General features: G+C 45.9%; 3 protein-coding genes across 3 annotated transcripts; 2 read left to right on the top strand and 1 right to left on the bottom strand.

Moving 5' to 3' along the window:
* Positions 1–37,583: 37,583 nt before the first annotated feature.
* On the bottom strand, positions 37,584–52,807 carry exoc5 (exocyst complex component 5). Its single transcript, XM_006632219.3, has 18 exons — positions 52,580–52,807; positions 51,336–51,430; positions 48,623–48,770; positions 48,022–48,216; positions 46,459–46,523; positions 46,071–46,099; positions 45,773–45,882; positions 45,286–45,330; positions 44,860–45,000; positions 44,089–44,171; positions 43,799–44,008; positions 43,139–43,286; positions 42,874–42,982; positions 41,950–42,070; positions 41,596–41,682; positions 41,282–41,390; positions 40,932–41,147; positions 37,584–40,101 (listed from the first exon to the last, which is right to left on the bottom strand). Exons 1-18 carry the CDS (start codon positions 52,604–52,606, stop codon positions 39,913–39,915), a joined length of 2,127 nt encoding a protein of 708 aa, XP_006632282.1. The 5' UTR covers positions 52,607–52,807; the 3' UTR covers positions 37,584–39,912.
* Positions 52,808–53,086: 279 nt separating this feature from the next.
* On the top strand, positions 53,087–59,006 carry ap5m1 (adaptor related protein complex 5 subunit mu 1). The gene is made up of 8 exons (XM_006632218.3): positions 53,087–53,974; positions 54,488–55,145; positions 55,683–55,910; positions 56,585–56,724; positions 56,853–56,938; positions 57,107–57,219; positions 57,666–57,762; positions 58,256–59,006. The coding sequence occupies exons 1-8, from the start codon at positions 53,907–53,909 to the stop codon at positions 58,336–58,338; spliced, it is 1,473 nt and encodes a 490-aa protein (XP_006632281.2). The 5' UTR covers positions 53,087–53,906; the 3' UTR covers positions 58,339–59,006.
* Positions 59,007–63,440: 4,434 nt separating this feature from the next.
* Positions 63,441–70,632, top strand: naa30 (N-alpha-acetyltransferase 30, NatC catalytic subunit). Its single transcript, XM_006632378.3, has 4 exons — positions 63,441–64,528; positions 68,172–68,295; positions 68,448–68,503; positions 69,033–70,632. The coding sequence occupies exons 1-4, from the start codon at positions 63,650–63,652 to the stop codon at positions 69,168–69,170; spliced, it is 1,197 nt and encodes a 398-aa protein (XP_006632441.1). The 5' UTR covers positions 63,441–63,649; the 3' UTR covers positions 69,171–70,632.
* Positions 70,633–70,980: the final 348 nt, after the last annotated feature.

Genomic DNA, 70,980 nt, shown 5'->3' with positions numbered 1-70,980 from the left:
CCAGCCTATACCAGCTTTTACCAGGTGCTGGATGGGACGCTTGTGCCCACTGCAGGGCAGATACAAACACACACACACCTATTTACACCAATTTTCCCAGACGCCAATTAACCTACCTTTATGTCTCTGACTGCGGAAGGAAATCAGAGCATCTGGGGACAAACACGGGACATCATACAAACTCCTTGCAGACAGCACCCTGGCTATGGAATTGAACCCTGTTATAAATGAAATCTGAAGCCTCTCGAAAATGTGTCCAGAACCTCTCTAAACAGTAAAACCGTATGATACTGCAGTACTGAATAGAGCTGCGCTGCACACGTGTAGGTTTTCATTTTTTGGATACACTTTTAAATTGTTGGTCTCTTAGGCAACCTTGTTTAATATGGAGTAAGTTAAATTCCTTTACACTGCCCCTTGATCACCAGAAGCAATGCGCTTTGCTCTCAGCAAATTCATGGCATTGAAATCCGAACATTTAGTGACAAGCTACAATCGCATTTAAATAATGTCCTCAAATGTCAGTTGCAGAATAGAGCAGTTTGGAGTTTTTTTGTATAGGCTTCACCAGTACCTAACTCTGCCATTCATGTCCCATGTTCTCAGATCGGCCTTCTCAAACAGCAGTCAATTTTCCCTCCATTGCCCTTTCGGTGAAATGCTGCTGACTGTACTGGCTGTGCTCATGTTGATTTAACTCCTGCTTTGTGACAGAAGGGAAACACAGAACGTGGAGACCAAATTCCTTGTGTTGTGACAAGGACCTGCGACTGCGGTATTTCAAAAGGAGAAGTTGTTAATGAGGCATGAGGCGCAATTCATATTTACATGCTACACATTGCAGTTAAGCCTTGGTAAAAAATGAAATGCCTTGTCTTGCTTTGGTTGCTTTGGTGGGCCTGGTTTGGTGGGCTTGTACAGACGTACATGAGCGTCTCTCTGCCGGCTCCTCTCCCCAGATGTTCTCTCCTTATTTAATGCAAATCACTATAATTTAGATTCCAATGCATTTCCATTGTCGCACATTACCTAATCAATGTGAAGTGCCGTGTAAAAATATTGCCTTGCTGTAATAGTTGTTTTGACCGAGTCAAGTGGCGCTCCTAGAATTCTAATCCAAACCTGAGATTCAATTATGACTGCGCCACTGAGCAGAGAAATCACTAGAGGGGGTGCAGGCAGGCTGCGGCTTCACAGAGCTGGACACCCAGTGCGCAGTACAAGGGATAGACCAATAATATGGACTGGCCTCAGTCTGTCTACAGCGCTACAGGTGTAACTACGCACATATACAACAAGACCAAGGGAACCCGTTCCCCTGTGATTTTGCTTCGAACCAAAGGCACCATTCATGTCTCCTCTGTCGCGCTCTGATTAGCAAAGGGTCTGTGGAATTTGCTGCCAAAATTCAGAGCTGCAAAACCTCATTGTCACCTTTTCTTAATAAGCTTCTGATCGTTGCAATATTGTTTCTGCAGAGACACATGGAGTGAAGGAGAGACGTGGCCTGATTTTAATAGGCACAGACACCTATGCATGGCCGCTCTCTTCCAAAACCAGAGTCGCAATACACATGATGAACTCCCAGAAACCAGGTATCTCCTGCTCATCCATCTTGTGAATTACTTCACAGAGGTAAAGCTTACAGATTCAAACACTGAACTTTTGGACCTTTGCCTGTTTAACCCTTGAAATATCAGACCTTTGTCTATGAAGGCTGGAAGGGTTATTAGGTATGTAATATCATAACGTCTAGCAGATGGTATGAGTGTATATTTGTCCCACCTATTTGACAAAGCTATAATGTACAGGCTACATGCATATACTTTTTGCCCACTTTCTATTTTTTATGCAAATGCACTCAGATTATACATATTAGGCACATAAGGACTAGTGAGATGGATAGAGTAACAAACAACGGTTCCATATTCTGATTTCTATTTTAATTTGAAACTGGAAAGGTTATTGATTAAATTGGGGAATTCCCCCAGCTGGTGCACTGAAGGACGGGTTTGACTGTGGGATGTAATGACATTAGGCAGTGCTGTTGAGCTCTGTACATAAGAGACTTCTGATTTTGGTACAGCAGGGAGTGGAGGGAGAGGAAAACAGAGTGAAAGAGAGGGAGGAAGTATACTTGAAATAAAGTTTATCTTCCCCTCCAGTCCAAGGACACCAACCAGCACTCCTTCTCTCTCTCTCCCTCTCTCGCAGTCTCTCCCTGCAATAGGAAAGGCGAATAAGGACAATGAAAACCCACTTTCAAAAAAGGCAATTTAGCTGCTTTTTTTTTTTGCAGAGGAACTTTGAAAATAAAAGAATTTTAATTACGGACGCAATTAAAAAAAGAAAAAAGAAAAAAAGACAGAAAATACTCACGCACAGTAAACAAAGCTGAAACAATTATCTTCTGGTGACCAGTCTGTTTTTTTTAGAACATTCGTTTAATCTTTTATTTACTGCAGAGAGAGAGAGAGAGAGAGAGGGGGGGGGAGTGGGGGAGGGGGTGTAAGGATAAGGGAAAAGAGAATAAGATAAGTGATGCATACATTTTAACAAACAGCCCCCCCCCTCCTTTAAAAGATGTTTTTATTAGACAAGTTATGAAGTGGGAGGGATAACGTGTGAGAAACTGCTAGCATGCAACACCCTCAAAGACAGAGCAATGTATTTCCCATTAAGAAGAATCTGAAAATGAAATTACCTTGTTAGCAGAGGCAGGAAAATTAGAGACGTTCCCAGCTCTAGAGTAGAGATTTGCGATCAAACAAACGAGCCAAATGTGGAGCTGCATGAGGACCAAACCGGCTGTATCTTAATGTCATAAGAACGGGTAAAAACAAGAGGTGGCCATCAGACTCATCCAGCCAGTTTCCTAGTTAACAGCGAATTGATCTGAGGATCGCATCCCGCAGCTTGAACACCATTGGTGTGTAGCCTACCCTACACTCCCAGAACCCTTTGTGCTGAGAAGTGACTCCTGTTCTTACACTGAAAAGCACTTTCACATGGCTTCCACCTGTTCAGGGTTCTGTGTTGATTCTGAAGCAGGCCCCCCGGTTGACTTCGTCAGGGCCTTGGAGGATTTTGAATATTTGGATGCCTTCGTGGTCATTTCCATGGAAGACTAATAAGGTCCTTCCCATGAACACGGATCACGTTACTTTATTTAAGCCTTTCCAATTGCCTCTTCAACCCCCGAAAGAGCCCGGCCATACGCAAGAACATCTCCAAAACTTCTATAGAACCAGGTTCACATTCACACACTGAGTAGAAATCGTCAATGAAGCAAAACAATATTAAGTGTGTCTGGCTGTTTACCTCTAAAGCCATTTTTAGGGTTCAGACATTAGTGATGTGGTTTGTGCTGGGGAATTTGCCAGAGTGGACCTAAGAACCCCACAAGGGTACAAACTTCCTTACAGTAATGCTGACAAACAAGCCCGGTAGACAAAGAATGACCTGCTGCTCGAGCGCATGTTCTATAAACAATATGCGCTGATGAGTCCCGTGCAAAGCCGTTTTCGACGTGCCAGATATGAGTGGGGGAATGAAGCAGGAGTGTTTTCCATTGTGAGACCGCTGGGGGGGAGTGGCTCATGTGTTAATGGCAGTGGTGGAATCTGTAATTGCTTCCCTCGCTGCTCAATAAGGATGAATATCAGCACACAATGCAACCCAATCTGCCCAAACCGCACGCCGCCGCGCATATCAGTGCAGGGCCATCCAAACTCTAAATGAGCCATTTTCAAGTTAATTATCTTCCGATGAGGCCATTTGTATTTCAAAAAATAAATAACCGTACTGAACCGCACCAGAGTCGGGGAGAGGGAGATAGCAATTAGCAATAGGAAAGTGAGAGGCAATGTGTTTGGGGTTAACAATGAGGGGACGTTTACCATGGTAAACTCGCATGCTGCTTTTCCCACTTCCTGTGGTTTACCACACTCATTCTGTTTTGCAATGCTTTAATCTAGTTCTTTATCATGTGTTTGCCATAACCTCGGCTTTCCAAAACGGTACTCTGATTTTCACCCTGTTACACTACAGTCCACCTGCATTAGAATCACTGCAACGTGCCTGCTGGGATCCCGAACCCAATTCGTGCTTGAGAAGACTGCATTAGCAAGTAATGTTGAAAATAAGGAGCACGTTCATGTGTTAAGCAGATGTATGAATTCTCCTGCCTTGCGCCCGTTGCTTGCCGGGATAGGCTCCAGATCCCCCACGACCTCGTGTTGGATCAAACGGTTAGAAAACCGATGGATGGATGAATTCATACACAGAAGTCTATGGACCGGTACCAGCTTTGGTTGCCTGGAGACACGACATGTTTTTAGGGCAAAACGGTGTAACTGTCCTGAGACGCTATATCGGTCATATGTGGGATGTAGCTGTAAATGGATACTGCTGAAATGCAGCAGTGAAATGAATGAACAGGAATGAATTTGTGAAAGTTAATATCCTTTCACATTCTACACCCATAGTAACACACATATGTATTGTGAATGGTACATATGTATGTTTGGAATAGCGGAGAGAAAGTTCCATAGGATTAATTTTCCGTGCCCCCCACCTCCCCCTATTCAGCTGTGCAGCCCGGTGCTGAAAGACTGCTCCCCCCAGCTCAGACCCAGAGGAATACTGTCTTTGTCATACCGCCGTTTTGGGGTGAAGAATAAGAGAAGTTTAATCCCCATTGTCCGGGAGGCTGGGGGGGGCGGCGGCTGTAAGATGATCCAACTGGCCCACTAATCCCCCGAAGCAGCTCCCCACACCCCACCACCCTGCCACCCCACCACCAAACAGCCTGTCCCCCCCCCGCCTTCCACCCCGATCCCTGAGTCCTGTCAGCTGGACCACAATGCCCACATTCTAACAAGGAAAATAGAAAAAAGTTACAACAACAAAACGAGCAAAAGAAAGAGGAAGAAAGAGGGGATAGAGGATGGTGAGAGCTTAAAGGGGAGTGGCAGGAGAACAGCCCCCCCCCCCCACCACCCCAGCAGGCCCGGGGCCTGCTGCTGATGCTCTTTTGTGGGGATCCCCTGGCAACCAATACACTCTGCGCCCCCCCCACAAAAAAACATACACCCCTTTCTCTAGGAAGACCCCCATAATGCCATTACAACATAACCAGCGCCCCTCTCAGCACACAACACAGCCAACACACCAATCATTTCCACGTCTATATATCTATACGTATGCGTATGGTACATATAACCATCATTCCTGCAGCCCTGGTTGTGTATTCAGAAGTTACCACGACTTCCATACATAATGCTTTTCGAACAGTGAAACTTTGGCTGGGCCTGTCTCACATTAGGCAAGTCAGCCATTGCCCATTTGGAATGAAGTGGCCATGATGGACTCGAGTGGATGCTGCATTTGGAAAGAAAGTCTGTGCAGCTGTACTCTACGTGTGCAGTGCCACAAGTACCGTGGCAGAACCCTGTTGCCAAGACTGCGGCATTGACAAACGCAGACTGGGGCTGCTACACAATGGCTCCTACGTTCTCAAGGTGAGCTGTGAAGCCCTGGGGGTGAGGCGTAGTGAGACGTGCCCCACAGAGGTGCCAGTCCCTGTTCCACTGAGGATCACAGCCATGGCGTTCCAGTCTCACTGAGCATCTACTTGTTATGAGAAACAAGGCAATTGATATTATCCTCCCCATGCAAAACACTGATGCCTACCACGGATGAGCCGTGTCAAGCTGCATGCTCTGTGGCATCGTCGTCCTGTTGCCCACGACTGAAATGCAGAATGTACAGCTCACATTGTCCTTAGCAAGACATCACGCTCAAAGAACCTGATAGAGACTCAGAGAGGCTTTGTGTTTCCATCCTCAGGGGGGCTTAAATGAATGTAATGCATATGCTCTCTGTCTTGCCCAGGTGGAAGGCACAATTTAAATCGCAGCCCATTCCAGAGACCCAGACCAGTGCTGGGAATACTGAAAGTCAGTCTGTGCTCTCACTGTTTGTCCATACACCTTCTTCACCTAACCTGCAGACATCGGTGTGCGAGTGAACCAACAGCGGTAGTGTTCAGCCTAACCTTGGCCCGTGGGTGGGTGGGAGGGGTGGTCAACCTGTGAGTCAAAGCAGGCCGAGACCCTGAGAGCCGCCTTGCACAGGCACGGACAGAGGAGACGGAACTGAAGTTCATCCGAGAGAGAGAGAGAGGGTGAGCGAAAGAAAGAGCGAGAGAGGAGACAGCCGTTTAAAATTCTGTTTCCTGCAAGTGAAGAGGCTAATCCTGCCCCCATAATTCCCTCTAGCCAAAGCAACCCCCCTCTCCCCACCACCACCACCTCCCCACCCCTCCCTCTCTCTCTCCCTGCACGCTCCCTGAGTGACAGCACAATGCACAGGCCCTCGCACGCTTATCTAACTCTAGCAGATGGTCGACTTGGATCAATGCACACACGCCACGATCAATGGCTGCGATAAAGAGCGCCGGGGATGGTACTCTCCTCTCTGCGCTGAGGAGCCTGGCGCTGCCCGATTGTCTCTCAGACTGCGGCTGCACTGGCTCTGCGCGATAGGGCCCCGCCGCTACAGGCAGCCGGGCGAGGCAGGAGGTGCTCGCGGCCTGTCTAGTGCCAGGGCTGCCCAGCTGAGTCCCCAGCCACTGGGGGTTTCAGTCACTGCTGGGTCTCTCTTTTTCCATCTCTCTCCCACTTCCCTCTCCCTCCTTCCCTCGCTCTGTTCCTCCGCTGCGCCGTGTGGCTCCCGGTTCTTCTCTCTGGTCTTTCAGGATCTCTCTCTTCCTGTCTGCTTCCCGTCCCAATCGCGGTCCCATTTCTGTATCCCTCTCTCTCGCACGCCCGCCTCTCTATCTGTGTTGTTCATCTCACCCAGCTGCTCTGTGTCTCTCTGTCTTGGGGTGATCCCCTCGGTCATGCCCTCCCTCTCCCCTGAGGGGCTGCAGCCATGAAAGCCACTCCTCGGGGCAGAAATCTGTGTTTGTGCGGGTCAATGGGGGACAGCCCCTTCTGACAGGTGATTGAGCTCTAGCTGGAGATAGTCCAAGCCAGGGGCGAAGCCCTCTGCCCCCCCTTATTACTGGAAATGTGGAGAAATACTGAGAAGCTCATATGCAGCAGAACTGCCTGCCTGAAAATTGACCCAGGTCATGACCTCCGGACCTGGGCCACACAGATCCTGGGCAAACGAATGAGGACACAGCAAAACCCACGTTGCCCTCTTCAGACTCAGTGTGCAGCTGGAGTGTGCTCCTTCTGTATGGTTTGCCAGTCAGGCACACTCGGGAGGACACAAGGGAAAAAATACCTCCATCAGGACACTGGCTGCCGACTAGTCTGTGGTCCTGCGCTGCTTGAAAACATTGTCAGTGCATTCACAGATACAGACTGGCCGGTGTTCAAACTGGGACAGCACGCATCCTGGGCCAGCTTTTAAACTGGGTTAGCCTGCGCTACGCGGTGACAAACTGGAGCAGTGCTCAAACTGGGAGAGGAGGCCTGCTAGGGAGCGGGCAAAATTGGGCTGCTGCTCATGCTGCGCCGAAGATTGAAGACTTCTGGCAGGAGGCTGGTTGAGGGGCGAGCGAGAGAGCCACACAGTCAGCTCGTTGGTCACCGCTCGCCGATCCAACCACGCCGCTGAGCATCACTTTGTCAGTTCGGTGGATGCAACTTTGTGCGATCAAGTTTTTTTATTAATCGCCATCTTATTTTTTTTTTTGCTGTGGGTGGCTCTGAGTTATGGAAGCAAGTGAGTGTAATTCAGTGAAGTTTGCCGAAGATTAACCCGGTCTCTCTCTCTATTTTTTTTAATTGGGTGGTGATGATGTAATGCTGTATATAATAGGTTGTTAAGCTGCCTCAGTCCTGATGGAAATATTGCTGTGATACGGACACCTCCGCTATTTATACCTCCCCAAATCCTCATGAATATTCTCTGGAAGGAGAGATATGGAAGAGGAGTGTGACAGCTCCTGCTCCATGAGTGTGCTCCTCCTTCCTGCTGGGATCACAATTCGGATTTCCCTTTAACAACAGGTATTACCTGACTGCGCCCTCCTGCTGCTGCTTTTCTGTTGCTTTTTCTTGCATAACCCGCTCTGCATGGCCTGCGTTATATCCTCTCGTTGCATTTCTCATCCGCTGCATTGACGCGAGAGTTGTAATGCCAGCGAAGACTGCATCATCGGAAATTCATGCACGCGTTCTCTAGCATAGAAAAAATGGAAGCCAATTGCATTTTTCCAGCAGTGAATGTGGATGAAGCAGACATAAGAAACAAAGCTAACTACAATATTAAAACGTGGCAATTAGCACCAGAAGTAGCTTCTGCAACAGCAATGGGATATGGTGTTTCAGTCCATACGAGGTGGAATACTTTTCAAATCACCCTCATGTGCATTTTCTTTTGAAGCACGATGCTGTTCAGAGGCAGTTGCACAGAGTGTATATTGCTTGCGTGTATGTGCCCTGTGTGTGTAAACGTGTCCTTTGTGCACATGGTTTTTTTAATGGGGGCTCTGTTCATTGCAGTGCAAGTCACTGAGGGAGAGGACATACTCCACAGGCACAGGTGTGTGTCTGTGTGTGCGGATTCATTCATGGATTAGCAGCCCTGGAACCCGAGCCTAATCCCTGTTTGGAGTGAAGTGAGGCACAGCGAATTAGCCAGCCTCACCTACCACCCACCCACAACGCCCCACACCCTCCTCACATTTCTCCCACACCCTGCCCAGTCACCTACGTCTCACATTCGCCATCGATCCAGCTAAAGACTCCCCTGAGGAATCCAGGACTCCAGAAATTCCAGCTCTCACTTTGACTGGCAACCTTCAATCTAAATTGAACCCAATCATTAAATGCAGTCATGTACAGACTATTTCAAGGCTCACAAGCACTTTCGAAGATGACTGAGATGCAGTGTGCAGTCCACACTGTTGATTATATTGCATTAGCACAGATTGGGCAGAAGTGTTGCAGGTACTAAAAGCTCTTAAGATAAATCTCCAGGGCTTGGTTGTATTCTACCAATTGTACTTCGGGAAACAATTGATGTTATTCATAGGCTATTAACACAACTTTTACAGCAGTCTCTAAAGAGAGGGTTAATACCCACAGATTGGAAAATTGTTAATGTAGCACCCATCCATGACAAAGCTGCACCAAGTAATTAAAGACAACAAGTCTTACTTCTATTAGAAGTAGTTCTGGAAACAATAATTAGAACTAAACTGGAAGATCGTCTGATCATCAAAAAGTACTACACCTGTCTTAATTTTTGTAAGTGTTTGGCTAACAGCCTATGAGTAGAATCACTTGTTTCCTTAAGTGCAATCAGCAGAATACCATTAAGCCCTGGAGACTTGTTTGTTCATAAGTGCTTCTAGAACCTGTAAAACTATGCTAATACCATTTAACACGGAACTGTTTTTCCTCAGCCTGAGGCATGTTGTCTGTTAATTCTTTAGTGAATGTCTAAGTGAAATATTAATCTAATAAATTAGTCATTACGCTGTCATCATCTAAACGTTTTTCTCTACTTCATCCTCTACTGTTGTTTTTCTGCAGCACCACTGAAAAAGTCTTATGACTAATTTTTCCTTGTACTACAATATCTTTTCTATCTCTCAGCTTTTCAAGCTTCCTTAAGATGTGCTCAAAGTTCATTTTACTTTTTTTTCTATAATGGAAAATTATTACTCATTTTTCTATAATGGAATCCCATTATTTTCAATCATTTTATTTGATTTTCATTATCTGTATGTTTCACTTGAATAATGTATTAAACAACTTGAGCCACTGCTTTTTAGTCTTGAATTCGCTTGCTCATGGAATGAGTCTGTTCTGTCCTTCAAGAAGAATCTCTTTAAACTGTTGTCATCAAAGCTTTGTCATCTAAAACTTTGTTTTAGACTGTCTGTACAGTGCTGTATATACAGTATACTGAAAAATCACATTTCCTTTATGAAGCACTAACCTGTATTCTTCTCTATCAAGATTCACACAGGAATTCCCTCTAGTAGTTAATGTGGCAAACTGAGCAAGAACATAATCGATAGTTTCATTTTCAGATCTCTGATTTTACCTATCTATGTGAGGAAAATTAAAACCTCCCACAATAACTACTTCTTACTTTGCACATACAATATGTTCCCAATTTCTTTACATAAGACTACATTATAATCAATAGAAATTAATATACCTGTAACTAACAAATAATATAGTCATTTTAGGTATCAGGATACTCGGAACACTATATCCTTTTGATATGATATATTGATATGAATATTGATTCTGAGACCTTCAATTCTAGGTTAACCTCCTGTGTCCTAATGGTCCTTTTGCTGCAGAGTGCCATCCCCTCTTTCATCCCTCTTTGAAATCCTCCATATTCACTGTACTTCCATTCATCACCATCACTCTTTTGTTAATTTTGTTTCTAATATTCATATGTTTTAGGCCAAGAAATTTAATTATCTAGAGCTTTGAAACCTCAATTTTCCATTAGGTTCTCTTTTTGTCTCACTGTGTGTCTCATTGCCAATAGTTTGTTTTTTTTATTCTTCACCTTTCCATTTTAGTTTAAACGTTTCAGACTTTTTCTGTAGGTTGGGAGAGATTTTCCTCCATCCAGTCTGGAAAGAAACTGCCTCATCAGCAATGTTATGTGGCAATGGCTAACGTTGATGTCTGTGTTAACCCAAAGTGACCCACCAGCAGCCAGACAGGTTACTGTCTGAAGATACAATGATCCAGTACACCATGTTGGTCCCCAGTTAAAGAAGGTCATGAGTTTGAGATCAAGGTGGAGCACAGATTTGGTCTTATTTTGATCTTATCTTTGATTCCGACATTATTGGCCTAACCCCTACACCAGTCCACCACCACATTCACAACAATATCGATGGTATCACTGTCACTGAGAATTTGTCACTTGTTGTCCTGTATCTTCTGTAACCACAAAAGATTCATAACCAGGATACACCAGAAAATACCACCCTTACTCACAAAACAAAGGTGGTGTCAGCCATGTTCATGCTCAACCAGCATCTGAGAGGCCTCTTGACACCACTGCTTCAGATCCTGGCCTCTTCTTGCAATGGCTGTAATCAACATCAAAGGATCAATTGTGTGTAACATCCTTAAAATACATACTGTCTATTAATAGTACAAATAATATTACCTTATAATAAAGTAAAATAAATCAATTCATAAAACGACAAAGAGGTTACGCAGACTGAATAAGCAAGTGTCACACATGTAAATGAAATAGCCAGGATGTATCTGTTGTTTGGTGTGTATCTGTGGAATCCTGTTGGTTGGTTTGTAGCAGTGCTTGAGGATACTCATAACCATTTTGGATGATTTTGCTTTGTCAGAGCATATTGCCTTTTCCTTTACAGTGAGTCATGGCAGGGCAATTTCAATCCAGTGAGCCCACGTTATGAGAAGAAATGAACTCATGTATTTAGAACCAATAAAAATGTTAGATTAGATTAGACCAAATGAATCCATATAGAAGCAACATTCCCATGAAAACGTGATTATAACTCAACATACTCAATACTGAACCCGTGTGATTACAACCCAATTAACCCATGTATTCAAAATCAATGAAACAAACTGATTAGAGCCAATAAAGCCATATGCTTAGAACCAATGAACCCATGTGCTTACATCCAATAAACCTATATGCTTAGAACCAGTGGACCCAAGTGATTAGAGGCAATGATCCCCTGTGCCTATTACATTTAAACACAATCCTTTGTATGTGCACGTTCATGTGCATTTTGTACCATGTGTGTGCTCATACATTTTGACATTTCACACTGTCAAAAGGAAGCAGGTAGGTCACAAGAGATTACATAATGTTGTAACATACAGTAAGGTCTGTCATAATATTGGGCTCAACTTGTTTACCAGTTACTGTTTGAATAATTAAGACATAGGGTATGGGTGTCTGTTTCTGCCGCCCTGTGAATATACTGTATCAGGAGTCTGATGTACTGCACGTTTCTGTCTCTGTGCGCCTGCACCACAGTGGGTGTGGATGAATGCTTTGGGGCGTGATGTAATGTTTGTCTTTCAGATTACTCACTCATACACATTCTGTCAGACAGAAGGACAGCTTCTACCTTTCCTTCAGACAGTGACTGTGACAGTGGCGCAGCGCATTCTTCCCCATAGCAACGGGGTGAAGTTCTTCGCAGAAGAGAGCGTGCCCACATGTGTCCCGGGGTATGTTAATGTCTGCGTGGTACCCTCCCTCTTGACAACGGCGTGGGCTTCACAGATGATAGGGGTTTCCTGAACTTCCCGATCAAGGAGCAGAAACAGATACAGAGAAAAGGAAAGCAAGGGGCAGGGAAAAATAAGGAGAGGGAATGGGAAAAGACAGGACAGTACGTGCCGATCAGAGAGGAGCGCAGTCAGCGAGTGTGTGCGCTGGGGACCCGGCTCCCAGACAAGGCCAGGATTGGCCAGACTGAGGCCCATTCAGTCATTGTCACATGAGCCGGCAGAATGGAGCAGCCGCACAGTCCCCTTAATCCTGCTTAATTTGAGTGCAAAGAAATTCACATGTGCCACTAAGAACATTTACCGAGTACACTGCCTCCATTTTCCCCTGAAATAAAACACAGCTTAACCACTAAGCTTTATTGATCTCACAACTTGATAGTGTGATTAAGGAGAGAGCTAGTCCCTCAGAAACAGTACGCACTTATAGATTACAGGCTACGCTACACTGCTTTTAATTGGGAATCCATTAGCAGGCCACAGATTCTTGGCAGGGAGTCTCTTGCTCTTAAACACAGATACCTCTCTTTTTTATTATGTGCATTGGATAAGCCACTCTGTTTTCAGTCAGCTCATCACAGTAACGAGATATTCTCTTTCAAAGCCACAGCCACATTGAATATTGAAAGAGCAGGGCATATGAGTTACCGATTGAGCTGGGGAAAGAAGAGGCTGGAGAAGTGCTGTCTCAGTTGGAAACACGGGGCAGGTACAGTATGGGAGGCAGCGCTGTTTGAGTACACCCCAGTACCAGGCTGGTATGACGACACAAGACTCGTTTGGGCTAAAAGATGAGTTACAGAACCTCAGACCTTGATTACTGCAGGCTGACCTTACTGTTTATTCAGGAGCAAACACTTAGTTTAGAATTTTAAATTTTGTCAGTTACCCTTTATCCAGCCCAGAACAAGCAGGATAACTAGTTCTCCAATAGCACCTTCTATTACTGGACTATAATTGGTACATGATTTGTATGTATTGGCATTAGTGTTAGCTGAGTGTTACTACTCATGTCGGTATCATTATCAACGTTATGGAGGCATATTATGGGGGTAATAATGGTATATAATATTTATGCGCATAGATAAGCGCATCTTACTAATCTTTGTCAATTTAAGCTTGATCTAGCCTAGGAATGGTCAACCTAGGCACTTCTAATCTAATGCAAGTCCTTGCTTCATCTCAGCCCTACTCTTCACCTGGAGTAATTAAGCAATTAAGAAGCAATTAGGTAATTAATTGGAAGGTTCAAGGCCCTATAAAGGCATGGAACCATGGAAGTGGCAAGGCACGGATAACTGTAGCCTCTCCAGTGTGGGTTCAGCTTTAGAAGCTCAGAATGAGCAGTTCTCTTTACAGTCTGATAAATAGAAGATGAAGCAGTTCTACCAAGCGCCCGGTCACTTGACACCGAATTCATATCAGTCTTCTATTCAGTCTTGAGGATCAGTGCTGTACCAGACCTTACACAACCAGAGGATCGCTCAGGTGTACACTGCCACACACACGGCCCACTCCACCTGTGCAGGTGAGCTGTTTGCTCCCACGCTCACTGATGTACAGAGAGGGGATGTGGGAGGGAAGGGGAGAGGGGGGTGGGAAAGAGAGAGAGAGAGAGAATCAGGTCACTGAAAAAAATAAACAGAAAAAAAACAAAAAAAAAAACAGAACAGCAGAGCAGCGGACTGAGGGAGCTGAGATTAGACAGGGGAATTGCAGTCCTGAAAGGTTTGGACTGTGACCAAGAAAGAGAATTAAGCAGCAGCCCCAATTCAGAGCCGACTCACCCCCCTCCTCTCCTCACCACTCTTTCTCCAGGACCATGTGCCTCCCACACATGACTGCTCAGTCACCAGGCTGTCCGGCCTGCCCAGACCTGGCCACTGCCCCAGGGAGAGAATCAGGGGGGCAGGACTGGACAGAGCCAAAAATGGATCCATTTAGTGATGAGAGAGAGACGAGAATGGATTCAGTGAGCAAAAAGACATTCGAATAATGTTTTTTAATGCTGAGAGAGAAGTTGGAGTTGACTGCTTCATTGTCGGGGTGATGGAGAGCTCAAAGCTGAGCAAGCTAGAGAGAGTCAGCTGAGAATGGATGGGCTCAGTGTGTCAGTGAAAAAGAAATTGCTGGAGACAGAGTGGGGTTTTTTTGTTAACTGAGATGTTAGGGAAGAATTGTTGTAGCAAAGCTTGCGGTTCTGCCTTCTGAAGCAAGAATCACAGTCTTGGCGTGAGATTTTCATGTTTCATCTCATACAGCGAGGTGGAGATTTAAGCTGCATCAAGGCCCTTTCTAGAGGAGATCTCAACTAGAGAACGAACACGTACTCTGCTCTTGGAGAGGTGCACCCAGCGGGAGAAAGAAAGAGGAACAGAGAGAGGGCAGGGCTGTGGTAGCAAAGGGAACAGGGCACGACAGTGAGAGACAGTGAGCCTGTCTCATAAGAAGGTCTAATGTGTTGTTCATAAAAAGGTCCTATAACATGTTTTGAATGTAAAGGTTCTATGTGCTTTGACAACACTGCAATTCATCAGTCATTCCAATAAAGCTCTTTGAATCTGAATTGGTATGAGAGGGGGAGAAAGTTTTGGGGCTGCGATGTGTGGAGGAACTGGTCAAGGCAGAGACAGAGCCAGGGTGCTGTATGGAGGTCGGCACCCACAGATCCTCTGGCTGGTGGTGCAGAGGTCCAGGATGAGCTGGCTGTGGAGCTGTGGGCTAGAACAGGCTCCAGGTATTCAGTGCAGCTGGTTCCTGCTGTGCTGTCGAGCTGCTCGACAGTGATGGATGGCTTTGCGTTCGCTGCCAATAATGCCCTCCTGGACAATAGCTCGGGCCCCGTGCGCAGAGACAGGGGCGCTGTGAGGCCAATTTAATTTAAACCTGTGGAATCTGGCAGCGGCTGCGATATTCCTCGACTCCGAGCAGACCTGCCTGCTTCCAGCCGGCCACGCTTTGTTTGCAAGATCCCAGAGTTTTCCCCTTAATTAATTTAACAGAAACTAATTAAACTCTTGCTTTCAGAGGCCTGCTTCGTGCACCGTATGGTACAAAAGAAAGGTACGAAGGGGGCGAGAAATTAGAGGACTTTGCCAGCTGACAGCCAGAACTAAATAATATTAGCCCCTTGAGTCCGGCAGCCTGCTCTTATTAAAAACACAGAGACCTGCACTTCTGAAATTAAAACACTCCATCCGCTGCACAGGTTTTATTGTTAATAAGAGTTGTGGAAACTCCTTCAGCACAGGCCCGGCAGCAAACCCCACAGTTTTATTCATTCTGTGGTGTAGGCCATGAGATAGCTCATTGTTATTCTTGAAAGGCAATAATGCATTTGGCACTGACTCCACTCCTTGCTTCAAGCGTGGTTTCAGAACGCCTTTTGTGCAAACTTTTGTTATTTCACACTCAGTTTCTTTTTGAGTTTCAGGAGGCTTATTTCATTTTTTTTTTTCCTCAGTGGATGCTGCTAATCAGATTAAGGCTTTTGTCTTAGTTGACTGGGTGGCACATCTGGCAGGTTGACTCACCTTTGGAGCCCAGAGCTCTTCTGAAGGGCTGGACTCCAGCGCTTTTAAAATCAGAAGGGATTTGTGGGCTCCACTGTACCCCCACATCCATGGCACTGGGCCTCTTCTGGAGACTCAAGAGTAGAGCTGCACAATTTCTGTAGTGTGTAGTGTGTAGTGTGTAGTGTGTAGTGTGTAGTGTGTAGTGTGTAGTGTGTAGTGTGTAGTGTGTAGTGTGTAGTGTGTAGTCTGTAGTCTGTAGTCTGTAGTCTGTAGTCTGTAGTCTGTAGTCTGTAGTCTGTAGTCTGTAGTCTGTAGTCTGTAGTCTGTAGTGTGTAGTGTGTAGTGTGTAGTGTGTAGTCTGTAGTCTGTAGTCTGTAGTCTGTAGTCTGTAGTCTGTAGTCTGTAGTGTGTAGTGTGTACTGTGTAGTGTGTAGTGTGTAGTCTGTAGTCTGTAGTCTGTAGTCTGTAGTCTGTAGTCTGTAGTCTGTAGTCTGTAGTCTGTAGTCCGTAGTCCGTAGTGTGTAGTCCGTAGTCCGTAGTCCGTAGTCCGTAGTCCGTAGTCCGTAGTCCGTAGTCCGTAGTCATATACTGCGGCTCTATTTTCTGGTAAAGTGGCTCTATGTGCCTAGTTGATGATTCAGGTGATGTTTTCCCGAAGGGGTAAGAAAGTTACAGACAGAGCTGAATAGCATTTGGAACTGAAAAGATGGCTGCAAAGATTGAAATAAGTTAGGGCTTTGGGAAGCAAACCAAAACAAAAAGACCCACCTGGCAAGAGGGAATGGCCCTGTTCACACCTGCCCTTGTTATCAAGGTTTTCTTGGGAGGTCCTGATCGAACGCAAAGCCATGTGGAATCTAGGTTCTCGGCTGCACAACGAAAATGACCCCAGGGGCGGCAGAAAGAAACTCGGCACACAGACCCAGCCCTCCTTCGCTCTTCGCCTCTCGCAGCCCCGGAGGGTGCTGATAACTGGGTGATAACTGTGCCGCAGGAGGTGCAGGAAGAGGACGGCCGAGGCGCTGTGGAGGAGACAGTTCCCAGTGAAGTGCTGTCTGCTTCACACCTGTCATGCTTTTGAAATGTGCATATATGCGAACCAGAGCTGTTAAAATATCTGAAATATACCAGCTCATTTTGAAGAATCCTTGACTATTTTTACCAATCTACCTCAAGCTTTGCATGCACAAATTGACCACAGGATCTTTCACCACTACGGAGAGTCACTAAGGGGAGTTTTCCCTCTGCTTGCCTTCTACCTCTGTGTTGCTGGCCTGTTTTTTCATGGCTTTCTCACTCCATCGCAAATCTGATCTGTTGTGACCAGAAACTTGTGCTTGGAACCTGACAAATTCCAACACAAAACCCACATAAATAAAATGCGAAAAAACATTACCATCACTTTATGGGTAACCCTTCATTCACCCAAATACACCAACCCCTCCACCCCCTTGGAAAACGCTTCTTCAACCAGCATGGTTGTCTGAAAACCCCGCAGTATAAACCCGATTCGGTCTGAAACAACTTGGCCTGTCTGGGGTTTCTGGAGAAACTTCAGTTCTCAAAAGCCATGGTTTGAAAAATGGAGGACACTGTGGTAACGCTGTCTGAAAATGTCAGTCATTTAAGGGGCACGTGCAGTTTGACAGGAGAAAGTGGAGCACAGAACACTACAGAGTGTCAGAGTGGCAGGGCAGGCCAGTGGCTGGATGGTGATTGGCACTCTTCTGCGTAACTACAGCGAATCGCTGGGGATTGCTCTTGAGTAAGAGTGACACTTGTGATTAAGTGCTTTGTCTACTTTAAGAGAGGATTCATAAATGAATCAACTTCTGTCACCTCACTGGCTTACTCGGGGAGGGCTGACAGTGATTGGTGAGGAGCGGAAGTGAAATGTCGTGGAGCTGGATCATTCAGCAAGCCTACTACTGACAATTCGTTGGGATTTGTCCGCAGGGAAGGAAAAGAAAAGTTAATTCTCATTAATTCTGCGGCATCTTAATGTAAAGAGTGGTGAATGCTCACCGTATGGATAAGCACCAGCAGAAGCAATGTTTTGAGGAATGATGGTGATGCATGACTTCAAATGAAATCAACAGAAATTTTAGAAAGATAGAAAGCTGACGGGTTTCCAAGATGAAAGAAATGGGTCTTCTCTCTCTCTGAGGATGAACCGAGGCAGAGGGTGTGATGTCTTCTTGAACAGTGAAGAAGGCACTGGTCTTGTGGCTGCTAGCAATCTTCGTAAACTCTCCCACAGCTTTGATGAGTGAAAGCTGGGAGCTGGAACTGCAGAGCTGACGATTGGACAGCCTGATACGAAAGGCAGATTCACTTAGATCTTCTTCTAGACATAGGTGAAGGATTGACAGGACGATGATTTCAGGTAACTCATTATCATGATTCCCAAAAGGCATGAGTACTGCCTCAGGGCATGCCACACCTGCGCCAACACTGAGGTGCTGTACATGCTATTGCCACTGTGCCATGGGCTGTGTATTACGAGTGCATGTCTGCATCAGTCTCGCGCTCCTGGGGAGGACTTCCCAAGCCCACTTCATTTTGCTATTGCCCTGTGTCACCTGTGCCATTTCCCCCTTCCTCCAAAAACCACGCAGTCTCTTTTGCTTCCCTAGGTCTTAAACAGTTAAGTAAATAAATCAGTCCAATTTGCCAGCTAACGGGAAGTTGGAAATTGGGGTGGGGGGTGGAGGGGTTGAGGTGGGGGGTAGTGTCTTTGAACTGCAGTGCTGGGTCAGACTGCCAAGGCAGATATTTGTGCAGTAAATATTTTAATCCCTAACTAATCACTTGGGTGAGCCCTGTGCAGGCAGGGCCGGCGCAGTGGCGAGGCACATTCCTGCCGTCAATGACGCCTTTGTTCAGGGGATTGTGGGAAGAGTCAAACAGGGTGACCTTCCGCGCCAGTCCCAAATGGCCCCTCTCTCTTTTTACCCAATTCTACCACATGCACAAACGCGCATGGCCGTGCTCACACTTCAGCAACACATTCTCAATCCACAGGCCTAGCTCAGGACTTCTCGGGCTTGTGTCTGGCCTGGGTTAGACTGGGACTGTCTCTGTCCTGACCCAGCTATAGATCAGCATTCAAGTCACCTATTTCTCCTGGAATCCCTTTGCTCTTTCCCTTGCTCCAGGAAATTACTCCAGCTCCAGCTGCTGGGATCCATCTTGCTACGTGCATGTCTACATTGTGTTGTGTTCTCACCCAGTTCTGAAGCTTGTTTCGCCTCCTGGCTGACTGGCATCACGCACGCTGCTGGCACCACTTCTTTAGCCAATAAGGACACATGACTTCCGACGTAAAGAGTCCTCAGCTTCCGAGGTTCAGCCTTTGCTCAACACGCTGGTCCCCGAGTGGCTTGTTGAACTTCTGTTTGATGGGAGAGAGGGAAGCAACTTACATTCAACCTGAAGAAGTGACAGAACGCTGAAGTCAACGGTAAAAAGACAAAAAAATGATCATACCATTGTTGCTAATTTGAATGCGCATAGTGTGTTATGCTGCAATACAGATAGGCATACTGCAGTCCCAGACCTTTCCACCAAAACCCATAAGCATGCACACACACACACTTAACCAGCAATGTATATACTGCCACTTCTGCACCCCCCCTCACCCTCGGGCTCCTACACAAACACAGCCATCTTCTCATTCTCTCGTCTGCTGTGCTCTTTTTCTTAATCGTTGTATGGCAGCATCGGAGTCGAGGGAGCGTGCGGCAGAGGAAACTGTACCACGTCAAAACAGTTTGAAGCGTAAAAGAATAGATAGAAAGCGTGATGGAGAAATTAGCAGGAACTGCTGCCTAAATGGCTGGCGAGGGCAGAGAGAGGGAGAGAAAGTGAGAGAGGGAGAGAAGGAGCCCAGCTCAGGCTCCATTCAGCCCCACTTCCCTGCAATCCACTCCGCCAGATCACAACCCGCTAACTGATAGAGAAACTAATTAAGGGAAGGCTGTTCAAATAGATAGCTTCTAAAGGAGATTTAAAGAGTGGAACTGATTGTGCATGTCTGATTCCATAGCTTCAGAGCCATCACCTCGGGGTTTGGCTTTCAAAGCTGGGTGACTTGCACACACACAGACGCTCCATTAACAAAGTTCAGCCTCTCAGAGAGCGCTCTGCCTTCCCCTCTGCGAGTTTGCAGAGGCAAATGAGATGCCTTGCTCGCGTTCGTACAGAACAAAATGAAATTTCAGAAATCTTAATGGTTGGCTTTGTATACCGGCTGCCAATTGATCGCTGGCCCTTTGCCACCTCTTGCGGTTGGAGATGACAGAGCTTGGAGGCTGGAGTGTTGTGGAAATGGAAAAGCAGGTCAGTACGAGGTGAACCGATCAAAGACTTACCGAATCTCTGATGGTGCGCTCCAAACTCTCAGGCAGAGAGTGCTGAGTGTGGGCAGAGGAGTGCTGGAAATGACAAACATGAGACCTTGAAGCCTCAATTAAATCACAGCTTCATCTCTTTTACATCAGCCGTGGGCCTTGATTCTTATTTCTACCTGTGAGCTCACCTGCCTCTGAAAGCCTTGAAATGCCCCACTGCCTCGCTCTCAGACCCTACACTAGACCTTACCAACACGGGCATCGACTTTTGCTGCCACCCCTCACACTGACCCAGCCCTGTTTTCTTTTTTACCCCATGATTAATAGTTAATAGCTAAGTATCCACCTCTGTAAAACTTCCACTTTGCTTGGTATTCTTATATCATACCTGGATTAAGGCTGTCAAGGGTCCTCGATAAAGGACCTTCATACAGTGACCAGATGAAGACTGGGAGCCAGGAAACAGTGCACTGTCAAGAGAAGAGTCTGTCAGTCATGCTGCTCTTGCACTGCCCACTGGGACAGAGACGTATTTCACCTGAGATCCCCCTCCTCTATGATAGACAGCACTCTGTAGTCCAGCTGCGAGTTGGCAATGCAGCCAATGTCAGAAACAAAGCAGATAATACTGAAACACAGAGTGCTAGAAAGCTAAGTGAAAAAAACATTAATCAATGCTGATTGGGCAAAAGTTTATATATAAGGAAAATCTTAGGCCTAATGTGCTGAAAAGGAACCTTGATCAGGGTCCTCAATGAGTGATTAACCTCTCTGTAGGGCAGAGCCAGCTCACACCCTGGAACGCCTGCTGTGTCCAGTCTCGTCTTGTTAGAAAAGTGTAGGTATGAAAACACGGGACACACATTATCGCCACCATCTCTAAAACCCAGTGTGACAGCAGTGGAAATGGACTTCCAAGAATTAGTCTGCAGCTGTGTGTCCGTGCGGCCTGGCAGCCGGGATGCAGGGTGGACCGGGGTGAGAGGGAGTCAAAGGTTCCCGAAAGGACCAGACGGAGAGCAGGGCAAGGAGGTGGGGAGAGACGGGGAGAAGGAGAGCGAGCAGCAGAATGGAAATTCCCAGCTAAACAGGGCTGCGCGAAAGAGAGAGAGGGATTGAGATCTCCGCTGTGCTAGCAGTGACAGTCGCCGGGGCAGATCACAGGCTCATCATGTCTGCTTGATTTGCGAAAATCCTTCATCATCAAATCTCAAATTTGCTACATGTTTACCTTTATCGGATCTGAAAAAAAAAAAAACGAGCGGTTTTTGCTTTGCCACAACATCGCCAAGGGGCCAATTACCCAATCCTCCGGCAGCACTGGGGCTTCGCCGCGCTGTCTCAGCCTTTCATTCTCCTGCCAGCTCTCTCCTTATCCCCGCGCAGCCATCACAACATCTGCCACTGAATATGCAATGAGCTTGTCAAGGAAAACTTAACACACAAAGCTAATATTTGCGAACATCAAACCAGCCTGCTCCCTCGTACGGCGCCGCGCGAACACACTGCTCCTGAAGCGACTGCCGAGCGCCGCGCGGCGAGATTAGGGAGCGGACTGCCACCTCACTGAGCCTGCGTCCTTGTTCTCACTGGTTAATCGGCGCTTAATGAATGACTAATTAACCAGCCCACTGATGGTCTTACGGTGCGCTGCTGTGGCAGCGCTCATCCTGAAGCGAGAAGTTGCTGGGTTTTTTTTTTTTTGTTCCAAAAGTTTTGCCCATTAGGGACGGGCAGCAGCCAAGTCCAGATGCAGGCTGTGCGCCACGGGCTTTTCGGCCTGCCCGTGGGATGTTCATTCACCCTCACGGAAAACAAGACACCACTGTGCACCGAGAAAGGCAAACTCTGGGGTCACAGGTAGGGAAACTGGAACTTTCCCCTGAGGAAAGGCTGCCAGAGAATGATAGACATGCCTTCTTCACCCAGGTGGTGAGGTGTGTGGGCAACCTGGGCAAGCTCAGTCTGGGCCACGTGCAGGCCTGCTAGGGGATCTTCAGATTTCCTTTAAAAGTGGCTGGTCTGAGCTCCTGGGATGGGGGTGCCGAAAAATGTAGGGTTCAGTCATCGCAATGTGACGAACGGCCCTGTCTAGAGTCAGCAGAGCTGTGCCTGTTGTTTGGAAAAGCAGCTGATAGGCCAATGTCTCTGTCTATACTCACACATTCCGGAATAAAGACAATGGAAAAAAGGAAAAAAAAACGGAGTTATTCTTTAGAATGTTGGTTCTCAATCCTGGTCCTGGGCTACCCAAGACTGCTGGGTTTTGTTCCGGCTTGGCCTTTAGCCCTACTATCAATAGTAATTTAATTCAATTTTCTATTTAAGACCTTTTAAAATTTGCTTTATTCATTTGCTAATTAGTAAGTTGTAGAAATGCCCTCATTGAGGTGCACTAGCAGAAATAGAACCAATTGGACACCGAAGGAAAAACACTGACTCATTTTTAGCGCATCTGATACAGTATCATTCCCACTTGTGGCTGTTCATCACCTATTAAAAGCCGATGAATCAGAAAAAGTGGAGGAAATTCTTGATTTGAGGAGAGAGTGTATAGAGTTCTGTGTGTCGAATGTTTTTGAAATAATGCCTTTTTTAAAATATTTTTTAAACCAAGGACTGAGTGTAGAAAAACATCTAAGTAAGCAGAGCAGTTACAGGATACAATTAACACCGATGATTAATAATCCGGTTGGAACAAACACCATCTGACACAGAGGGACTAGGGGTCGAAGATATTGGACTGCTGCTTCAAAACAGAAGAAAGTTTGCAAACAGGAAAATGCAGCAACAAAAAGTAATTTTCCATGCAACTACCAGCTGTGTAGAACTTCTCAATATCTTTGATAATATGTTACAGTGCAAACATGAAATCAGACAAGTCTGCGTTAACAATCTCAGTGAGTGACATATTAGGCGAAGCTGATAGCCTGACTCCTTTCAGCATGGCTGCATGAGATCTACAGTATCCACAGCTAACTCTCTGCGGTACCTCTCCTTGTGTTCTTATGTTCTACAGCCCCTTTAACGCAGTTCACAAACAGAAAAATATCCCTTTTCGACTACATTATCCAGCTACTCCTTTCATTTTTCGTTTTTTTTTCTTTCATTGTAAATGTCCATTCTGTGAGGGGAAGAAAATGAAGCTTTTTTGTACTTCCGACTTATTTGCAGGGTAAGGAAGCAACAAGCAGAACTCTGCTACCAGAGAGGAGCTATGAGTAAAATGCAGGGCAATTCTATACGTTGGCAGCAACACAAAGGAGGAAGTTTGACACTTTACCATTGTTTGTGCTCATTGACCACTACATAAATTTAAATATAAGCATGTGGTTTCCCTCCAGTTTCAAGCAGAGTGTGCTCGGATATCTTTGACGTCTCTATGGCGTTTGTCGCTGGATAGTTGTGCCACTCACAAATTACACTGGCTGTTGCATATTTAGAAGCTTTAAGAATGACCTGCTTTGTACCACATGCCATCAACCTTGTGATTCTAACTATGTGGCACATACTGTAAATGTGGGTAAGGGTCCGCGGTTCTTTTTAGGGTACTCTCCATGAGTGTCTTCTGCCCACAAACCTCTGCCTCTGGAGGGGGTCACTGCCAATAAGACCATGGTGGACAAATGTGGGCAGGCACAGTACCCTTGTCCAGGCCTCCATTTGGCACATGCTGTCCAGCCAAGGGGCTCTGTACTGTTAGAACACAAGGGCGCCTTCACATTCCTGCAGTCGGCGGCTGGCTGTGTATAAACCGCTTACAGAGAGAGAGAGAGCAGGCGAGAGTGCGCAAAAGACACACAGAAACAGAGCCAGAACCAGCAGTGCCTCATCTCCCACTGTGCATGTAAGTTAGACACGTCTCCAAATTAATTCACACTTTTTTCCTCAACGGAATCATTAATTTACTCTTAAAGCGCCTTTTCTGACAGAATCTCAAAGCGCTGTACAAACCACATAAATACTTTAATGGCAGCCAATTAGAGGCAGAACGTGATTGGGAAACACTCAAAACCTGTTCCCTGCAGTATCCCCCCGCTGCGCTCTGTGTGTGTGTTACTCACATGTGTGTGTTACTCGGCTTGTGTGTCTGCGCATCGCTTGTGCATTTTGAGTGAACTCTCCTATTGGGTGTATCCCCTGGCCTGTGTCCTTACCATCGACTTTAATGCTTGTTATGGAAGGTTGGAACCTTTTGACCTGGGAGGGCTTTGTTTTAGGAGGCCATCAGCAGACATGTGGTAGATATTCTAGGGAAGGTTCTCTGCAGCAGCCGGGAGTTGGTCCTGTGGTTAAACTTTGCGCTCTCCCGAGGAGAAGACTGGAGGTCAGCAAGAGAGAGGGTTTATCCGAATTGCATTCCTCCTTCATGACAATTAGCCTACCCTACCTACATTATGCTTCACAGCTTCCAAAACCCAAAATGTGGACTGTTGCATTACTCTGAACACATCTGAATTTTTGCTATTGGGGAGGGGCAGGACATCATGACCTCCTCATGATTTCTGTGCCACCTGTGCCAAGAGTGTCCCACTAACAGTGCCATCCTTCAACACATGCTTAAGGATGTGGAAGATGGCTGAGGGAATAGAGAACTCTGGACTGCTGGGGACTAAAGACGCAGTAAGGCAGCAGAAGAGTCTGCATCAGACCACAGCATGCAGTGTGCTGAGGGAGGGGTGGGGAAGATGGAGGAGCAGGGGAGAAGAAAAGTCACCAGAAGATTAGATTTTTCTTTCAAGAAGTAGAGCGCAGAGTGAGAGAGGCGAAAGGAAGAGATTGTCCCCCCCCTCTGCTACCCCATTTTCGAATGATTCAGCAGCGAAATCCATCTAATACTGCAAGAGACGGGGCCTTCTCTGACCGCAAACGTTTCGACATCGCTCTTTGTCAAAGCTGCGTGCTGTTTAGGGCTGCCAGAGTTTCTCTCAGTGTTCTCCTGACGGGGAGAGATTACAGAGAAGAGAGCTGCAGAGTGGTGAGGGGGCAGAGAGAGATTATAGAAGAGAAGAGACTGAGAGAGGGAGAAGGAATGGGAGAGAGAGACAGAACTTATTTGCATAATGTCCTCCACCACAGAGGCTGAGTCCCTGGGGCTAGCAGCACAGGATAACAGAGTGCCAATACTCTTAATCCAATCTCTTTATTTTTTAATACTTTAGAAATTAATAATTCTGCAATCCCTCCCCCCCACGTAGACACACACACTCACACTCCCCCTGCACTCCCCACCCCAATAAACCACCGTGAGCACTGCGCGCCTAACTTTGGAACTTTAGCCCATCCAATTGATGTGTGCAGCCCTTCAGGCAGACCTGCTAATGAATGGATAGAGAGAGAAAGAGGAAAGTTAAAAGATGGTCTTTTATAAAGTAATTTAAGAAAATCCTGTTAGCTGGATCAAGTACAAGAGTATAATTTCTCAAAATGGGAGAAAGAAGAGAATCTTTTTTTTTTTCTTTAATAACAAAATTAGTAAGTAAAGAGATAGGGATTCAATTAAGACAGTAAACAGTGGTGATAGCAAGGGGGTACAGCGCAGAGAGGGGGAGAGCGGATGTTGGGCTCTGCTGTGCTCTGCCCACCCCCGGCTGCAGGCACACAAACACACAGTGCCATGCTGTGCTGGGCTGTGCCAGGCTAAAGTGGGCTGATATCGGCTGACGTGCTACACTACACCAATGAGAACACAGGGGGTGGATGTCCCAGTTCATTTCGAGATTCTGGAATGTGTTGTGTCGTATAATAATTTGCTATCATAATGATGACAACAGCAACATTTATGAGGTGCTTTCCATCCCAAAGTATCATGAAACATTGCACACCTAGAGGGGAAACTCCACCCACCACTGCTGTGTTACTACAGGCATTTATACTCAGTGCATTGTTCCTATCCCTGTCTTTTTTTATATCACTTAACACTGAAATCAGAAACTGCATTTCTTAATTCCCCCCTGCGGAATTTGACATGTAAGGCAGTAGCCATGCATACAGTACCCATCCCAATTCACAATGCCTGTCGCAGTAGAGGACGCTTGTTTGGGAGTCATATTGAAAGCGGGGCTGCTGTTAGACCAGAGACTGAGATGCTGCTCTCTCTGCGGGGGGGCCTTGAATATGATCTGACCTCCGATTCACGCCTCTCCAAATCCACTCCTCCAGGCCCACAGGATCATCTGATTTCTGACAGCCTGGGTTCTCTCTTACTCCACTGAATGCTTTGTTTGCTTAATGGGATAAATGAAACAGTGCTCTGAGCCTTAAAGCAGATGAGGATGTGTGGACTGTTATACAGTCCTCTTCTAAGTGCTGCTGAAGATGCAGCCAAGGGTACGAAGCCCTCTTGGCCATGAGGTCACCCTGAAGGATCATGGCCATTTTCCTGCACAGAGCATAACAGCTGATTAATGCAAGGTAAACGCAAGGAGTGGGTGCCTATAAAAAGATACCTTGTGCTTGTTGAGAAAATCAAAGACTCCCTGCCTGTTGCCCTAGTCCTCAGCTTTTCATTGTCTCTTGGTCAAAGTTCTGAATTAAGGCTGCCTTTGTCGCCAACTCACTTTACCCACAAATCACTTTCCTGGCCCTCGGCACTTGTTCGCTCTCCTGTCACAAAGGTACCCACCTGCGACATGAATGTTTTGGCAGGTAAACTCTGCTCACGTGTTTCATGGAAAAGACTTCATAGATTTTTCAATATCCGCGGCACTATAACGTCAGGAGAAATAACAATAAATAGACAAGTCCCATGAAATTGTGATGTTAAGAAGTGTGTTTGATGATCTTGGGATTACCAGTTATGAATGACTGTATCCACTGAATGTAAGACATCAGAGCTGATTATATTTTTTTTCTTAAATGCCCTTAATAGCGGAGTGCTGAGCTGCGTAATTGTGTATTTAGTGCGCTGTCTCATTGAGAGGCTGCAGCTGGGAAAACATCGATGGGACTTCGGGGATTTTTTTCAAACAATTCTTTTGTTCCAATTCTTTTGAAAGGCAAAACAAAACTGCTCAAATTCGAGAAGAAGTGATTTAAGTAGAATGTGCACTTTATTTTTTTATATGCCCTCAGGTGTATGAGATCTTTTCTCTTGCTTTTTACCGTTCCTTCCAGAGACAGAGGAGCGAGTGTTTTGTGGATCACACTTCGAGAGACAGATTTACCAGAGGCAGCAAAATTCACCTTAGCAGGCTTAACACATCAGTGTCACAGAGACTCTGTAATACTTCTGATTCCAAAACAAAGCGCTTTGAAACGATAACATTCCTACTAATAAGAAGGCATTTCATTAGAGTGTGTCAAAACATGTTAAGAATGTAATATCATGCAGCAATGTCTGCAGTTAGCAAAACAGTGCAAGGAACAGCAATTACAGGAAATGACATCAGGGATTACAATGCAACATTGCACAACAGAATATGTGTAATGGCATTTGAAATCAAATGACAGGTGCTTGAGATCTGATTTTGTAGTATTTCTGGTACAGAGCCTGGGGAAAACCCACAGTGCTGTAGTGAAATCCATCATCCACAGCGACAGCACCCAGGGCAGCACTGTCTACACTGTTTGGGCCTTGAGCACAGACCCTGTGCACAGCATAGCCACATGACACCTGCTTGAGCACGTGCAGATGAGTGCTTGTTTGCAAGATTTTCTAGATGCGAAACATGGAAAAGCCCCGTAATTTATATCTACAATTTATTTTAGGAATATATAGCATGGTGGCATTGTGTTATGCGGTGCCTTTTATGTCTAGTGTTTGATTCCAGCTAGGAAAACCTTCTGTGAGGAGTTTGCATGCTCTCTCTGTGGTCCTTTGGAGTTTCACTGGGTACGGTTTCTTCCCATGGCCCAAACAGATACTGTCTTGGTTTTATTTAAGTGACTTTGCTAAATTGTCCCACGTGAGTGTGTGAGCACTGGCATCCACTCTAGGGTATATTCTGCCTTGTGCCAATTCTGTGCCAGGTTAGGCTCCAGCTCGCTGTGACCCTGTACTGGGCTAAGTGGGTACTGAAAGTGGATAGTTGGATGGATAAAACACTCTGCACACTGCATGTTTAAGCAGGGTGTGAGATGTGGAACATGATTTTTCACTGACCTGAACAGTGAGCAGTGCTGTGTGGATCAAGGCCTATACATAACATGTGCAAATGTGTTGCTAAATAAACTGAAGATGAGTGTTGATGAACTAACTCTTCAATCTGAGAAAAGGTTGGTCCAGTTGTAAGGGTGATTCTTTCGGGACAATTTCCGGGTCTTTTTTAAAGCCAAGACATGGCAGTGAAGTGCCTTGTGTGTTCACGTGTAAAATGATGGCAGAAAAAGATATGGATGAACAAATATAGATGCAAACAAGCAGATGTTTCACTGTACCAATAAAGGTAGATAAAAAGGCAAAGTTTATATAACATTCTTCCATGATTCAAACTCAAATCATGTGTGCTTTTCATATTAGGATTAATATATAGTTCTACACATCGGTTTGTCATTAGAATTTGAGTGTTGCTATGAGCTGTATGTTGGTACTCCAAAAGCACCAGTCCCTTTGCAAACCAGCCACAGAATTGTCTTTATTATTTCTGTTTTTTCTCTTCAGATTCAAATGCATGTTTTTAAATTTGGCATCAGCCTTAAACCAGGGCGACGGAAATATTACAGTTACATAACAGGAATATGTAATAAAATTGTTACAACTAGCAAGGGAGAAAATGCTACTGTTAATTACTGCTTTTTTAACAGGATAAATTACAATTGCAAATATTCTATTCCACCTCTAACTGCAGTTCTGTGGCACAATAAAGGACGACTGAACACACTGCAGCTGAAAACTTCAGGGCAAAGAGAAGGAGTGGAGGAGTGTGTCACTCTGTGTTTGAGTGTGTTTTGTGTACGTGTTAATGTGCTTGTTTCGATGTGTGAGCCCTTGATGAACTAGGTCTGCTGGCGAAAAGAATGTCATTTTGATTACATCCTGTAAAAGCCATCAGAGACGATACAGTTGCTGTCTTCATTACTCATTAGACTATTACCACTGGTATCTGCGAGTGTGTGGGGATGTGTTGCCTGTGTGGCAGTCTGAGGAGCTGAGTCTGTCTGCCTGTCTGAAAACTGATGTTGGTGCATCAGCTGGGGCTGGGTAACGCTGAGTGGGGGAAAAGGAACTCTGCATCTCAGAACTTCTTCAATCACTTGCAAAAACAGGAACATACTCACCCTGACACACACACATACACGTTCTCTCTCCTCTCTCTCTCTCTCGTCGTTTACAAAGACTGCCATTTCCTCCCCCAAAATGAGGCCATGGCAGCTATGCAAATGAATCAGCGCTTGTGGATTAGAATGGGACACCATATACTCTAAATCATGATTGTCAATCATGGCTGGGGATTAAGGGATATGGGCTTACAGACCTAAAAAAGCAACACTTCCCCTCCGGCAGATTCCCATTGTGAGAGAGCTGAGCAGGGGGGAGACAGGCCTGCAAACATGTCAATGCTGGAGCAACAGTGCCCCCTGCCGGACAAACACCAGTACTGTATTTTCTTCTATTGAATTAAGACCAGTTTCTGCCAACCTCAGAATCTGGGATGTGCAGTTCATCTCCCCCTGTGGAAAATAGAACTGTACATCTCATAAACTACCTACTATGAGGTAGTTTATAATACAGATTTTTTTTTACACTATAATTCTGTAAACTGGGAACTGTTGGACAGACAGATGAAAATACAGATTTATCGCCATCACTCAGTGCAGCATTTACAGACCCTCATGGTCTCACACTGTAAACGTCACAGTGTGATCATTTGCAAATTCAAGATCCTAAATCTATAAATCTGCTTACATTTCAGATTTCAGATTCACATTTCCGATCTGGAGGTGGCAGGGGGCGAGTGCATGGAAATCTGGGGGTACCCGAAGAGGGGTTCACACATTCTTTGAGATTCTAGCGCAGTTTTCAGGGGAGCTGAACAAAACTGTTTGTGGCAGGGTGTACCCTAGGAATGCCTTTGAATCACCCATGGACATGGTCAGCTCATCCTACTTGAGTGGACTGTCCAGAAAAGCGCTATATAAGTGTAAGCAATTATTATTATTATTAGTTCCTGTCCTCCCTCTGGCATAAGAGCCTGTATCCTGACTGATGCATCTGCACTGAGGCTAACTCGTTCCTTAAAGGAGGGGAGTGGGAAGGTCACGTGGGAAGGAACCACACTGAGCTTATCAGGGTACAGCTGACAGTGTTTTGCAGGGCACAGGACACTACTAGGAGAACCATAGTGACTGGAATTTCCTTCACTCACCTAACTAAGAGAGAACAGACAGGCAGACGAAAACATTGCAAACTATAAAAGCAGAGAAGTCTGTACCCGTCAGAAAGACAACACAGGAGCATGTTCCCAGAGAAAGGAGAAAGTGAAAAGCAGTGATGGAAGTTACTAAGAAACCTTGTTTTAGTTTTGACACTAATGACAATTTCTCAGAAGTATGACATATAGAAATGAATATTAGCTCTCTAAAGAACAGCTATATGTAATCTCAGGACACGAGTTACTTTACCATCAGAACAAGGGTTGACCCCACCAGAGTGGAGTTTGGGCTATATTGCTGTTTAACTGGGTTTGAGCTGGTTATAGTGTCCTTGGTTATGCTGTGACACAACAGCGCCCCTTGAGGCATTTTAGGTACCTGACTGTGCTGTGAGTGAGAGCTGCATCTTTCCTCCGATTGCTGCTAAAAAGGCTGTATGCACTGTGCAGCTTGCAGTGTGCCCAAGAAGCTGCTGATCTGGAAATTGCAAGGCTTTTGTGTAGATTTCCCACGGCAGTATTTCCATGAAGGTAAAACCAACAGAACAGCCCCTCTGAAATATGAAATAAGGGGGCTCAATGTCATAGGTTAAGGATTTAGATGAAAAAAACATACAAGAAAACAAGATTTCTATGAATACATGATCTTATCAAGAGTTATCATATCTGACTGTTTCATTCTCAACGGGAATATTTTGTGAATTCCAGGACACTGCTGTTACTTCCTAAGACCGAAACCTGGCTTTACCCGAAGGCTCTCCGTGAACCCGTGTCAGCCTGGCAGACAGTGTTTGACGTCAGTCCCAATGCTCCACGTCTCCTCTCCGCCGAGCTCCGTTCCAGAAGAGCAGCCACACAGCAGTGCAGCATCACAGCGCCGAGCCTGCAGACAACACCAGCTTGTTAGGATGCAGTTAACGTAGCTGGGAGATGATTGATGATAACACATGTTAAACAGAATTACATTTGCATACGTTTTGCATAAAGCATGCCAAAAAAAAGAAGAGAAAAGGTTGAAATGAAAGCGTGCACTTGTGAGCTTCACTGTCTCTCTGCCCTCTGCCGGCACAGCAGCCCCATCTGCACATGATAACATTGTCAGATTCCGGATAACATCTCCCACAAGATACAGGGAGACTAAAGTATCAGACTTGGATTCTGTCAGCCTTACTAAAGATCTGAGACTGAGTGCTTGAGATTGCAGATTAACTATTTTCAGGCTGTGAAGAGGGCTCTAGCAGCAGTATCTAAAATCACTACCCCACAGACAACAGATAACAGACACTACTATGACACTACCACGAACATCTCACGCACCTACAGAGTGTGGGTACGTAAAACTGGCACTGTGTCTTTGCTGCATGGCCTGGTGAGCCAAGCACATCATCTCCACCACATAGAGAAAATCAGCTACAGCATAGTATATCACATCCTAAGTTTCTTGGTGTGCATATCACAGATGACCTCACTTGGACCATCAGCACCCGCTCCCTAGCTAAAAAAAGCATAACAACATCTCCACTTCCTGTGGCGACTGAGAAGAGCAAACCCCCCCCACCATACTATCCACATAGAGGTACCATCGAGAGCGTCTTGACAAACTGCATCATTGTTTGGTTTGGGAATTGTAAGGTCTCAGACCGCAAGTCCCTGCACCGAATTGTCAATACGGCAGGAAACATCATTGGAGCCTCCCTTCCGTCCATTCAGGACATCTACCACAAACGCTGATCACACAAAGCCTCCAGTATTGTGGACAATCCCTCCCACCCCTCCTGCAACCTCTTTGCCCTCCTCCCATCTGGTGAAAGATATCGCAGTATATGGGCCAGCTCCACCAGACTCTGTAACAGCTTTTTTCCAAAGGCTGTCAGGCTCCTCAACACTCAACACTTACTGCACCTACTCCAAATGTGGAAAGTAAGCTCTTTTTTGCCTAATGTCAGGCATATTGTCTGAAGTCTAATCCTGTAAAGTAAATTGCACTATGCACATTGCACTTTACATACCCTGTACCCTGTCAGCATTGTCTAGTCAGTGTCTGTATTCGCACCCTTGACCTGAGAATGATATCTTGCTCCTCTGTATACTTGTATAAGGCTGGAATGACAAATAAACTTGGACTCAAACTTAAACATCCTAGCCATTGAACAGTACCTTTTGACCCAGCTCCACTGACACAGCTAGACACACTGAGTGAGTGGACACTTGTTTCTGCACTGGCATCCTGTGTAATGCAGACATGGGCTGAGTTAGGTTCTCTCCATGAGCTGCGTGCAAATGAAATGGGAAGAGCCCAGCAGTCTGTCCTCGTACTCCTAAACCACACATTCAAAAAACTGATTGAGGTGTCACTTTGTACAGAAGAAACATTTACAGAAAAAAAATCATACGTATCTGAAAATAGCTGAGGAGAGCACAAACTGTACCATGCAAAATGTGACTGATCTTAGAATTCATATTTTTGTTACAGGCTAACTCAGTGTGGTTGTATTTGCATCTTCTGGACACTCAGCTCCACATACAAATTCCTACATTTTTCTGCATCTTTAGAAAGAGAGGAATCTCTTCTGGCTGAAATAGTAGAAGCACATATCCGTAGGGCAGGTCTGGTTTTATACTGCACTGTTCTGTACCTAGAACATCTCACTAGGTGTCTTTGACTTTGATTCCCGAACAGATGATGCACAAGTGTCCCTGAGCTTACGTGAACCCGTGGTATTTTTGCTAGGCACTCACCTGACCTCGTCAAATTCTCCCAGCTCCCTGGTCCTGTGCTCTTACAGAGCAAAAGAGCAGTGGCAGATCTGGTGAGTGACTTCTTTCGGGACGATGCACTTGCATCATTTCATTCTCTCTTTTGCTAGTAAGAGAGAAGGCTGTGGCACTGAGCTGAGTTGCATACGCACTGGTGATCAGAGGCTGGGGATAGGAGGCACAGAAACAAAACCAGGTAATTCTAAGTTAAGAAAAGCACTGACTGCATTCCCCGTGCAATGTGCACAGTTGCTATAATCACAGTGCTCTGTGGCTCTGCATGAAAGGGGCCGTTCTTCTTCGGAGTTGTCCAACGCTGATGTGTAACGTGGGTTCCTTAACAGTCTGCCTCTCTCGCTCCACACACAATTTTCAGCTGTACCTGAGCTTGCTCCTCTGGTGCCAAGAAAATAAATTAATGAATGCAAGCCGTTGACAGAATAAAGAGCAAGTACTAATCATTATACATCATTAAATGAAGATTTAGCTTAAATGTGTTTAGCAGGAATTAGGCAAAGCTGCTGTTGACATGGATTGACTGCTGTAATACCTTATTGTCAGTGCTCTGGGAGGCAGAGGAGGCTAGTGTTCAGGGTGGAGGGACCTGGATGATACTGCCGGGCTGTTGCTTTGAGCTGAGCAGCGAAAGGCTGGGAAGCAACACAGACTAGGTGTGTAAAGGCTCGGGATTAGAGAGGGAGTTGGAGTGATCCGTGCAGTTCAAGGGCAGGAGACGACGAGTAAATGATAAGACTTCAGAGAGCAGGCAGAAGAGGAGGTTAAGCTCAGAGAACTGAGAGAGGGCAGTGTGGTGAGAAGCGAGAGACTGGAGAGAGGGACACCGATGAGCTTGGAGGAAGCAAGGAGTGCATTACCTAATCTGCAAGGCTCAACTGCTTAGTTCAAAAGAATTTCCAAAGTGAGAAAAGCAAGGGAAAGAGAGCGGGCCAGGATTTCAATTTGAATTTCAATTTCTGTTTCGGCCCCATCAAACATCTTAAACAAAGGAGAGATGTAAAGAGAGGAAAAAAAAGTCTAGGTCAGCCGTGCGGCGGCACAGTTCGCTCGTCAGTTTAATCGAGTGCGTAACGCGAGGTTCCGACGGAAGAAAAGGACAACGCACACAGGGATTAGGACAATGGAGAAAATGCCGGAGTGAAGCATTTAGAAAAAAAGTTTTAATGTCTTCTTCTCCGTTTCAAGTCTGGCCCTGAACACGCTGCAGGGAACTCTGCGCCTTCTGCCCGTTGTGCAGTTTAACCATAGTGGAGGCTGGTGCTTTGGGAGAAAGCTAGTGTTCTGAGGGGGGGAGTTAATTAAAAATGGCCTGGGTTGCCATGGTGCTGGGGTAAACAGGGAGCTGGGCAGGGGCTCAGTGTGGACGGGCGCTGAGGGATTTAGCCTTTCTGGGGTCGGCTGGGTCGAGCCCCGGGGACTGTGAAAAGTGCCTCTTAAGCTGTGTATCTCTTATTGAAGAGAGAACAGCCAGCTCCCCTTCAACCCTCAAAAAGTACAAATATTTTAACTCCATTTTTGCCAGTCAGGGATATGGGATTTCTGTTTTTATTTCCAGCAGTACAGTTCTTCGGTCTCTTGGAAACAAAACCTGTCTTATCTGACAGCAGTACAAGGTAGCTTATACTTGCAACAGAGGTTTAATATGAAGTAGCTTATAACTATTTAAATAATCACATACAACAAAACAAAATACTCAGTCCCCATCTATGAAACATACTTAGACAAATGGATAATTTAGTAATATTTGCCTTTTTGATGTTATGGGCTTGGGTGTCTTTCTTTCACTCCAACTCGGCCCAATAATAAAGATACGGTTGCAGGTTAAACTGTAGGTGTAGGAAATAAGCATGGATGCTAGTTTCAGATATGTCTAAAAAGGGAGGAGGGTAATGAGTGTTCTTAGTACACCTGTTAGATTGTTGTTAGCTAAGTGCTCCCCAGATTGGGGGACTTCTTCAGTTCTCATTAGGAATAGGTCTCATATATTCTGTAATAAATAATGCAGAAAACAAGCTGAACTAGTGTGTGTTGTTACAGTGAAGATGTATATAATTCTTGAACAGAGAATACTATGACCCAACATACGTATTCACAATTATCAAAGGCTTTGACAGAGTTGACCCAGCGGATGACTTCAGAATTAGCAGTGTAAGACGAACCAGAGGAAACAAGTGGAAACTCCAGAGAAGGGCATTCTAGCTGGGGAACAGGAGAGACTTCTTCACACATGGGATTATGGGAGTATCCTGACATTGTTCCAGCTGAGGCTCTGACCTGTTTTAAGAGACAGCTGGATGGAATCCTTGGATCAATGGACTACTAGCAACCAAACACGATGCACTATAATTTCTAAGCATTATGTTCTTCAGATGGAGTAATGCTTAGGTAGACAGAAGGTTAAAGCCTTGGAATGAGCTAGTGTTTTTTTCATTTTTGAGAACAGACCTACAGTATGATTATTGCAGTTCTGGTAACCTGGGCAGTGGAAGTCTTCTAACTTGTAAGAACATGAGGATCTTAATTAAGTTGTTGGTTTTCAGCAATCGGAGAAGAGCAGAGGGGTGGAAAGAAAGGCTTTTCCCTCTGCCTGCTCTTTGTGAAGGTTCTGCACAGGACAGCAGCAGTTCAAACAGTACTATCTCAGCAGGCCGGCTACTTTCTGACTCTTCAGACAGACAGGCTGTGTGTGTTTGTGTGGCAGTGCTGGAGAAACACGGAGAGAGAAAGGGAGGGAGAGAGAGAGAGAGAGACACTCCATACACTGCAACCAAGGGAGCCAGCCTTATCCTGCGCCCCAGTATTGACAGTGCTGCTAATCCCCTCCACCTGCTCAAATACACCCCAAACAATCCCCGTGTCGCTCGCGGCTCCGAGACCCGCAGGGCTCCACACAATCTGCACCGCAGCCCCTGGGGGCCGTCTCTCTCGGCGTTATCAGCTGCGCATAGCGCCTGCCTCATCCACCAGAACCCCCCCGCTCCCTCCCAGCTCGCGCTCAGAGGCGGCCCGCTTTAATCGCCACAAAAACAAATAGTTTTCAAATGTTTGGAAAGCGGCGATGTTTGCGCCCGAGCCTAAGAAAATAGTTTTTACAAGCTATAGGGTTGTGATTAGGGATGAGAGAATTGAATTCAGCGGCATTAATAATATTAATATTAGACTAATTAATTATATTGTTTGACTTTGCTCTGCGTCCTGTGTACCTTCTACAGAACACTACACACCATGTGTTCAAGTGCTGGAACGTACCTTACATCTCTCTCTCTCACTGGCCCGTGTGCCTTTTACTGCAGAGTAACGCAAACTAGAGGATTTTTACATACATATTAAAGACTACTTAGTTACAAGATCACATCACTTCGACACATGTATTGGAAAACCCATCAATATCTGGGAGGATAGATTCATAGCTCGGAAACTAGAGAAGCTCCCACGACAGAATCTTAGACGTTTGCCACTCTTGTTTCATATAACAAGGTAAGGATAAAACTGTCATTTCAGCTTACACTGCAAACCATTTGTGTTGAGCTCAGTCCTATCTTGACACTTCTCAGTAGTCAGAGAGGGTGCGCACGGTCCACACATAGCCACTAGCAGTACATATAGGCCAGAATCCAGACGTCCTTCGTGTAGCCTCTTATACTAAGCTTCACTTTGTACCAAGAAAAACGGCAAACAAAATATTAGAATACATAATTAAATTTGTGGAATTTAAATTAAGTCACATTAAGATGCAACAGTAACATTAGTAACATGCACCGGTATCTAGTAGAATACTCACCATCGTCACCACATTCTGAAAACATGTCGCTCGTTAACCCAACGAAGAGCGAGTGGCATCTGACATGCTCAGAAGGGAACCAGAAGACAGATGGAAACTGAGAGCCGGAGGCAATTCTGTACCGAAAGGGTTGTGAAGTGTAGAACATGCTATCCAGCCATGTCTGAGAAGCCGATACCCGACTTCTTTCAAGAAACAGCTGGATAAGACCCCCGGATCAATCAGCTACTAGCAAGCAAAAGGCGGAGTTGGTCAAAATGTCCTCCTCGGATTTGCAAACGTTATGTTCTTATGAAATATGATTTGAGAATGAGAACATTCCTGAGGAGATGCGTTTAACTTCAGCATTTTATAACCCTTTTCATCTTTCACATTTTTAGGGCCAGAACGTTCCATTTTTTCCTCCCCATTTCTGAGCTCTGTATTCATACGGTTCCAGACATGACTTAAAAATAACATCCCAACAGCTGTAACTATTTCTAAACTCCAATCTCAAAGAAAACTGCACTAAGAATATGTTGTCAAAACTATCTCTCTAAGACAGAAAGAACTGGAACAGATTTTAACACAACATTAGATATTTTATTATTAGTAATAAATGCAAACAGCTGTACAGAGGCAAAATCGTGGGGGGCAGAGGACAGGACAGCTTTCAAGTGTCTTGTTGAAATAAAGCATGTACAAATTATAAACCATCACTCTCCACTCAGATTTCCACCCTCCTCTGTCAGCAAGGATTAACCTGGTGGTTAGAGAGACACAGATCTAGTGTTTCAGTTGTAACAAGGAGCTTGGCTGGTTTCTGCCTCTAGGCCTATTGGGAAATATGTGCTGGACACTTGCAACACTGGAGTCAACCTTGAGAGCTCGCCAGTCTTCCGATTCCACAGAACCTGAAATAAACTGGTCTTTTTTTACGGTACTTACACTTCACTCTTCAGTAACCAAAGGTATTGATATCAGCGTACTGTACTACAAGTGAGTGAAGACTAATGCTGAAATGTGTGCACTGCATCAATGTAGAGTTCTTTAACCTTGGTATGAATGTGTATCAATGTGTCGCAACAAGCAGTTTCTCCTACTTCTGAATGCAGGAAGAGAGAGAGTCCCCTGACATATAGGATTAACTATTCCAGGCATTTAAAGATGACTGCCATCAAAACTGGTGTCACATACAATTAGGGCACAGAACGCTGATCTTGCATTGAGAGCGCCAAACTCATGTCACTCATGAGTCACACCCTGACCTTTCAAGGTCAGAGGACAGAGCACTTGTCATGTGTCCATCTGTGCCTTTGGCCTAGGAATGGGAGGATACTATTGTGGTCACCAGCATCAGCTGCTGCACGTTTGTGCCCATTCTCCAAAGGAGAAAAGGGTTATCCCCATCAGGGTGGGCTTACAGAATCAGCAAGCAGTACTTCAGATGCCTGTATGGCCCCAACCTATGCCATAAAACCCCTTCGCTACTGTTGCCTGTGTATTAAGATGCAGTAGTGCTGGCACAGCCACAATGCACAATGGTTGATTTTGGCACTGTAACAAAAGAAGTGAGTTTGACTAACTCAGACATTCCTGTACTGTACATTTAATATAACTATGGCATTTTATTTTAAAAGAACTGTTCGGAACAAAAGAAAACTTTACACTGCTTACGTACAGGACAGAAGGTGCCAAGAATCACCCAGCTTGAACCAGTTCTTTAAAATAAAAATAAAAGCACATAAAATCAAGTTAAAAAGGTGGTATTGCAGTCAACACAGATCAAAATAAAAGTGCACAAATTCTCCAGACCCATGTCCTAGAAGATCGCGTTCTCAGTGGAGTGGTTTGATCATTTTCTGCTGTCGTGGACTAAAAAGCGAGGGCTTAGAGGTGGGCTTTTCTCCCAGCGCCACATCCTGTCGCTCTGTCCCGCGCCAAGAGAAGCGTGTCCCCAAACCTGTCTACACAGCCACCTGGAGGAGTGCAAAGGCGGGCAGCCCTTCCTAAAAGTACTTATCTATGGCCTGTCACTTGACTAAAACTTCCGATGACTTTCTCAGTTCTGAAGGCTTCCACTCTTGTGTTGCAGCAATCTTTCCCACGTGATAACACTACAGGCACCTGCAGTTATGCACAAGTGTAGGCCTTGGAATTGAATATGTCTAGATCCCACGGCCCACCCAGAATAGCCTTCCAGCTGGCACTGTCAAAGGAAAGGCCCATGCGCTCACATGGAATCACGCCGCCGTAACACTGAGCTGCTGTAGTTTCAGCGGTTTGGCTTGAGAAGTTAACCTGAGATAAAGGAACAAAGGTCTTTTTATGGATTTTACCAGACCCTGCCAACAAAAGAGACTCTTGTAGCCCCGACTGGGTTAAAAAGTTGTTGTTTTCATTAAGCAACCAAGTGGCCTTATTTTACATGGATGATAAAGTGGAAACAAGTTGCCTCTGGATATACTGTGGTATTACTGGGTTTAGCGACAGTTCTGGTGTGCGTTGGCGAAAGAGCCTTCTCAGATGGGAAGAGTGATGACTTTGAACAAGTAAATGCGTTACCCGACAGGAGTGTGCACTAGATAGCTCCGGGGATACTGCTCTGTGTAGTGAGGTGGATTAGCTTTGATTGTACAGCTATGCACTGATGTAGGGCCTATTACCTGACTGAACACCATGAAAGTGCATTTGCTCATTAAGATGAACCAGCAGCAAGAAAACTCTAAGAACTAAAGGGCAGTCTTTATTTCTTGTCTGTTACTGGGAAGGACGCGGGGATTGGCTCACAGCAGGTCAACCGAGGGAGCCTGCTGTTTGGTTCTCATGTCTTGAAGGGTACAGTGATTCATTGCTAATGCCACTGGCTTGAGGCACCCCGTAGCCATGCCAGTCTCAGTCTGGTGCCCGTTAGCTGAAGTGGCGGCCGAGCCTGGACGAGCGGTAGTCCGCTCTCAGCTGGACAAAGGCATGCAGCAGGTTACGATCCAGGTTAGTGAGCTGCTCTCCGGAGCACACCTGCTTTAGGTTATCGGGGGCCACCACCAGCAGGTTACAGAGGGCATGGAGTGTATCAAAGAGCTGTAGTACCAGTGGGACCTGCAGGGGGAAGCAGAGGAGCATCAATCTTTAGTAAGAATCGCCAGCGAGGCTCACAGCATACTTTCAACTCTATTTCAATAGATTCCTCAAATTTAAATTCAATCTCAAGGTGCTTTATACCGGAGAGGACCCATTTCATCCAACAAGGTGCAGCCCCCACCTGAGTCACGAGTGGCAGCTGCTATCTTCCAACAGAAACTGCTGATGTAAGGAGGAACTACAGTCCAGGGCGGCCAGACTGTACAAATTCAGAATGGAATGCAGCCAAGAAACCAGGGTTAACACTCTTCTGGTAAGCATCATGGGATCTTTAATTGCCAAGTAATCAGGAACTTGGTTTAATGTCTGAGCTGAAGAACTGCATCTCCTGCAGCATTGTGTCCCCGGCGACCACACAGAAAAACCGAGCTGTAGCTCAAGCTTCGATCTGAAGAGCAGAGTGCCACCTACTGGTTCACCAACACCGCTAGCAGCAGTACAGGACTGCAGCGTTGTTAGCATACACAAGCGTCGCGTTTGAGAAACCGTAAAATCAGTCTGCATTTCCTGAAGGTGCCCAGAGTCTGGGCCTCAACTGCCTTGCTGGGAAGCCTGTTGCAGATACTCGGTGTCACAAAATATTTCCTCTTCTCTTTCCTAACTGAATTTCTCTTCAGTTTCCAATTGTGACACGTAGTTGACAAATCCTGACCCACGCATGAAAGCATAAAAAGGTCCCACAGGGACATACTTTAGACATCTTTTACATTTATCCCCCCGTCCGGCATCCTCTGCTACCCGTCCCTGTATTCCAAGCCCTCCCTCCCTCTCCTTGGCCCTGCGCTCACCCGGAAGTCCTTGGCACAGCGCCGGTACTCAGCCACATCGCGGATGGCCAGCATGCCCCCCATGGAGCTGTAGCTGAACTGCTGCAGGTGCTCGTGGATGAGCCGGTGAAAGCGCACCCCCAGCTCCGTGAGCACCGTGTCCACGTTCTTCCCGTCCATGGACTTCCGCACGCGCTCCACCTGCTTCCCCATGTACGTGCACACCTTGACGCAGGCCTGCGAGATACGGACACAGGGACCGTGTTCGTGTTTGCGTTCGGTCAGGTGGTGCAGGATTCAAGCCCGCTGCGGGTACTTGTGTTTGCGTTCGGTCAGGTGGTGCAGGATTCAAGCCCGCTGCAGGTACTCACGTTAGTGTACTGAATCATGACGTTATTCTCGTCCTCGGGACGGAAATCCGTCTTCTTTTGCTCTGTGGCCAGGATGTGCTTCATCTGGCCAATCATACAGTTCAGGGTCCTGAAAAGGCGAGCAGGGAAACAGGATGGGTTATGAGAAACGCACAGCCAGCAGCTTCATTTCATTCAACACAAGACCGCAGACAGCGCCCATTGGGTCTCTTGGAGACGAAGCACGATCCACAACGTTGTCAGCGATCGCATTATAACGCGCCAGGACGCAAGCGGTTTCAACAAAGTTTTACATAAGTGTGCTTATGACTGACCTGTCGATGCCGGTATCCAACTTCACCTCCATCTGTTCAATGACCTCCTTCTTCTTCTGCAGACACTCTGTCAGCTTCGGGGAAGAGCTGCGGAGACAGGGACAGAACCAGGCAGGGAGTTACAGCCAGCGTGCCACATTTAGAACAGTCCCGTCCCCCCACCGAGCTCGCGTCAGCGTGGCTGTTGGTTCTCTGCCATTGTTGTGGTGGACGAGACAAGTGCCAGGTATGAAACAGCTTGGCCCTACAGTCAGTATAGCAGTGTGAGAGGTGGGGAGAGGCTGATGTCAGAGACGCGCGAAAGCAGTCACACGCAGGTTTGTGGGTCCCTTGTCGCTGGCAGGGGGGGCTCACCTGATCAGGGGCATAAGATGGTCATTGAACTGTTTGTCAAAGAGGTGGAAGATGGTGTTGGCCTGCTGCACCACATCCAGAAAGTACAAGTTGGCATTTTTTGCATCGGGTGATGGGATTGCTGCCAGGAAATAAAAAGCACATCACACACTCGCCCCCTTCAGCACTTTAGCTCTTGGTGTAAAGTGACAGGGGTAATAAAACAGATCCTGCACCATTCTAAACTATTACCCTACAGAGAATCCAGCCTAACCAACTTGTCCCACTGGATAACCATAAATAAACCTCTTTTGAGTGAACCAGGTGGCCCTATGATTGTGCACAAAATTAAAAATTGGTAAAGAGCAATCAATATTATTAATACTGAAATAGCTGTACTATAACATAGTACATAACATTTTTTTCACAAAGCTACAAGGCTCTGCATTGCTTGACACCTCAATACCAGTCTGAGCTACTATCATCCTACTCCCCACCTTGCAACCTTCACTCTTCTAATTCTGGTCTCCTATCTGTCCCCCAAGCCCGTCTACACTCTATGGGTGACAGGGTCTTCTCCTGTTATGCCCCAAACCTGTGGGAGTCTCTCCCAAAGGGTATCAGAAAGTCACCTTCTCTAAACTCCTCCAACTCAAAACCTTCTTCTTTAGAAAAGCCTTTAGTTAACTTGTCCTGTTCTTTACCCCTCTGCTCCTACTGTCTTCAGTTCCTCCATCTACTGTCTTCTCCCAATGTGTATTCTCATTTATTTGTTTCATTGTTGTCATTCTGTAAAGCACTTTGAGAAGGCACCTTTAAAGGTGCTATATAAAATAAAGTCTATGACTTATTACTATAAATGGCTCATCTTAGAAAAAGGTATTAAAAACCTAAAAAGATAACATAGATTGCCGTAATTGGCCTGGGTGCAGTGGCTGTACCGACCTGACAGGCCGATCTCCAGGGCGTAGTCGATGTGATCCACACAGAGATGATCCACCAGCAGCAGGAAGATGGAGAAAGCATTCTTGGGGAGGTCAGAGGGGTCGGACAGCTGAGAGATAAGGGGGAGGTCTGCTGAGTCTCCAGGGCAGAAGCTGGCGTTTTCATAAGTAGATTGTATTCGGCACAGCTTAATTCTTCTCTGAACAGCGTGTACTAACCCCGAGGGTAAGCGTGTATTTGCCCCAGGGGGAGGGAGTGTACCTACCCTGTGGCAGCGCTCAAACGCATGCCGGGTCTCCTGCAGCAGGTTGACCACAACCTCTTGTGAAAGGAAGGTCTCCCCATGGGTGTCGATGCTGGGGCCAAGGGGCAAGTTGGTTCGCTGTCGGATCCGCTCTTTTAGGTCCTGGATACTACAAACAGACACAGGGAGGCCCTCAATACTGCCGGCACCAACACACGAGATAACGGACTTTACGCATAAAGACATTGGAAAGGCCAACAAAACGAGAGAAGGCCGATCGGCCCATCGAACCTACTGGTAGTCAGTAGCCAACTGATCCAAGGATCTCACCCAGGGGTCGTACAGTCACCCCTAAATGCCGCAGATGGAGTGAAAGAATGTTCTGGTGCACAGTGAGTCACTGTTTGGGAGGCTGCACCTGCCCAGAGCCATCCTGTGTCTGTGGTGTCAGTGAGACGATGGGATTGGGAGGCAGCCAATTACAACAATGACAACCAGGTGATGGGGGGGGGGGGGGGGGGGGGGAGTTGGGTTAAGGCTGAATAATGCATGGATATTTCCCTGTTTTCCCACTTCCAAAGCCTGGCTGCTGAAAAGCCCTTAAGGGATCCAACAAGCAGTGAGGAAAAGCACAGAGATGGCAAAGTGAACTGGCAATGGCAGGGTCCCCCGCAATCTTACCCTCCGGTGCCCAGCGAGCGTTTCTGGTGGTTCTTGGACTCGTAGTATCTCTGCAGGATCATGGTGCTGCGGCTGCGCAGGTACTCGCGCTCCGTGTCGATGTAGCTCTCCAGGTAGGAGGAGAAGATGTTCTTGATGAGCTTGGACAGGAAGGTGTGCTTGTCAGAGCCCAGATTGAACTCGGTCAGCTTGCTGGCCAGAGCGGTCGTCCTGCAGTGAGCACCACAGCAAGAGTGAGTCTTTACCTTCAAAAGAAGGTGTACAGCAGCCAGTGGCGAGACACCGGTTACCTGGTGTACAGGTCGTACAAGTTCTTCAGGTACTGCTCAGCGTCTGACTTGCGGCTCTCCTCTAGCTTGTCCCTGACGTGGCTCTGTAACACAGACCGTGACCTCAGTTAGACCTTGACCATGACAGGCAGCTGCTCAGCCAAGGAAACAGTCTTCCTTGGGGCCAACACTTGTCCTTCTGGGCTGCAGCACAAACCACGTCGAAATCAAGACATCAGACATTCAGTGTGAGGCACGTAAACTCACGTGAAAGACCAAAGAACTCCCATTCTTCTCATTCAGCTGCTCGGTATTACAAGAATATGTGTCTATACTCATCAGTCAAACACAAGACATTGAAGACACAGCAGTAAATTAAAAACTACTGAAGAGAACCAGTTAGTGGTGTCAGAAATGCTGAAGTAAACTTTCATTTACATGAATACCAACATCAATACTATGGTATGTTTCATACTAGGGCCATGGACCTCCTTACCAGAGGCGCATATGAATTTGCCTTACATGTCATTCATTGTAATGCCTTGATAATAATCTTAGTCCAATCTGGGTTCATAACCCTATCACCTTCCAAAACCTTGCAATATAACTTAGTCCTTCAAACCCTATTTGTAACTTAATTTAACAGAAGAATTCTGTCCCACAATATTTCATAACGATATCTTTTTTGTTTCAGAACGCTCTGTTCCTTCCAAGAATCATGGGTGAATGGCTGACACTGCACAGTGAAGGGTGCTTCAGTCTTACGAGCCAATGATCAAGCGGAATGATTACCTGCAGCTTGTTCTCGAAGATGCTCTGGATGAGTTTGGCCATAACAGTCTCCGGGCTACAGAACACCTCTCCCACCTGTTTATTAACCCGCTGGCACAGCGACGCCGTATCCTCAAATACGTCATTCTGCTGGTACGCCGCCTACACACACACACACACGGGGTTTCCAGTCATTCTCCGGACTACACCGAACACAGCATAATTGCGAACCGCACTGCTGACAGCACAGTTTGCAATTGTGAAATACTGCACATGACCTCAAACCACAGTCTACAATGGCCTCGGGCCTAAAAAGAAGATGCTGCTATGCATGCAGCAGTCTTGCAGGTACACTGGTACAGCATTATAGAGACAGCACAAACAACTAGCTGCTCAAGAATTTGACTTTGTGGGGAATCAAAGAAAGAAAAATATGAGATGACCCACCTCTTGACACTGTTTGATGTACACATCGACGCAGTGAGCGTAGCCCTGCAAAGACACAGACACACAGGTCACCACTGCGCCACTCTCATGCCTTCTGAGCATAATGTGCAAAGATTCAAGATCTGAATGGAAAGATAGGATTTTTCATGAACAATGATATTGCCTCTCAATTTTAAAATCCAAAGCACTGGAAGCGCACTTAAATTAGAAAACATGAGGTATTTCTTAACCCAGAGAGATGTGAGAACATGGAAAAACCTACCTAGAAATGTTGTTCCTATCCTATCGTCTTTCAAGAAACGACTGGACGAGTATTAAGTACTTACTACCAGATGGGTTATATGGGCCACAAGGGCTCCTCTTGTTTGTAATCTTTCTTACGTCCCTGTGGTCACAGAGTTCATGTCAGAAAGCTCATAGTATGAAGGAGCCCTCTATAATAACAAGGGATGGGGCTGGCAGGTCACAGAGCATAAGGCACAGTCACCTTGAAGTGCAGCAGGACTGAGGCCACTTCCCTCATGCGGCCGATCTCTCCCCTGCGCTGGGCAGCTGTGAACTCCTGGATGAGCTGGCGCTCCAGGTCATGGTACTTACCTGCACAGAGAGACAGATCACACGTCAACACAGCACAGCACTGGAGGTTACAGACAATGCAAATTACAGAACAGGGAAGCTCTCAAAGTCGGATTAGCTACAGACAAGACATGACGCCTTAAAAAAGTCTAGTCCCTCTTCCCGTGCTCCAAGAGGATCCAGAGGCATTTCAAAACGGAACCACTTACTTGCAATCTTTGCTTTCACGGCAGAAAACCTACCAAGACCAAAAGACAGGAGAAATTCTAATCACCATCTGATGAACAGAATAAAAAGCCTTTAGTCTTCCCTTTTTCCCAGTTGTAATCATTTTAGAGTTTTGAAATTGTAGACACATGCAAGACGATGAATTTCTCTTCTTCTATCCTCAAAATGTAAAAAGCTTTAAGGCTGACCTTTTTTCCCAATTCTAATCATTTTATGGTCTTGAAATTGAACACAGATGCAAAACGTTGAATTTCTCTTTTATCCCCGTATCATTCTTACACATTTTGGAGGAACAGCTTTTTAATTAATGCTCTTCCTGCATCCTCTCTGAATCCTGTGATTTTGTTCTGTGGTCAAGTGCAAACTCACCTGTCAAAGGGCAACTCCTGGGCAATCAGGTGGAGTTTCTGAATGATATCAGCTGCTTCTTTAATCTAGAACAAAACAGAAAAGTGGCCAGAAAATTGATACTCGAATAGGAGAAATGACAAGCACACCAAATCTTCTGAACACCTGCCTACATCACAGAGCCATTCCTGCAGAGGAATTCAAAGACACAACCACATGGAAAAATCACCTATGAAAACCAGCAACTGCAAAGGCTGATTCACTCTGCCCTCCAAATACAGGAAATAAATACAGAGTGCACGCATTTATATTTGATATAGGAATGGACTGTTCTACATTGTGTGTATTGCAAAATGAGTGTAAATAATCATTGCTAATTTAATTAACCAGAACTAACTTTCAAGGAGTGGGGGAATGAATTCATACCCAAAATAAATGGTGGGCCCACGATACACAATTCATTTCACTGTTCCCATAGAAGCCTGCTGAAGCTAACATCATTAATCACTCCCATGAGGTAGATGCAGCCTTTTCCTCTGTGAGGCTTTATAAGTATCTGTCCTCTAGCTAAGATTAGCTAAATCCCATGTAAGTGATGTAGCCGTCGCCCTGCAGTCAGGGTTTATAAGCACTTGTCTCCATGCTGGCAGGCCAGCCCTCCGTTTTATAGGGATTAGCAAAGCCTGTCCCTCCAGCTATTGACACACAGCTTCCCATTCTGCTCTAGGTACACTCACATATTCACAGTGCTTTAGTTATTCATGTCCACCTTGAGTATGATGTCCAGGTCCAGTCTTGGGACATTACAGAAAAGATGCTGCCAGTGTCTTACTGTCAGTACCATATTCACATGCAGGTCTTACAAGACATATCCCTTTGACCGCACGTGTCTCACTTTAATTTTCTTCCAAGGTTATACAGAGGACGGTGTTAAAAGAATGGGTAGATCTTGTTGAAAATGCAGATGGAAGGCTTTTACATGCTTCTCTGTTCCAGCAGCTCATGACCAGCCACAGTCAGACGACTGCATGCCTTCCTGCATTGGAAAACAGTCTATGGGACAGCTAAACAGCATCACCAAGCCCATGGTGAGAAGGGTAAATGGGAATGGCTGGGTTTGCCATGACAAACTGTCGAGATGCGTTTACTAGTAGTTCTGTAAGGTGGAGGAGAGAACAGCTAGTAGTTACATGTGCAGTACTTAATGGTTGGCTCGTAGTTTTAATTGTTACATGAAAGGTGAGCAACCTTAAATAACTTTATCAGTTGTGGTATAGGAAAGGCATAAACAACCTTGTGACTTCCATTCCAGTCTTTCTTCAGACTAGTGGATCTTCAGTACTCAACTCATCTTAAGCAGCAGAGCCACGTAAGTAATTCAAAACGTCTCTCTGCACGTGCACTGAATGGCAGATCCTGGACTCCCTGTCCTTGCAATAGCCTACTAACAGCTAACAGACCGTGTTTGTGCCTTTGCAAGCAAACAAAATCTGAGTACTGCGGTCATGTAAACAGGAAGTGGATATTGGCCGGTCCAGTGGTAATTAGAGGGGAGATTCTCTCCGAGCAGCATGTTAGTGTGACCTTATCAGGGTTGTTGAAGACATCGCTGCGCAGCTCCCCGTCCAGGAACTCGTTGAAGTAGGTCATGAGGCGCTGGGCCTCCACGGCTCTCTGACGTGGCGTGTTCACCCCCTCCAGCTGGTCGCCTAAGTGGCAGACCTTCGTCGCCACATAGCTGATGTGCTCATCCAGCTCCTGGAAGTGCTGGAACGCCACCTGTACAGGCAAACATACAGGCAGATGGTTTAAGGGGCACAGAACATCACCCTATCAAAAGGGACCAGATAAACTGCCAGCGCACCAAGAGGCGGACCCCAAACAGACAAATACTTCTGAGAATAAAAGCATATTCCACTACATTAAACCTGAGGAGAAGTAAACTGTACTCCTTTAAAAAGTCTACTTGTCTTCCGCAGACAGCCCTATTGGATAACCTCTGCTGATTATGCTGGCAATGACAGTAAACAACCAGATATCACGCCTTAACCCAAAGCAGTCAAACCAAATAAAACAAATGATCTTCGCAGAACCGTCTGTCAGTGCTCAGCATCTTATACTGGACATGCCATGAGGAGCAGTCACAGAGGGCAGAGACAGTGCCCGGTGATGGCTGATAGCTGACCTGGTTGCTTCGCTGCAGGTCCTGCACCTTGCGGGCAAACTCTTTGGCTTCCCTGTGGCACTGCTGCTCCAGTTTCTCCACCCGTCTCTGGATTCGCTCATCCAGCTGCTTCAGCTCCTCAATGTGGTTCTGAAACTCCTCCAGCAGCCTGCAGAGGGGCAGCAAAGGAAAAAGTCCCAGAATCGAACCAAGCAGCCAGGCAGCAATCAGCACACAGAATTGCCAAAAAGAGCCCAGAATGCAAAGGCTCGGCCCCCTAAGGACTAAGATGCAGTAGAACGAGCAAAACATACATTTGTTTGATGAGCGCACTATGGCTGCCATTGCATCATCCAGGTGGTGGATGGTTACCTGTAAAGTGCTTTGAGTGGAGTGCCCAGAAAAGTGCTAATTTAATGTCAGGAGTTAGATGTTTTTTGCCATTAGCTAATATTCCAAGGACAAAGTCAAGTTTATATGCATCTTCCTATTAGGTAGGTCGGTCCCTTTTCAGGCCATAAAGACCCATGGGGGAATGGGGGACAAGGGCCATCATTTTTCTTGACCATCCGACACTTGAGGTGGAGGTGATGTGGTCAGCATCATGCTCTGGCAGGCCTGTTACCCCCAGAAGGATTAACCCCCCGGTACTCATTTGGAAAGCAGGCTGAGTCTGCTGCCCCTCACCTGCCCCTACCTGGGATTGAACCCAGCACCTTCCGGTCAGGAGCTACATGCCCTTGTCGTCTGAGCCACCACAGCTCCTCCATCTTTCTATTACTGTGTTTAATTTAACATTGTCTTAAAAATAAGCTTTATTAAGACCTAAAATGAAACAAAAGCCTGAAGATTCTTCAAATCCCAAAGACCTTCCCACCCCTGGTCTAAAGATGGTTATTTGAAAATATCATTCTTTCTATATGCAAGAGTTCCAGAAAATTTTTTTTTTGAGAAACGAGATTTGAAAATATATGCTGCATTGATGTTTCTCAAACAATGAATGGATTTTGGATACTGATTGAATGTTTTGGGTATTGTTTTTATTAATTAGTCATTAACAAATAAGCCTCCGAGAAAAACTGCAATTTCAAGAATCATGAAGTTAGCCAACCACTGTGAATCTGCAGGAGATTCAGTTTGCATTAACTGATTAATTGGATTTGGAGATCCACAGAGCTATCAACTGGCTTCCTAACACTGTAGATGGCCAAGAGCTGCATTTTAGCACATGGGTAGGTTTTTTTGACAACCCAAAGCCAATCAATGAAAATAAACACAGTGAACCACTGTGACCTGATGCTCAGTTTTAATTTAAAAATATAGGACAGCTTGAACAATATATATACATGCATGCATGTTGATTCATCATAATTAAGACTTCTCATTCTGCACATTTTCACATTTTTGTTAGTGGACACTATCGCCATCTACTGTTTAAAGCAAAAATAAGTTATGTTATTTGTTGATTTGATTAATAAAAATCCAAATAATCAGAGTACTGTCGATCACCTTCTGCAGATGTTTTAATTTCTAACTTTAGAAGATGTTATAAGCCAAACACAGCCTGAAAATGACCTAATTGACCTAACTGCAGAATTGCCACACCTGCCAGACCCAAAACAGCTCCCAATCCTACTGGGGGAAGGAAACTCAATAGAGCTGGCAGTGCAGTATGGGATCTCCTCTCAAAGCCAGAGGAACAGACAGTAAGCCTGTTCCACAATAATGTTTTATTCAATGCATGTAAACCTTAAATTATAATTTCTTACTGTAAAAACCTCTAAACTTTTTTTAATTGCACCTACTTCGGTAATACTGTAATTCATCAGTAAGGCCGCAGGAATTTAAATTTGGGAAACCACAAGACAACCCCCAGCATTGCCACACGTCTGTGACAGTCACCATGAGGTGGTGTGAGCAACACCTCAGGTATACTGCTCAGCAGTGAAGCCAAGTCCTCCTTAGCGACAAATCAAGGTTTTGTGTAGAGTGGCCTGATGGACATCAGTAAGTGCAACGCAGCTGTGCAAAATGAAATGCTAATTACTGGGTACAATTGATGGTGATGGCCTGGGCACGAGCGTGTAGTTGCTCCACTGATGGAGTTTCTCGGACATCGCTTGCTGCCCTTCCTGTGAGCTCATCCCGATATGACAACATTCCAGCAGGAGAGCAGAAAAGCCCCTGTTACGCAACTGAGAATGTGTAACATTCAGCCAGCAATGCCGTGTTTGTCTTACTGGAGCCCCACCGAAAATGAGTGGGATGATCCGAGAGGATGCGACATCTAGGTTTCAGAAGTCAGTGATGTACCGGGACCTGCCTGTTCCCGCTCTATGAAAACAATGGGACAGAATCTGATGCAGAGCACAAGTCTCAGCTGTACTACTTTACTGCTTCCAACAGTGGCTGCACACATGCTAACCTGTGGCTTTCAGAGTGGAGAAGCTCCGGATGACTAGAGCTAATCGGCAAAATGACCGAGGTCAAGTCCGTCTACCAAAAAATCTATGGAAAAAGATTTGTTTTCCTGTGTAAGTTATTGCTGTTATAATTGATGTGTTTCTTTTATGCTGTGTACAGATCTCTATAAGCATACCAGCTTTTTCAGCTGGTATGCAAAACCCCCTGTAAGTTTCCCCGAATTTTTTTCGGGAAGCTGCATCCCGATCTACAAAAATATTCCTGCCGAGCTGAGGAAAAGCCCACAAATCAAGAGGAAGGCCAGCACTACCTTTTGGGATCAAAGGCCTCAGCCCCTCCTTTTGAGCCGCCCCCAGGGGTCCTCCAGGCGAGCCTTTCAATGTACTCATCCGCATCAAAGGGCTCCTGCCAGAAGAAAAGGAAGACAGTGTCAGGCTGGGAAAAGCCCGGGCTCGGGATCAGCCCATCACAATTCAAGACAAGGATGCTCCGCAGGAAGAAAATGTTTTTTTTTCCCACCCCATTGGGTGAACTTCATTGTTTAGGTATTGATTCAGAATTAATTTTAATTCTGTGGCGAGCCATACGGCAAAAATGTCCAATCCAAACTTACCTGTCTAGCAAATGGATTCCTGCATGGTACATGTCAAACAGAAGAGAGCATGAAGGAACCCAATAACCTCACGTATTTCACACATTGGTTTCAACATCACCTGAAAATATCTCATTTCAAAAGGAAAATAAAGTGCCTTTTTAACAAGCTTCTTGCATCTTAAGGGTGCCTTAAGAAACACCGTGGAGAGGTTTTAGCAGAAACTACCAGTAACAACATGACCAAGGGATTAAATAAAACCCTCATACTTATTCCTTGTTCTTCTGTTCAATAACTGTGGCAAGAACAGCTGACAGCCTTTGTAATCCAAATGTACCACGCAAAACAAACTGTGGTTCATGAACTCCATTTCAGTGAAACGACATACACTAACTAATTCCCTGTTAAGGTCTGCACCCGATCTGAGATCTACCAGAAACAACACAGCCCGTCACTGGACTCCACTACTGCAAATCACAAAAACGACACGGCGCTTCTCCGATTCCACTCCCTACTCGTCTTACTGCTACTAAGAGAGGACTGCTGGCCTCCCTGGATGTAAGCGTCTGCCCCAGAATCATTGTCCTGTTATATCCCAAGAGACTTGGACCGGACTACCAGATTCATATCACTGCAAAACACGAGAGTTAAATAATAATTCCGCCAACATTTCTCTATGGATCTGCGAGTGTGTAGCAGGTTTAATTAAAAAAAGATCTGAATTGTAAAAATGTTATATTTGGGATATGAGCTTCTTTGACAGACAACCAACCACACACTTCATTGAACAGGGTATTGATGTTAAATCAAGAAGACAAGAAACACAAGCACGAATGCGTGTCCGGGATGAGATAAGCATATTAAACGTGTCGTTATTATAGCCAATATTAAAATCGTTATCGCAATTAAACTGCAAGCTTTAATAAAGCTCAATATTCTGCAAAGCTACGCTGCAGCCCCACCTCAAACAGCTGAGCTGTCGTTGCCATGATTTGAGTTTCGGCTCCAACCTGAAACTCTAGAAAGGGCGGCGTTGGCTGAACCGGACCGAACCGGGAAAGATAGCAGAATCCCAGGGTAAGCAGCCCCTCTGTTTTCTTCTGCTTTCTTGCAGTCTGTTGTTCACCGTCTTCCACAGGCCCTGTACTTCCTGTACACAGCTGCCATATCCGGGCCGGAAACAGAAACAATAAGCCCCACCCACACCAGGGGGCGCGGCCTCGGAGCTAGGCGCGCTCACGAAGGGGGAGCGCGTTTGTCCGTGGAGCTGGGCGTTGGGAAGTAGCGTGGGACTGCTCTGGAAAAAAAACCCAATAACCTGTGTCAGAATTATCTGGAGACCGGAATGATTAAAAAATGAGAAATTAGCGATTCATTTTAGGTTTCAGTTATTTTTTAAGTCATTGAATGTATGACCTTGTGAACCTCGTGATTCCCTTCAGTTTTCTCAATTCGTTTTATTTCTCCAGGAAACAAGTCTGTGTACCGTTAAATAAAATATTTCGTTTTAAAGCATTTTTGTTTTAATGATGAGATCAGGTACAGGTGTTCCGACCGTGCTTTTAAGGTATATGAACAGCTAAATGCATATCAGATGGCATGCATTAAGCTGTTGAAACTGCTAGTTTATTGCATTATGGTGGTTCTCTACAAATAGGAAGGAGACACACCCACATGATCCGATAAGTAACGTTTATACTGAGCACCCAATTTCTAGCCGAAAGTACAAACGCTGTTTGGCTTGCTGGAGCGCGTGCCCGACATAGGGGGGCGGAGCCTAGCGCTCACGAGTTGCAGCGCGCAGGCGTGTCAGCACGTGTTCCCTTGAGCAGGAAGTAGTTGTGTTGTAAACGCAAGAGGTTAGAGTTTTGATTTTTAATTTTGAACAGTAACGTGAAACAGCACTTTATTTTGTATCCGTTTCCTTTAACAGCGGTCAGCATACACATGGACTGGGAGAGCTGTTCTCAAACATTTTTATTGCTAATTGCAAGATTAGTCTGTGCACTTCTTTGTAGAAAAAAATGTATCGAACAGTTGCTGTAGATGGATCGATAATCGTCTTATTTTTTCACAGTAACGTGCGACCGATTCGTTGTTTTGATACACATAATTGTTAACTTTATTTAGACGAGTGTCAGTCGCACTGGAGCTGGAGTGACGAGTGAAAACGAAATGGGAGGCATGTAGCTAATCTTGCGCACACTGGATTACTCGACTGGGCGTAAGAAGATCGAGTAAAAGTCAGCATTTGTACACATTTACAATAAAGGCACGGAAGGAGGTAAAATGAGTATTCGGGCTTTGTGGATCATCAGCCACTGCAAAGGAGAGCCTGGGACAGTACGGTTCTCAAAGTAAGTGACCTCGCTTACTGTTTTCATTACTGCACCTCAAACCCATGAATATACCTAAAAGACGTGTTTTTTTTATTAATAACCAATAAAGAAGTCCTGCACAAGTGTCAGTTGTGATGTTTTTATATGGGCCATTAGTTTCACTCTCACACGACACATGATTGAGAGTTTGTAAGTCAGGTGGTTTTCCGCTGGGGCGACTTTAAAACGCGAACTGCGCCAGCCGGAGCCAGCGCGTCTGCAGCCGCACTCGATCAGCAGTGATGGGGAAAAAGAAGCCGCAGCCAGCTGAGACCTTTCAAGTTCTCATCCCTCCTGTTTCAGGGTAGTACATAGCGCTTTCCCCAGCAGAAAGTTCAGAATGGCCTGGTTCCGCGAGTTTACATTCCATCAGAAAAGTGCTAATAAACTGCCCAGCGTAAAGAAAAGTGCAGCTGTATACACAACTCTAACTGCGCTTTCCGTGTGCTGGCTGACCGCCCCTCTCTCAGTGTGTTGCCGTGGGTCTTACAGGCGGTACCCGACGGTCGAGAGACGTGCCCGGGAGATGGCCGGGGCGAAGTATGTGGCTGTCCCCGAGGACGCGGCTGTGCTGCACCCCCTGTTGACAGAGCTGGCACTGACGGACCCCGAAAAGCCCTTTGTGGCTGCTCGGGACGACTGCGCCCGCCCCCAGCGTTCCCCAGCCCTGGAGCTGCGTCTGGAGGGCCGGGAGGGCGGCGCTCTGTGGCCCCTGCTGGCCGTCACCCAGGGGGGGTTGATCTTGGCCTGCCTGCCCCTGGTGGATGCCCCCCCTGAGCCTCGGCCCCCGCTACCCAGCCTGGCCTCTGTGTCCCAGGCCCTCTCGCTGCTGGCGGGGCTGCAGGCTTTCCTGTGTGGGCCGGGGGGAAAGGCTGAAGCGGACCTCCTTGCCTCGCGTCTGGCCATCTTGCCCGCTGTGGTCCTGCAAGTCTGCCCCCTGGGGACCCCTCTGGATACCCCCCAGGCGGGTCTGCCACCAGCCCCCTCGCCGCCAGCCGCCGGGGCTCAGAAGCAGCCGGCCTGGAAGCCAGGCGGGCATCGCGGGCGAGCCACGGTCAACGTGGCGCTGAGCGAGCACGTGCGCTCCATGCAGTACGGTAGCCGCACCAAGCAGGACCTCTGGGACGTCTTTGGCACGGTCACCTGCAAGGTGAGCCCCGGGGTGCAGGGGTTAGGACTGGGAGAGGGAAGGCGTCCGGCGTCCCTCTCCGTTCCCACACTACGACCAAACCAGAAGAGCTCCCCTGTGGCCTTACCATAAAAAGGCAAAGTAAGGCTTTAGTTCTTAACAACTGCTGCTCAGATATGCCCAAACAGGCTTCTTATAATAATAACAACTTGATTTTATATAGCGCCTTTAAAGGTGGCTTCTCAAGGCGCTTTACAGAATGACAACAACAATGCAAAAATACACAAGATATGCACAATGAGAATACACAATGGGTGGAGACAGTAGATGGGAGAACTACAGTAGGAGCAGAGGGGTAAAGAACAGAACCAGTTAAGTAAAGGCTTTTCTACAGAAGAAGGTTTTTCCTTGATTCTTCATGATTATCAGCTTCTGGGGCTTGATAAATGCATTATGCCCGTGATCATCTGCAGGCGCTTGAAAGCTTTCTGTTCTGAGCAGCGCAGAGATGCTGCCGTCTCTCACACCAGAGTGTGCTCTCTCCCGCTGCTGTGTCAGTGTGAGCTGGAAGGGGTGCTGCCGAACGTGACCGTCACCCTCAGTTTGCCGCCGAACGGCTCCCCGCTGCAGGACGTGCTGGTCCACCCCTGCGTGACCTCCCTGGACTCCAGCGTCCTGACCGCCAGCAGCGTGGACGACGGCGACGGCTCGGCTTTCTCCGGCCCCTACAAGTTCCCCTTCTCCCCGCCGCTGGAGCCTTTCTGCCTCTGCAGCTACACGTCGCAGGTACGCAGGGGTACACACTCACAGACTGGCCTCCCGGGCGGATGAGGCCGTAAGCACGGATACCCTGCCTGGGCCTGACCTGCCTACAGACGGGCCCGGGCAGAGGCAGAGCATGCCAGATCACAAACAGGGCTGCAAACCGGAGGAGGCCCTTCGGTTTGGTAGTTAGCAGCCAATTGATCCAAGGACCTCATCCAGCCTTGCAAAAAGCCAGGGAATCGGCTTCATCCACGTGGCTGTCGACACACATTATATTTTGCAGCTGTTGGGAGAAATTTTCCCGCTTCCCCTTAAAAGACTGTCAGGAGTCTGTCTCAGAGGGAGGGAGTGAAACACACAGAGATGCTTGGTGCATTTTTCTCAAATAAATTAAACTAGAACAGTCCTAAAATATTTTTCTGGGATCTTTCACGCTTCCCTGTGCTTCTCAGATTGGCAGCATTCCAGAATCACCTACCTCTTCCTCTTCCTTATTTGCCGAAGATGGCTTCTTTTAACACAATTGGTTGCTAAGTTTCATAGCACACCAGTCACTTTGTAACACAGTATAGGATTGTGTAGAGACCTCTCAACACGGCCTTTGAATGGTAGAGGCAGGAATTCAAAGCCAGTGCGCCCTCAGGCAGCTGGTCCTCATCTCCCTGTGACCTCTTTCTTTTGCTGCCTGTGCTCAGGTGCCTGTGCCGCCCATCCTGGGGTCCTATCAGCTGAAGGAGGAGGAGCACCAGTTGAAGGTGACCGTCAGCCTGAAGTTGCACGAAAGTGTGAAGAACAGCTTTGAGTACTGCGAGGCACACCTGCCCTTCTTCAACAGGTAATATACCCCGTCCCTGATGTACAATACACCGTTTCTGTTTTAAAGCCTGCTGATGCTTTCTGTCTGCTGTTGAGACAACTGGTCAGAAGTAACCTGGACAAACGGCCGGTGTGATTTCTCACCAGGGGTCAGCTGACCAACGTGGACGTGCGTGTGAGCTCAGGCCAGCTGGAGGTATCTCGAGAGAAGGGCCTTCTGGTTTGGGTGCTGGGTAGGTGCAGAGGGTGTCGTTTTTATTACTCTTCTATAGCTTTGTGTGCACCGATTTCAGGGATGGCCATAGACAGCTATCTGAGGCATCTTCCCATCTGCTTCCAGTGTTCCTTTAAGGATGTAAAAAAAAAACAACGTTTGTTTCTTTCTTCCTCTCTCCCCTAAGGTCAGAAGTTCCCCAGGTCCTTAGAGGTCTCCCTGGGAGGCACTGTGAGTTTCTCTGGGCAGGCGCAAGGGCCTGTTGAGCCTCTCTGCACAGCACTCACTGCGTACATCAAGGTGATTGTGCACACAGGGTTCTGGTTTAAAACAAGGCGCATTTTCCAGGTTGAGTGCTTGTACCTCATCTGGTGTCAAATATTGACTCATAATGATTGAGAATGGTATTAGTTTTTACTGGGAAAATGAAATATAAAGGATGAAGCAGGTGATTTGTGTTAAATTATCTTGATGTGGAGGTGTGAATTTCATATCAAGATATAGTGTATATTATACTACATATAAAATATAGTGATTATTTTTATTCCCAGACATGAGTTGATATTTGGTTCTTTAACCTGATCTGTGTGCAGACTTCCTTGTAATGGTGTTTTGGATTTCATTGTATACAGATGTGTGATACTGGCCTGTTACATTTTTTCAATTTGTCATTGAAAGTTCACGTTATTCTCAGCTGTGCTGTCATTAGTGCTGTGTGACAGAGTCAGTGTGTGTCTGTTTTGCAGCTGTATTTCAGAGTCCCTGACCTGACTCTTTCTGGATGCTCGGTGGACCAGCACTCCGTGCAGGTGTACTCCTCCGCCAAGCCACGCATCAGCACCTGTGAGTGTTAATACATACATGGCATCGGCACACTTAACTGGTAAAAACATTTAGGTCTTCAAGTCACAAAGTGTGTCATTGGTCAGATTAAATTGTGAGACTTGAATATACATATGCACACTGACAGCGCCTATTCTAATGCACTCACTATTGCTCAAAGGTTTCAAACCTATAAACCATGTTTCTATTCACCACACACAAGCATTAATACATTCACTGTACTTGTTTGCTTTTTGCTGCTCTTTACTTATTTGCATGCAGAGGTTCAGTCTGCTGTTGGTTGGAAACATATCTCATAAAGGTACTTCACTGAAGCAGACATCATGCTACTCCGGCATGCACTTTGTTCTGTAGAAACTGGGCAGTGTCCCTCAGATTTAGAGCTTTGGAAATAGGCCCTGACCCCTAGTGGTGGGTTTTAGAAAATGTTCTTGGGTATTGTCTAATGCTGTTACCTATAGGGAGCTGACATCATCATTCCCTATTTCTGCAGCCCGAGAGCTTGTGTCCTCAGAGTATTACATCTGGAACTCTACTGGGGATGCCCCTGTTTCCTCTGGACTCATGATGCTGTAACTAGGTGTGGACGAGAGAGTGGAGCTCTGATACTGGAGTCTCTACAAGCTACGCTTCAGGCACTGTCCCGTTTGTCCTTCACAAGACACGGCCGTCAGTGGAGAAAGGAAACAGAACAACAAATTGAATGTTTTGTATCAAAAAGAAAATAGCACTTTTGTAGGAAAGAGAGAAACAATTCAAGGCATTGAAGATGACTTAATTATTCAGTCTGCAAATGTAATTTTTGTTCTGCCCCTTCAGTATGGCAGTGCTGAGATTTGGGCATGCTTGACTAATTTCAGGTTGACCCTGTGATTTTTCTGAGCCCTCGGACTCTGAACCACTGCCACCTGTTGAGGTCAAACAGCCGTATTCTCGGCTGAATGGTTCCTGACTTTCTCTGGGCTAAATGGGAAGGTGTTTCTATTAATTAGCCCTTAACCACTTTACAAGGAGCCAGAAGAAATACAGATTCTACCTGAGTGGACGTCTTTTGCTTGTGCACAACTGCAAGCTTTGAAGTGCAGTTCAGTGCTGATTTGCAACTTGTAAACATAGGACTAACAAATGCAATAAACAACTTTGTTGTTGCACTGCTTGGGGAATATCCAACTTTGTTTTGTTGTTGGACCACTTGGTGGTTTTTCTTGCACTCTTCATTTGTGTAATAAATAGTTCACAAGTAACCACAGACCTTGACATTCTTCATTTTGCGTGAAATATTGAAGTTGGATGTGAAAGGTGACCATCAGTACTTGATGACAGTTTCCCATTAGCTCTGTGTCGAGCTGGGGGTGGGCTCTCAGCACGGCCATGACTCTTTAATGGGGGGGGGCGGGGGGTTGTCACTGCCCCTCCATCAGCTGGATAATTAAAGGCAAGGGCTCCGCCAGTCTGAGCAGTGACAGTCCGAGAGCTTTAGCTGTGTGAATGGGGGCTCTCAAGGCAGCACCACAATGAGCAGCGCAGTGAACTGGCAGCTCCCTCCGTCTGCCTCGGCTCTCTGTCTGTCAGCCGGCCGCCAGGCTGCCTCTTCAGACAGGGCTGCCCCCTGCTCAGAGAGGGGCACTCCAGCTTAAACTCTAGGGCTGTTGATTTTTCTCATGGATTTCTCCTTCCCTTGCTGGGCTCCTGAATAGCTAATTGCTGCGACAGATCTAACGAGGGTCTGAGTACTCGGGCTCTTATAGAAAGCAGGGGTGGGGGCTCCAGTAAAATACCAAAGGGAGAGGGAGGCATTGTGCTGGGTCTTACAGCCCTCATCCTTTCTTGGTGCTGTGTTTTAAAATCCTAAGTTATAAACTCTAGTTTACTGTCTAATAACTCTCTTTTTAACAGTGGTATTAAGTATATCTTTTAGAGGGCCATACTTATAGAGGATCCATGTGTCTCCAACTCCAGGCTGCCCTGGTCAGCTGAGAGGGACGGGACTTGTCCTCCAGGTCTCTTGGTGTGGCTTTGTTGTCTGTGTTGTGTTGAGACATCCACTATCCCCCCTTCTGTTCCAATCCCTCCTGGCAGTGAGTGACCTCTGACCTTCTGCTTTTCTTTTTTTATTCATCTCTTTCCACTCTTGATTTCTATTGGTAAAATCAAGTAGGCATTCCAGTGTCATAAAATACCGGGCGATGTTTCTAATAACTAACCATAGCATTCATAATTGCATCTTCATCCCTGCTGTCTCCTTCTCTGTGACTTCTTTCTGTGCTTATCAGGCTCTGTGCCTCTCCTGGGGGTAACACCTCACTCTAGACCAGCAGCAGGGACAGTCCTCTTTTCTATCACAAGGCCTTCACATACCCTTGAAGGCTTCCATAGCCGTAGTGAACAATTACCAATAGTCTCAAGCTCCAGAAAGTAATTTCAGTAGAGGAGCCAATGGAGCTTAAGGAATACTAACACAGGGCAGTGTGGCAGGAACATGGCACAGGTAAGATAAAAGATGGAAGAGCCTGTGTTCAATCTCCACTGCAGTCAGTCTCCTGAGAGAATGCTTTTTTCTAGTCTCTCGCTAGCCTCCTTGGGCCCCACACTGATAGAGGCACCACATTCTCATGTGGATTTCGACTCAGGGGCTGACCCTGACTAATGTTCTGTCAGTTGGGACCAATTGCTCACACAACCTCTGCATGTATTTATGGGAGACCATGGAACAACAGCAACTGTAGGCTCTGAGCTTCTTTTATGGCTTAAGGAAGCCAGAAAGGCATAACCTCTGAAGTCTGGCACAGGCTGGAAAGCATTGTTATGACATGACACCCCAATACACAGGACTACCTGCAGGAAATGTGCTATGGCCAATTAGTTGATGATTGGAACGCCTTCTTAGGCTTAAAGGTCTTGGTCTTTAAGGGCCTTTGGGTGACTCCTTTAAACTCCATACCTACTAATACATTCCTTTTTATATACTTATAGAGAAAAAAAAATCTATGAAAGGAAACTGTCATTTGCCATGTTGCATTGTTAGTTGGGTTCATCGTTATTCTGCAAGCACTCAACCACAATCCCACAGGTGTGTCGGGGGATAACAAAGCAGCAAGCACGGCTTTAGTCTCTGTACAGAACCCAGCAGAGCGCACATATCTGCACAAGCAGGACACGCCATTACCAAGTCAGTCAATATTTAAGAGTCTGAAGCACTCAGTGCGTCCGCCCCTCTCCAGCACATTAGGAGTGGAAATTGATTCCAGAGAAAGAGGACAGTGGATTCTCCGGGTAAACTGAATAGGGAGCAACTATCCAACTGGAGAGACCTGCACAGACGGCAGGCCGTGTAACCGATAAAACTTTGCACACAATTAGCATGAGGCAACTGAGCTGGAGAGAAAACAAACCGCTTTCGCACGGAACAGTGGGCTGGGCAACAGGAATGTGCCGGCACAGCTGGCACAGAGCAGGTCTCTCTGCATCTTTAAAGAGCAACACAACACTGGCAATGTCATGTCATTCAGATGACATGCGGGATCAGACATCTTGCAGAGCTGTTGCATTAACGACAGAGCATTATCTGTATTTGCCTGGCCTCTCCTCCAGCAGAGCACTATCTATATTTGTCTAGTCCCTCCTGATGTTTTCTTTTGACACAAAGGCGCCCTGGATTCATTTTTAGTCCTGTATCCATCAAGCAGTGTATTTGAACCCAAGCACTAGCTGTTAAAAAAGGGAGTGACCGAAGATAATGGATAACAGCAGCTCTTGCTAGGACTAAAAATACACAACATGGAAGGGTAAAGTGATTCCAAAAGCCAATAGATTTGTATTACAGTCAATGGAGGGACAGCCAACAACATGGAAATGTTCTGAATAAATGCTTTCTCTGTAAGGTCCACTGTCGTCGGGACAGGGGGAATTAAATATGAATTTAACATTAAAAGCATTGACATGCACTACAGGCTAGTTCTCCAAATTGAACATGGCTTGTGCTGTGAGAAGGAACAGTCATTTGGACAGAATAATGCTTTCAGTGTAGTGAAGTAATGTGTAGAATGCTTGTGCAATTTTGTTAGGTTTACTACTGGAGCAACAACAAATACTACGCAGAGCGAAGTCTCTGGCCTGTACTGCCCTCTGCTGGAATCTTTCTTCCCATTATAAAAACTGTACTGGACTTTTCTCTAGAGATAGGCTGGCCAACTAGAGCAGTTTACCTATCTGAATGGATCCTTTCCTTTTTCCAGTTCTAAAGATCCACAACAAAGATTTCACCTGGGGTGAATCTGATCTCTTAATTTGAGCTGGAGAACCTTAAAGCCAATTTAACAGCTCTCAACTGAGCCTGTGCCAAGGACATAGAATGGGTGTTATAGGATCCTTTTGGACATACTGAAGCCTGTTGTTTAGAGTAGATGCCCTCTTACAGCAGTCAAATCCCGAAGTCACAAAGTGTGTGTAAACACTTCAGCGCCAGATAGACTTAGCAAGGCCCTACACACTTGGAAAAAAATGTACCCTTCTGATGTGTCCAATGACAGTCCAGGGACAAAGATGACAGCAAACAAACTTATATAATTGGCTCCATTTCCTTCTAAGGTCTACGTAGATGGTTTTAAAATGGGCAGACACACCTGAAGCAGAGCAAGAGAACCCAAACCAGTCCCCTCACCCCCGTTTTTACTCAGAGCGAGAGGCATTTGAAAAGTTCTGGGTCCGCAGGACCCATCCCCAGATGCTGCTCTTTCTCCGCAGCATGTGTGACAGTGTAGACAGCATCTCGGATTATTTTGAGAAACAGCACGTCTTTCCACGTGATATACCAGAGGATATGCTCTGACTGACCACAAGAAACAAGGGCCTCTACTATACTCACTGGCACAAAGGACAGCACCTGATTCATGTATAATAGGTTGCAGATGTTGATCCTGAGTGCAAGACGTCTTACAAAATAAGGGGGTGCAGTCCCATCCCGTTGTTAATACTGTAGCTAGTTAGCACAGAGACCACCAAGATCCTTCTGGAATGTTCCTGGTGACTCAGCACTTTGTTAAACTGGAATGTGTTGCACTACCACATCTAGACTTGGGATATAGTTTGCTATGCCAGAATAGAGGAAGGTATTTGTGCTGTGAAATCTCTTTAATTGTACAGAATAATCCAGCTGGTAAGAATCTGTCGTCTGTTTTATTCTCTAGAATTGTTTGCGAGTACATTTATCTTTATGCATGAGTATACATAGCATGCATACATTGTAAACCAAACTGGAATCACATGTCCACTGTACAGCTCGCTTAAAACAAGTAAAGGAGGATTCCCTAAACTTGTCATTTATATAAACTTTCCTATTTTCTCATTTAGTGCGCTGACCAAAAGGATCTGTCTTTCGTGATTCTGCTTCGGCCCCAGTCTTCCTAGCGCTCTAAACGATAATAAAGTTAATATGAAACATAAAGCTTCATATTTACTCAATGCAATATTTTAACAGCATTCTTTAAAATAAAAATATGAAACTGTTAATTTTAATGTAAATTAGGCTGATCGCTTCTTAATCTCAATAATATATGTTGAACACATAACCGATCTAACTCGGCTTCCGCCGAATCGATCTACAGGCTATATTCGCGAAATCATGGTTCCCACGAGTGTCGTAAAGTGTCTCCTCCTCTTTCTTGGTGTCGTACTGACAGTCGTTCCACTTTCCGGCAGCGGGGAGCAGGAAAGCCGAGGAGAGAGTGACGGGTAACGACCAGAGGAGACCTGAGGGAGAAGACTCAAAACTCGCATATTTTAATCGTTATTCCCGGGGGGGATTGGTATTGCTTTTACCTGCCCCTGACCAACAGGATCTCTCTTTCGTGATTCTTCTTCGTCCCCATTTTTCCCTGAATGAAGTGGGATGGCTGAGGTGCCGCCTGGGCCTAGCGCGCTGCCTGCATCCCCGGCCGAGATTATTCCCTTCCCCGGGGTTGGGTGCGCCATACCCGGGGAAGGGGGGGAACGTGGCTGTGGACGAGGAGACGCAGCGATCCCCGGGGTTGGACAGCAGCAACAAGTAAGTGAAGGGAAAGGGACGAGCAAGGCAACTCAGAACCACCTGTACTCTCACCCGGCGGTTCACCACTTCCATACTCAGACACAGCAGCAGCAACAACTCAACGGCTTAATAAACGCCGCGGAGGACGGCCTCGCCTGCACTCACCACAGCCGCCTCCATAGTCATCACCATCACCCGGCTCACAGGCCGTCTGACAGCCCGGGGGCGCTCACCGAGCACCGCGACGGCACCGGCGGGGCTCGGGCTGGCGCCCAGGAGGGCAGCAATTTCGGCGACATCAACAACAGCGGCTGCCAAGGGCAGCACTGCCCGCCGCAAAACCACTCGTACTCGAACAACAACCACAGCATGAACAGCATGCTGACCCTGTCGGAGGAGGCGAGCTGGAGAGGCGACCGCGCCAGGACTGAGCCCCGGCCTTCCCCTGCCGACCCCCCGGCCGTGGCAGGCCTCGGGACTCCAGGGGCTGGCGTGGAGCTGGAGGCCGCTCTGGACGGCTCTTACACCGTGGAGGCAGCGGTGTCGGAGATGGCGAGGGTGGTTCTGAATAGCTCTGGCGGAGAACAGGGGGAGGATGAGGAGCCGATCCAGTACGTGCGCTATGAGTCTGAGCTGCAGATGCCGGACATTATGAGGCTGATCACTAAGGACTTGTCGGAGCCCTACTCCATTTACACCTACAGGTACTTCATCCACAACTGGCCTAAGCTCTGCTTTCTGGTACGTACACTGCCATTTTACTGGTGAAGTGGTGTGTTGTGCGGCTTTGGGGTGGGTTGTGGGATATTAGCTGCATGAGTTGGGGTTCAGATCCCTGTAGCAGAGCTCTGCACACACTTTGTCGCTGTGGCTAAACTAATAAATGGACGTTGAAGGTCCATGTATTGTCTAATTGAATTGCTCATTTTAATTAAAGTCTTTTGTTACTCTGACATAGCATTTTATGAGCTTTTACTGGAATATCACTTCACTCGTATCGGTATGGTAATAAAATACTTCCATTTTTGTCCAAGTGGTGGGTAATACCGAGATGATTTCCAAAACCTCGCTCTGACACTGAAGGAACTGTCGTTTCGACTCCTCTAACTGGGGCTTTTAGTTGTATGATGTTTTAATATTTCCTCTTATCCTCTCATACTCTTAGACTTTTTTGGGCGAAAGCGCCAAGCATATTTGATATTTAATTTTAAAGTTATTAATTACTTTGTAATTGACTAAATTATGATGTGAGAAACTTGAACCATAGGGCAGAGAGGGTAGAACTGAGGCTAAAAAAAGTATCACAGATTACTGTTACAAGGTGGCAGTCAGATTATGATGTTTTATAAGCTTTTACCATTTTTAGTAGGTATCAAAATGGTTTGGCTGCTGTCAAACTCATTCAGACCCATGGAAAGGTAGGAACAGCCCTGAACAGAAAAGTTTAATGTGATGAGACCACGTTTTCCATTACCCTCTCTGTTAATAATGCAGTTGTTTCTTTGCAACCAACTGATAAGTGCTAAACTAAAACAGAAGCAAACAAACCCCGGCAAACTGACTGTGTGATAACAGGAGATGAAACTGTAGATTGAAAGATTTATTAATAAGACTGATGTTTAAGCGTGTTTGGAGATAGTGAATTCATCTCTAATGGATATGGGAAATGTGTATAATGGACATGGTGCTGCACGGGAGAAGGCTCTGTCACCAGGTGTGGAGTCTGGTGTTTTATGAGGAAGAAGGCCAAAATCAAGGACATCAGGTGGCTGTTAAGTAGCAGGGAGGCCTAGTCATCTTATCTTAACAGGTGTCAAAACAGAAAACTTCAAATCAGTTTTTCGGACTCATTTAAGATGTTAGTAACAAATGTACAAGTTCGTACCAAGTAGGGGTGCGGTACTAGGTCTCAATTTAACTACGAACTCTCTTACTAAAGTCCCATCAACAGCAGGAACTGGGAAAGCAGAAGGGGTGTGGTTGTCATAACTACATGAGTTGAGGGCAGTAACTGGTTCTTTAATATTGCTATGAATAAATTGCATGAATGGGTTACTTTGCTCAGCAGAGGTATTGGCTAGTTCCAACATTTTATATTTTACTGATAGTGGATAAGGTGACTGAAGTATTACTGTGATCCTGGGTCTGGCTGCCTTAAGAGTATGTTTGTGTTCCCACTGATGTTGTGCATGAACTGTCAGCCCATAGAAGGCTTATTTCTTTAAGCAATATTTTTTTTGTTTAAAGTTCTTTATGCTTCCAAGTGAATGGACTGTGCTCGGCACTAGACCTGCATGCAGTCCTTTTGCCCTGCCTTAACATTGCAAAATAATCTGCACAGCACCGTGTTTGTAAATTGTGTATTATATCTTCTTTAAAAATCACACCCTGAAGAAGGAAAGGGTGTTACACCAATTTCCTGCTACATCAGGATCTCAATTAAGGGAGCTTTCATTTCAGATAGTTTCTTCCTTGCTTCAGGTTAAATTATGCTTTTTTTTTTGCTTTGAATATCCATTTCAGCATTTTCTTTACTCAAACTGATTATTGCAAGTATTATGCAGCTTGCATTGAGTATCATTATGTGCCTAGTATAAGACTGAGCACATCCTTTGAAATGATATATGGTGGAATGATGAGGTTAATTTGAGGGAGGGCGTGTAGCCTAGGGCAGGAAAGACAGGTTTTTCTTAGCAAATTCAGTTCATGCTGCTGACAGAAATGGTCTTACTTTACAATATGTGAAGCTAAGGAAATATTTTCATGCTTTTAAAGACTGTAATGTTTGGTCTTTTGAAATCTTTGGATTTATCATTTTTTTAATTTCTTGTACAAGCATGTAGATTTAGAAAAATTGGGCAGAGTTTATCATTCTTCTTGCAGTAGGTCTAGGAACAGTGCCCTTATCTGTAATGCTGACGCATGACCTTAGTGCTGGCTCTCTTTGAAACTTGATGGCTTTTGTTGTCAGTGAATACTAATGTGATTCATAGGACATTGGCTTGAGATGGTGACTCAACAGGTAAAGACACTAATATGCAACTGGGGAATGTTTTATTGTTACTTGAAATTGAAAATTGCTTGAATGCCTTCTCACAATGAAACTTCTGTTTGAAGGATATCATTTCTATCAAGGTTTTATGATGAAGCTTAATTATTGCTCATAAAGTAACAGCTGATGGAGTGCTCATTGATAAAGTAGATCAAGTCGGGGTAAAGTCAGGTGTGGGCCAGTGCGTGTCTTGATATTCCTAACTGTGGAAAAACACAGTCTGAAGTGACCTGCTGTTGGCTCCTGGTCAGGGTTGAGTGACTTTGCCCAAATTCTAGACTTCTTTAAAACGCTGGCTGTTCATAACATCTGTTCATAAAGGTTGCTGTGTGGAAAGTGAAGTGTTTTTTTCCCTTCATTTCTCAAGTTGTAAACAACCATGTTGGCAGAGAAAAGAGCTGTAGCTTTCTGCTTCAGAGCCTGCTTACTACAGCCCCTGCCTGTCTGAGTGAGCACCCCACTGAGCAGGCTCTGGGAATAAACCTGGGAGAGGCAGGTTCTCGTGCAGAGTGCTGCAGGTCAGACCAGCACATGCCTTATACACGCAGTATCCACAGTGTCCACGTGCTGCTGGAGACATGGCATCTGTATGTTGGTTCTGGGTCCTAATGCAGGGTAATGACACTACTGGGCAATGAAGAGGCTGTTTCTTACACGTATGTGGCTTCACAGGTTTCTTCTAGAAAGCTCAGTGAGAAGGTCTGATTTTGAGTCTGCCAAGATTCATGCACTGTCTGTGGAGCTTTCCCCCAAGGAAAGTGGATTGCTGATAATCCAATGTTTTACTCCGAAAATGAATCTTGATTTTTCTCTCTTGTGCCAGCCTTGCTTGCTTGACTAAAACACAGGAAGGTAGGATAGTGTTCAGAAGAGAAGCAGTTATGCCTCCTGCCCAGGTGGGCTCAGGCCTTGGAGGCACATTCACTAGCTCTTCCCTCCAAGAGCTGTTACGTTGAATCATATTCATTAGTTTCCCTGGTGGAGGCCGAAAGTCTTTGGTTGCCATTGTATATACATTTCATCTCCATAGCATTTCATTGTATAGTATGTATTTAGGAATATCTTTTCCACTTCCTGGTGCTTATGCATAACAGCTCAAGAAGAAGTCCAAAGGAATGAGCCCCGACAATGACTGCTTTCCCATGTCAGTGTTGATCGAGAGATAGCAGTCCCCGATCCCTGTTCACCTCAGCAGTGGCTTAGTTTTTGCACTTGGGAGTCCTTTACTGTCCTTTACTGCAGACTGCAGCATGTGTGTTTAACTCTGAACTGCACTGAGCAGTGGGTGTTGTGCTGACCTGTGTGTTGCTCTGTGTTGTGTGTGTCCCGCAGGCGATGGTGAGGGAGGAGTGTGTGGGTGCCATAGTGTGCAAGCTGGACATGCACAAAAAGATGTTTCGACGGGGCTACATTGCCATGCTGGCTGTGGACTCCAAATATAGGAGGAAAGGCATCGGTAAGCATTCCCTCTGCTGGGCTGCGGGGTCAGTGGCACTTTAATTTCCTATTTGTAAGACATCTGGTGCTTTCATACCTACATCATAACCCTGCTTTGCAATCGGCCTTCTCCTTTATTCTTCTAACTTGTCAGCTGTCTGTCTCTTTCAGGTACCAACCTGGTAAAGAAGGCTATCTATGCCATGGTGGATGGGGACTGTGATGAGGTATGTGCTTTAGAAAAGAGCAGCCATTTTCAGTAAAATTACCCAAAGTAAATGGGGAGTAGATACCATTTTACAGCTAAAGGGGAAACCGTTTCATGTAAAGTGCGTGTAATCTGATGAGGAGACTGCTGAACGTGACTCCACACAGCTTTATTGTAAGAGCCAGATTCTGTTTAGTGAATGTCACAAATATTTTCCGCAAAGTGAGTTAACATCAGTGACTAAGTTATTCCCATGGTTAACCATATACGGTGGTTGATTCATGTGATGTGCATGTAATGGAGGTGATGAGCTACTTCCCACAAAGTATTGCATCAGGTTTCCAGTTTTTACATTCAAAAGTTTTCATTTTAAAGAAAAATACCTGCAATGCAGCAGTGACCTGTTTTTGTAAGGTTACGTCTTCTGTGTAGTGACGTCGCAGAGACTTGCTGTGAGGGTAGTTTGAGCAATTTTAACGTCAGGTGTTTTCTCTCTCTCTCTCTCTCCTCCCCCCCCCCAACCTTCACCTCTTTGTGCCGCTGCGCAGGTGGTGCTGGAGACGGAGATCACTAACAAGTCGGCCCTGAAATTGTATGAAAACCTGGGCTTTGTGAGGGACAAGCGGCTCTTCCGATACTATTTAAATGGGGTGGACGCTCTGCGACTCAAACTTTGGCTTCGTTAGCGGGGGCGCGCCAGCCTGGTCACGGGTTCAAGGAACAAGCTCCTTCTCAACACCACAAACAAAATGGAAACCAGTCGAACATGCAGAAACTATTAAAGAGTTTAAAGTATATATTAAAAAACAAAAGAGAGAGATTGAGTTCCGCAGGCGCCCGGGTGCAGAGGGCTTCTTGCGACCGGGGAGCCTGGGCGGTGGGCTTGTTGCGGGGGTCCGGCACGCGTCCCGTCGCACAACGAGCACGGAAACGCCGGCAGCTGCGGCCACACTGGGCCGCCTCCCACGCGTCGAACCAGTGGACTGCGGTTTTTTTTTTACAAATCATTACAGCAAGAACGGATCACACAAACAGGTATAACCACCTGCAGCGAGCGCGACATCCTGACATTTGTGGAACTTATTTTTATCGTAGTTTTTTTTCCTTGCGTCTCGTGTGTCGGAATGAGTGTGTGGGTGTATGTGTACGTATTGGTTTTTTTCTGTGTGTTGTGAGAACATGCTGGAAAGGTGCTCTGTTCTATACGGAAATCCTGCTTCGCTCGGCGGTGTGTCACTCCGGGACGAGCAGGTACACACACATGCTCGTGCATGCGCAGGTTTAAATCGTTTGAGTGGAAGCTGAAAAATAAAATTAAAGCCCATTCACACCTCTGAGGAAGGATGGACAAGTCACAAACATAGAGGCAGAATATCTCCCCCTCATCTGATGCCAGTGCATTGATTAAATTTCTGAACCTGGCCAAGATTTCTCCCCTGTGATGTTTTTTTTGGTAGACATTGTTTTTAAAAGTGATTATTTTACTGTCGAGGTACAAGTGTATTTTTAATTGCCATTAGGTGACCGGTGTATGCCAATGTAAAACAGTTGAGATGAACCTTAGTTTGAAAGTGATTCGAGTGTTGGGTTTTTCCCTAAAAACAAGTTCTGATTTAGTTTTTATTTTGCTTTACATATCAGAAGAAATAGCCATCGATAAATGTGAGCACCATTTCTAGTTGGAGTTCAAACTAGAAGTTACAGCAGAAATGGTGCAGTCTGTCCTGAGTTGACTGCTTTAAATCCTCAGACTCGGAACGCGAAACTGAAATTTGCCCTTTGAGGAAATAATGTAATTCAGAGGGGTCATCCCCAATGGGAATGAAAGGATTTTTTACCCTTTCCTCCTCCGTCTGGGTCAATTTAACGTTATTCTAAAAATGTGTTAGTCTCATCTACGAGAAAAGGCATCTCTTGGTGAGAGCTAGGCAGACCACAAAGTCTCCTCCTTTCAGATTTTCCCCAAGGGTCCTCCCCAGAGTGATCGAAGACTCCCACCCCCTCCCTTTTTGTTTTTGGTGAGTTTTGGACTTATGATCTGAAGGCAGAAACTGCCTTGGAAGGTTTTTAAGCATTTAAAGAAAAATGACAGACGTGGTGCATTTTTGGTGCATTCTCTTGCTGGCAAATAATAAAATTATGCATTTACAGCTGCTTTTGATGTATTTTTTGCTTTCTTTAATGATGCTCTTACGCACTGAATTTCTTTCTCGCTGCTCTCTGTGTATGTGTGTGCGTTTCTGTCTTCTGATGACAATGGCTGACATCTAATTCCTGTCACTCCTTTCACTCTACAAGGTAAAGTGTCACAAATACACGCTCCCTCATTAAATATAGCCTGCACAATGACCGGTGTTTGACCATGCCTAGTCAGGTCTAGTTCTGTAGTATATTAAACTCATTACCCGTCAAGTGTACAGTATAAAGTTTTGATTTGTAAGTATCTCAAATCAGATCTCGGATCAGACCAATGCACTGTTCAATTGCTGCAAGTTC

Source organism: Lepisosteus oculatus, chromosome 8 (genome assembly GCF_040954835.1).
Source record: "Lepisosteus oculatus isolate fLepOcu1 chromosome 8, fLepOcu1.hap2, whole genome shotgun sequence".
In the NCBI taxonomy this organism is placed as follows: domain Eukaryota; kingdom Metazoa; phylum Chordata; class Actinopteri; order Semionotiformes; family Lepisosteidae; genus Lepisosteus; species Lepisosteus oculatus.
The sequence above is the reverse complement of the archived record's forward strand: the minus strand, read 5'-3'. Positions and strand labels throughout refer to the sequence as shown.

Bases quoted from the DNA above. Each gene is read 5' to 3' on its own strand.
- ap5m1 (XM_006632218.3), top strand. From the start codon at position 53,907: ATGAGTATTCGGGCTTTGTGGATCATCAGCCACTGCAAAGGAGAGCCT. The intron at 55,911-56,584 runs GTACGCAGGGGT...GCCTGTGCTCAG, and splicing joins TCTGCAGCTACACGTCGCAG to GTGCCTGTGCCGCCCATCCT. The intron at 56,939-57,106 runs GTAGGTGCAGAG...CTCTCCCCTAAG, and splicing joins CCTTCTGGTTTGGGTGCTGG to GTCAGAAGTTCCCCAGGTCC.
- exoc5 (XM_006632219.3), bottom strand. From the start codon at position 52,606: ATGGCAACGACAGCTCAGCTGTTTGAG. The intron at 45,883-46,070 runs GTAAGTGGTTCC...CTCTCTGTGCAG, and splicing joins CGTGAAAGCAAAGATTGCAA to GTAAGTACCATGACCTGGAG. The intron at 44,009-44,088 runs GTAACCGGTGTC...TGCTCACTGCAG, and splicing joins TTGTACGACCTGTACACCAG to GACGACCGCTCTGGCCAGCA.
- naa30 (XM_006632378.3), top strand. From the start codon at position 63,650: ATGGCTGAGGTGCCGCCTGGGCCTAGCGCGCTGCCTGCATCCCCGGCC. The intron at 64,529-68,171 runs GTACGTACACTG...TGTGTCCCGCAG, and splicing joins GGCCTAAGCTCTGCTTTCTG to GCGATGGTGAGGGAGGAGTG. The intron at 68,504-69,032 runs GTATGTGCTTTA...GCCGCTGCGCAG, and splicing joins TGGATGGGGACTGTGATGAG to GTGGTGCTGGAGACGGAGAT.